At 34.3% G+C, this 72,089-nt stretch overlaps 1 non-coding gene across 1 annotated transcript; it reads left to right on the top strand.

Annotated features, from left to right (window-relative positions):
* Positions 1 to 48,132: 48,132 nt before the first annotated feature.
* Positions 48,133 to 48,239, top strand: LOC128035654 (small nucleolar RNA R71). Its single transcript, XR_008192206.1, has one exon. It is a non-coding gene; the product is annotated as a small nucleolar RNA R71 (small nucleolar RNA).
* Positions 48,240 to 72,089: the final 23,850 nt, after the last annotated feature.

The raw sequence follows: 72,089 nt of genomic DNA, 5'->3' as shown, positions 1-72,089 counted from the left end.
AACCAAAAGGAGTTGAATTTGAGGCAAAGATGTTGGATTGAGCTGTTAAAGGATTATGATTGTGTAATAGAGTATCACCCTGGCAAGGCAAATGTAGTTGTTGATGCTTTAAATAGGAAGTCGATGACGGAATTGAGAGCTATGTTTGCGCGCATGAGTTTAGCTAGTGATGGATGTTTATGTGATCAACTTCAAGTAAGGCCGACTTTGTCACAACAAATCAATGAGAAACAACCGTTAGATGGAGAATTGTTAAAAAGGATTCGACAAGTTGAGCAAGGAATTAAGGGAGATATTGATGTTGATGGTGATGTTATCTTAAATTTTCGAGGAAGACAGTGTATGCTGTAAGATGTAGACAAATGATCCTAATCGAGGTGCATAGTAGGCCTTATGCTATGCATCCCAGAAGTTTATTGGTGGAAGTTAAAGACATTATCTTTGACGACATTATCATAGTCTTAAGGAAGTTTATTGGTGGCCTAGTTTAAAGCGTAGCTGTGCGAACCAATTATTCATTGCAGAAGTTGGTAGAGCTGTATATTGTCGAAATTGTTCATCTTCATGGGATTCTAGTTTTGATTATTTCGGATAGGGACCCAGGGTTTACTTCAAGGTTTTGGAAAAGTCAACAAGAAGTTTTGGGATCGAAGCTTACTTTTAGTACGGCTTATCATTCCCAAACTGATAGCCAATCGGAAAGGGTGATTCAAGTTTTAGAAGATATGTTGTAAAGCTGTAGGATCAAATTTAGAGGCCGTTGCGAGCGATATTTGCCCTTAGCAAAGTTTGCTTACAAAAATAGTTACCAAGGAAGTATTTGTATGACCCCTTTTGAAGTGCTGTATGGCAGGAAGTGTAGAACTCCTTTGTGTTGGATAGAGTTGGATGAGAGGCGAGTTGTTGGGACAAATTTAGTACGTGAGATTGAAGAAAAGGTTAAGCTAATTTGTGGTCGTTTGAAAGTAGCATCTGATAGGAAAAAATCTTATGCGGATATGAAACATCAAGATATCAAGTTTCAAGTTGGGGATAAGGTATTTTTGAAAGTTTCACTGTGGAAGAAAATTTTAAGATTTGGTAGGAAGGGTAAGTTAAGTCCTAGATACATTGGACCCTATGAAGTTTTTGAGAGGATAGGTTTGGTAGCTTATGGTCTCAAGTTACCGTCGAAACTTGAGCGAATTTGTGATGCTTTCAATGTGTCTATGCTAAGGAAGTATCGTTCTGATCCATCTCATATTGTGCAGGTTGAGGAAATTGAAATCTGTGATGACCTTTCTTCTGAGGAAGAACCAGTTGAAATTCTAGACCATGAACTGAAATTGTTATTAAACAATTTCGTTGGTTAAGTTTTAGCTAAGGTAATTTCGAGGATGAAATTCTTTTTAGAAGGGGAGAATTGAAACATCCCAAAATAGGGCCTAGGAGTTTTAGGGGTATTTTGGCCTATATAAGTTTGAAATTTCGTAAGATTGGTACTCGATAGTGTTTTCGACTAGGACATCTTAATTGTCAAATCCATTCATGAAAAAGTGTCATAGAAACCCTAAGATTTGAAAAAGGATTGATTTGTAACAACGTCAAAATAGTAGGCATTTATGTTGCAGTTTTACCATTTTATAGAACTGAACCTATTTCATTCCCAACCACAAGCTTTTCACGTCTGTTACTATCTTCTTCATTGTGCTTGCCGCCCTTTGCCATTCCCTTGTTATTTCTTTCGATTTTTTATTCCCAAATCACAGTACATTGATTTCTCATCATTCGAAAGTCATTTATTATCATAAACCTTCAAGAAAAACACCTAAAACTCTATAAGATTTCACCATCTTCTTTAAACGTGGGGTTTCCAAATTTTCATCAAAACTCACTCATTCTTTCGCCAAATGTAATCATTCATGTATTCATAAGTTTTTAATGCTATTTAGAATCTAAACCCACATTATTAGCCATCAAATCGTATGTTTCAAATAAAAGCCAAAACTTGAGTCATTAATGGTGGATTTCGGGATTTTGTATGAAAACTTGGTTTCAAAGTGTTTTTCAACTTGTTTTAGCATGATTAAAAGGTTTTGAAACTTATCTTAAAGTTTGGTTAATGATTTCTCATGTTTTAATGAATGTTACGAAAAATGCCTAAAAGATGTCGAAAAATGTCGATACTATAAGTTGAGTAGGTTTGTCTAGTTTAAAGGTTGTGAATTAGGTGTCGATGAATAATTAGATGAGCAGAACTGATTTTAAGCAAAAAGGTTGAGTATAGATTGAGATATTAGTATATAAAGTTTGTTATGTTGATAGTTTAAGTTACATGGGGACTTAGCTTAAAGCTTGTGTTTTAGTTAGTTTGAATGAATAGTTGGTTGATGTTTGACTCTGGTTATTGTGTGAATATATTGGTTTTCGTTGAAAACCTTTCTTGAATTTTCAAACTTCTTGCCCTTTAAAACTTGTACAAAACCTCAGTTTGTGTTTGCTTATTTTCAATTGAGGTTTATTAAAGAAACGTTGTTACCTTCAAAACCTTATTGTTGCGGAAGCTTAATTTAAAACAAATGATTTGTGAAAACGTGTTATTTAAAAATTGAGTTGCAAAAACATAGCGTTTGAACATAGTTATTATTTTGGACAACCGGGTTCTCCTTCTAGCAGATAAGAATCACAATAAATAAAATCCAGAATTTTTGAGGCCTTATTACAACCCGAATCAAAATCAAAGTGCTTTAGTAAATGAGCAAAATAGAATAAAACTTGTGTAGTTGTGTGGCCCTTTCCGAGTCCCTCACAGCTTTGAACCGTTTAACGCTGGGGATTACCTGAAAGGTTAAAAACGGAGTGAGTTTACAAAAAGTCAGTGTGTAATCCCCTATCATTCGATCGAGAATATAAGCGATGTGATGCGGGCTCGAGCCCTATCCAAGAATAAGATAGTGTGGCTTTAGCCCAAGATAGTAAAAGTGTAGTGTGGGTCTTAGCCCATTACAGTATCAGAATCAGAAATAGAATACATGTGGGCCTAAGCCCAATACAGTGACAGAATCAGTAATAGAAATGCAACAATGCAATCATGCAACCCATCCCAATCCAGCCAACACACCACCCATACCAACCAACACACCATGTGAGGGTAAAATTGACCCATCCAACCAACACACCAATATCAGCACCAGTTGCGGCACTAATTAGTATCGCGGTAAAGCTACCAGTAACCAGAATGACTAAGAGCCATAAACAGGATAGCTATAAGCTATAAACAGAATGGCTACAATCCATAAGTACAGTAATATGATTGGCACAAAGCCATCAGTAGCAGTGATATGACCGGCACATAACTATCAGTACGATAATATGATCGGCACAAAGCCATTAGTAACAGTAATATGATCGGCACAAAGTCATCAGTAACGATAATATGATCAACACAAAGCCATCAGTAGCATCGCAGCAAAGCTGCTAGCAACAGTATCGCAACAAAGCTGCCCGTAATAGTGTATGTGGCCAAGCCACCAGTAACAGTGGTTGTGGCAGAATCACCAGTACAGTACTTCCTCCATAAAAGTATCCCAACCCTATGCAGTATGTCGTGTATGCAGAATGCCATGCTCAGAATTAGTAATACAAATCACAGACAAATCAGTTATACTAATCACAGACAAATTAGTCATTTAAATCACAGATAAATCACTCATTTACATCACGGACAAATCAATCATTTACACTCGAGGGGTAAAATAGTCATTTACCCTCCAGGGGCATTACAGACATTTTACCTTATAAGGTTATTTCAGTCATTTAACCCTATGGGGATTTTACTCTACAGGGGCATTACAGTCATTTTACCCTATGGGGATTTTTCGATCATTTTACCCTTTGAGGGTATTTCGATCATTTTACCCTTTGAGGGTATTTCGATCATTTTACCCTTCAGGGGTATTTCGATCATTTTACCGTTCTAGGGTATTTTGGTCATTTTACCCTACAGGGGGATTACGGTCATTTTACAAATATTGGGGTATCAGTACTTATTACGACCTCCTAAAAGTTCTATCGTCGTTTCGAGCGACTTAGATAACCTACACTATTGGGCCCATGTGGGCTTGTGTGGCCCATTTAGTCCAGCTTCATATACGCACCGCGAGCCTCATAAACCAACCTATCCATAATCACTTACTGATGATTTTACTTGTGTGGGCCCACAAGCCCATTGGGCCCACGCGACCCATTTTGACCCATCGAGGCCCATAATGACCCCAACTATGCAAACGTCACAGTCCAACAACAATTACCACATCACATACATTTTATTCGTGTGGCCCACAAGCCCACTGGGCTCACACAGCCCATTTCGACCAAACAAGGCCCAGAACAACCCAAGATCACGAGAGCGCTCGTGGTGGCCTCTACAGACTAACACCCATGTTCGTGGGCTCGATTCACCACACGCACGATCACACGCTCGTGTGACATCATAGCCATATTTTTGACTTTTTGGTATTTTTCCGATCTACAGTCATAGTAGTGTAACAACACATACTTTCGGCTTTTCAGCTGATAATCGAATACCGCATACAAATACACACTTGATTGCAACAACGAAGAGTGCGAATAATCTGGAGCACAAAACCTATAACCAACACAACACAAGATTATCGCAAACTCTTAATCCATAAACTTTATATACTAAACCACAAACACTCACCTTGCTAGATCTAACAGATACTAGCGCCTTACTGCTGATTAAGGGCGAATCCCCCCTCCTAACATGATTTTGCAAATCAAAAGTTGTTAGAAGACAACTATACATTCGGCCCGCAGGAGAAAGAAAAGGGAAAATTGAAGCTTGTTAATAGAGCCAAAAGAAATTTGACTAAGAACGAAATAATAAAGTGGTTGTAACGTCCCCTTACCAATGAAACAAACGTATTTCAGCAATAGTCAGTCAGGAAGATTCGGCTCGAAACAAAAAGAACAAAGAGATTTGAGAGGGAGAGAGTATGAGAATTCAGCCTAACAGAGAAAGGAAAAACGAAATTGGAAAAGAAGTAGAGATGAAAGTAAAAGAACGGGTCGACTATAGCAGAAAATGATTAAAGAAGAGATGAGTAGGAAGTTTCAAGCAGAGAAGAAACAATATTCGATTTCTTTTAGAGAAAAGAAACAAAACTAAAGCTAAAAAGGAGAGACCAAACGACAACATACAAAAGAGCCAGCCAAGAAAACCACTTCGACACTTCGGATATACCTAACAAAAGCCCCTAGCTAAATTTCCAAGAGCAAGAAACCTATTTCGGCACCACTTCTTAAGCCTTCAAACTCCTTGTAAATCTCCACCCCCTCTCCTTGATTTTCTCCCACTATCCCTCATTGATATCCTCTACAACCAACTCACAAGACCAATTCAAACTCTCCAACAACAGAGTTCAAATCCAACACCAACTCTTGACTCTTCATGAACAAAATATATAATCTCATTTGCATACAGTGAGACTCGAACTCCAGTCCCCTACCAGAAACAGCACGCCACCTTGCCACTAGACCATCCCCTCTCTTTGTGTCATAAAACAACCACAAATAATTATAAATCTTGTAAGGTAACATCCAAGTTCCCTTAAGAGGCCAAAAATTAAAATTTTCCCAAAGGCCAAACTTGAGCCCAGGCTTCTCAAGCACTCCTAAATACGCTCAGATCACTTAACCACTCAACCAAACATGCAATTTGTGTTACTCACTTGCACAACTAAAATATCTAAGAGCAGTCTTCTATTCACTTCCAAGCTCAAGGCCCAATACTTCTAGGCCTAAAATTTGGGGCGTTACATGTTCAGACTCGATTTTGGTGTTTTATGCTATTGAATAAGCCGTATGAATGATAATTGAACTTAGTACTTGATGCATGTGGTTTAGGAACTATTCGAGATGAGTTAATTACATTCTTATGCTATAATTTTAGCTCCAGTAGCAGAGGTATCGATATTGGGCCTTAAAAATCGAGACCTCTGTGAACTAAAACGTACATGAAACAAAATAGAGATTTGGTATCGATACCTTTTCTCGTGTATCAATACTCGGGGAAGAAATATCGATACTTGGATCGGAGGTACCAATAATTTTCAACAGATAGTTTTATAATTGAGAAACAGAATGCTCAATTGGTATTATTTTTCCAAGTGGTATCTATACCACTATAGGAAAATATTGATACCTGATTATCAGTATCGATTCCTATAGACATTTTTTGTGAAATTTTATTGATTGGCCCTTATGCATGATTATGGCTATTTGTGCTACATAAAGGGGTCTAATGGCTATTGAATTTTAAATTAAAGGACTTAAGTAGTAAATGGACCAAGTAATGAGATAGAGAAATGTGATGGATAGGTTTTAATGAAATATTAATAGAATTTAAAGGTTAAATTAGTAATTTGATAATTACATTAATTGTTTAATAAAGAAAATAGGAAACATGGTTATCATGTTTTCATTTTACACTTTCAAAATTGAAATAGCCATTGATGGAGAGGGAAGCTTTGAATTTTCGTTTTCTACATGCATGGTATGTTTTAAGCTTCGTTTTTAATGATTTTTATGTTTTCGGGATTGTTGTAGCTTAACCTAGCTTGCCCAAGGATTAGTTTGCAAAATTATTAAAGATTTAGGGTTTTCCATGAATATGATTGTATGGTTTTTGATGTTTAATGAAAGAATATGAATCCTTGTTGTTAAATCAACAAGTTTTGTAAAGGATTTTGATGAAGTTGTCATTTAGGGACTTATTTGTAAAAATAGTAAAATTCCATGGTAAATTTATGAAATACTAATTTTTATGGGTTGATATAGGTCCCTAGTGAATTTGGCTAGCATGAAATGAGAATGAAAATGTTTAGATTTCAATTTACGAGCTTAAGGACTAAATTGTAAAAAGGTTAAAATTTGAAGGGAACAATAGTAATTTTGTAAAAATATGAAATATGAACTGAATTGAATAATAGAAATATTAAATGGAATGAATTTGTTTATCTAGATCAAGATAGACCTCGTACAAATTTAGATCACGAAAAAGTAAAAGCTTCGGATTTATCGATTACGTTTTTACGCTTTGTCTGTCGAGGTAAGTTCGTATGATTAAGTAGCATTTTAATGTTATATTGATTTATATGTTCATGTATTAATTTTCATGTAATTAAATGATGGAATCCAACGATGTCACGATGATTATCTAACCCCGTTTGAACCTTAAGAATACGTAGGATACAAATGACATGTCATTAGGGTTTCCATGTTTCGGGCGCTGGTCTTGAATTTCCTATCGATGGTTGAGGTCATGCATTTGTTGTAGATACTCTACAACTTGTGTGAGTAGCATCGTGTAGCTTACATTCCGACCCACAACTTGTGGTAGCAGACCCATTTCACAGCTCGTGTGAGCAACAATGTAAAGGAAAAGGAAATGTTATGGTTATATGTTTAGCGCACTTCGTGTGAGCTTTCCTACGTATCCGATGTTTTTCTAAATGGTTCAATGGGAATGAAAAGGAAAGGAACGGTAAGTGTTAAAATGACTTTTGTCATGAATCTATGAAAAGGATTGAAATAGAAATGTTCAATGAAAGTATACCTATTTCATGAAAATGATGATTTCAAATGAAGTTGTTTATGTATAATGACTTACCTTATTTTAATTCAAGTGAATTATGAGTTGATGCACTAACATGTGTTGTTGATGGTGCTTAAGCTTGTGCCAAGCTTATGGTTGGATTATATCATGCTTAATTTTAATGTTATGCATTGAAATGGTAAGTTATGTTCATGATTTATGAACTTACTAAGCATTATATGCTTACGTAGTTTTCTTTCCTATGTTTTATAGATAATTGGAAGCTCGATCGGGTTGGAAGTTCGTCGGTGATCTATCACAGTATCCAACAATTATATCGGTAGTTTTTTGATGTTTTGGTCAAGGTTATAATGACATGTATAGGTGGACTTGTGTTTGAATGTTAGTTGATAAGTTTGGCATGTATATGTTATTTTGGTTGATGTACTGTTGGTACTTTTGATGCCTTGTTGATGTGTGTTAATAAGGCTAAGTTTGCTGCATATTTTAATGGCCAATATGGTATGTGAGACAATAGTTTCAAAATGGTCAAAATAGACTATGCTTTGGAAAGGTAATGAATTAGATGTGTATGAATGAAATATGGTCAAATATGCATATGTTTAGGTATGTTTGATTGATTGTAATTGAGGTGCCTTGTATGGCATATTGGTTGTATGATAATGATCTATTGAAATGATCATTTTACGCATGTTTTGGTATGTTTTCGATGCCTTGGTCATGGATACAAATTTCTTGTAGGTACACATTTAGGTTGGTGATGGAAATGGCTTGATTTTGGCCAATTTCATGTCCATACGGCCTGACACACGGGCGTGTGACTTAGCCGTGTGTGACACACGACCATGCGACATGACCGCTTGTCCCCTATAGGTTTTAAGGTTCGCAAGTCAGGTAGTTACACGGCCTAACACACGGCCTGGCACACGGGCGTGTGGCTTGGCCGAGTGACCCAACTTCGATAGTTACATGGGCACGAACACGAGCTAGGACATAGCCGTGTGTCCCTTTTTGGAATGCTACACGGCCTGAGACACGCTGTCATGTGACCCCTAGAGTTCAAATTTTTCAAATTTTTCTTCAATGTTCCACATGTTTATGATTTATTCTCGAATTGTTTCTACAGTGTTTTTAAGGCCTCGAAGGCTCGAATAAGGGACAATAGGCATGTGTTAGAATGATTTATACTATGCTTATGTTGATGTATGTGACATATGATTTTATGTTACGTTTATACGAGAATACTTCGTAATCCTATTCCGGTGATAGATACGGTTTAGGGGTGTTACATCTCTTGTTACGTGCAATATGTAAATTTATTGGTAGTTGTGGTGGTGCTGATGGATCTCCTAAAGCATTACTGGCGGGTTCTCACGTGGTACATTGCCTACAGCAGGTAGTTGTGGATCTTGCATCTACTACTACTGCTGTTGCTGTCGATGATTTATCCGAATTATTCTCTCTAGATCTATCACTATCTCTATAGGTATTCCCCTACTACTAGTCATACACTAAACCCAAAAAGAGAAGATTAATAATAACAATAGAAAATAAAGTCATATCTATAACCTAAAATTATCCTAATTATTCCTATTGAAGAGTAAAAATTAATATCAACTAGTAACGCTGCCTCCTTGGTAACGACACCAACAACTTGACCACCTCTGGATGTACTAACGTCTAGAGTGTGAAACTGTAAAAAATAATATCCACAAGTATACGAGTCAGGTTGTAATATAGTTACAGCAGAGTAGGTGAGTACTCTAAGGATCGTAACCAAAGGAGGCTAGTACTAAATCAATTTTAACCTAAACACCAAAAGATCTAATTAGTGCAAAAAATAAGTTATATTACGAACATTTTTGGGTTTTTTTAATAATAAGCCAAATAATATGATAAGTAAATAAATATCGAGAAATTGAGAAGTGGAGTTGATCAAATTTGATTATGGGTGATGAACTCGCTTCAGCAATCCTTATTAACTGTCACTTCGGGTTCCTTTCCAATCAACTAGTCGATATCCTAATAGGATCTTATGACACGTCCACTAGAATAACGAGTTAGCAAGGACTACTTATCTTCTGACCTTACAGTCCAAACCGAGGTGAAGGTGTTCACGGATAGGCCATACCAATTTTGGGTTAGTTCCCACCTTGATGAATTTCTAGGGTTGTCAAGCCTAGGGTTTAGATTTTTCCTTTCCCAAACAGTTGATCCGTTGAGTAACCTTGCAAAAGAGTTAATAGATCATACCTCCACTCGCTCCCCCATAGAGGGATTAGTTCCTCATGGTTTTCATAAACAATATAGAGTTGATATAAAGTGTAAACATGATAAGTGAATTAAGAGGATAAAGTTTAAGAAAAACCCTGATTTGTATTATCAATAAAAGCAGATCCACAAGAGTTGATTATATCCTCAAATCATATCTCCTAAAATAAAGTAAAGAACAATCTGAAAATAAATCTAAAACCTAAGAAAAGAGAAAAAACTAAACTGGAATTAAAGGAGATTCTAAGCTAAGTAATTGGTGTCCATAATGTGTGACAAATGAGCTTATTTATAGATTTAAGGAGGTCATTGTCCTTATCCCTAGGTTAGTTGACATTTCAGAGCTTTAAGTTTGATTGTACAAACCAAAACGCCCCCTTACTTGTATTAATTCTCGTCTAGATTTGTCTTCACAACACATCAAGACCTGTGTCGTGACATAGAGGTCAATGTACTCTTCTTGGGATGTCTTCAAGCTAGTGCGCAACACCTTTAGGCTATGTCGAGACATCGAAGGTAGTTTGGAATTTTCTTCATTCTTCTCCCTATGTTGTGACACTTACAATGGTCTCCTAGACACTTACAAAGTTCATTAGATCACCAATTAGGCCTCATTCGGCCCCTAAGGTCAATAAAAGACCCAATTTGCACATTTTATTGGCTTTAATTTAACTTACTAAATCATGATTAAAACCTAATGATAATGCTTGTTTTCAAGCTCCTAAAGTGCGAAAATTAGTTTAATCTACTACACTAAATTGCGACAGATCAGGTCTCAGGGTGTTTTCGTCCTTAAAGGCGGCATAAAATTCTTGGACAAGACAAATAACAACATTTACTTTTGGGATTGTATAGAAATGTTCCCATTTGTGGTATCAGACTAGAGACCAAATTTCATTGCAAAGAACCATCAATGGTTTGAATTCTCTTTCTTGAATAAATGTTTTACCTTGTAGTTCAAGAAAATATTTTTAAGCATTTTGATTTTGAAATTTTAAAGGATTCGAGACTACCGGTGGTTTTGTGTGTTTGTTTTTCTAAACATATTAGGTTCAAAGTAGTCGTACTATAAAAACTAACAAAATATCAAGCAATGTATCAAATGAAAAAGTAAAAATAAGTTAGAAACCCTTAACCTCAATTAATTTCTTTGAATTTCTTGAAGAGATTTGTTGTGGTTTGCTTTGTCAATGCTATATTCTTAGTCCCTACACCAAATAAGATTACAAGAAGAAGAGGAAATTTGCAGCAACATAAAAAGAAGAATAAATGAGGGGTTTTGAGGTATAAAGGCTTAAAGCTTTTGAAAAATTTTGGAGAGGATTTAAAGCTCAAGAGAGTATAAAAATTTAATTAAAAAGGGTTTTAGGTAAAAATTTGGGTGTTTTAGACTTAAAAATTGGGTAAAATTAAGATTAAAGTCAACGGGTTGTGCAATGGGTCAGGTCGACCCTATAAAAAATTGTAGAAAATTAAGGTTAAAAATTTGGAAGGATGCTGATGTCGCAACATTGGGGTTCGATGTCGTGACACACCTTGGAGTTTTTTTGCCCTAGGGTATTCTGCCTATTGTGTCATGACATCGAGCCAATTTGCTCGATTGCTTGAATCTACTTTTGGTGTTGCGACACAAAAGTTATGTGTTGTGACACCGGCTCTCTTTTTGCCCCTCCTCTTGAATTTAAAAGTGCTCAAAACATATTTTTAAATAGTTTAAAGAAAATTAAATCCTAATATAAATAAGTCTAGATTTATTTTCCCCCACACTTTATAGCACAAATTGTCCTTATTGTAAAATTAATTAAGGTGCAAACAAGAAAACTTCCTTGAGATGCCCGGATCATTGTTATTGTTTTGACATTGGAATTATTTTACTCCAAGTGAACAGGAAGTTACTACAAGAAATTACTATGACAAGAAATATGAAATATGAAATATGCAATATATTATAAAGGAAAATAAATTAATAAATAAAAAGCACTAAGTAATAAAAGAAATGAAACAAAATTTAAAACAATAGATGGAAATTTTTTAAAAGCTAGGACGATCTGTGTCGCCACCATAAAAGAACCTCCAGCTGGTTCTCGGCACCTTGATCCAATGTTTGTTGTTTTGTCGATGTATATGAACCAATCATTTTGGTGGATCCTAATGATTTTCCCTTATTTTCGACCGGTGTAACATCCACATTGTGAGCCATTTAGTTCCAAATTTAAGCTAACTCTAAATTATTTTCTAGGGTATTATTACCTCGAGCTTCCTCCTTTCTCTGTTGCGTAAGGCTCTGATTGCTCAAGCCTTGCTACCGTTGTCGAATGAGAATGAATCAAACTCCTCGACCTCTTTGGTTGGCACCTTCTCTGCTATGACCAGAAAGTGTATTGGTTCTTCTACAATTTCATTCAATATTGATATGTTCAAATCATCTCCATGATCTTCAGCTACAAGCTCAGGTTGAACCTCACCATGAATCTCATCATGGTCATCGATAATACAAGGGTTCTCATGATTTAAGTTATGAACATCAGACATGTCTTCTTTCCTTAGAGGCAACATTTCGTATATTTATTTCATCATTTTCATCATTTGCGCCATCGTGTCTGACAAGTTTGATAAGACCTCAGAGTTGACCATCCTGGTGGTTTCACATAAAAGCAACTCTTACGAATCACAAGAAGGCTTGTCCGAATGTTAGGGAATATCATGATCTTCTTCAAGTGCCTCATACAAATTACTAGTGAACTCATGTGGATGTTCGACTACATCATTACCTTTACCAATAATCCATTAATGTGTTGAGGCTTCGTTTCCGCGTTGGCTTAGCTCTATCATGAACAATTTTTATTCTCCATAATCTCCCATTCTTCACATACTCCCTCTTCATATATTTTATCATAGAAAATCATCTCATTGTTAAACCACATGTAATGAGTTTCATCCATAATAAATGATTTTTCCTATTTGGTCTCTATGGATTATTGACTTACTAAATAGGTGTTCCTCTCCTTTGGGGCATATACTGAAATTAACAAAGAAAAAGAAAGAAGTTAGTAAGCTAAATTAATAAAATTAAAAATCCAAATCATACTTATAATTAAAAAATTTCCTATTTATTCTATTCAAACATAGAAATTAAAATCAATTTAGTAACGTTGCCTCCTTGGCAACGACACCAACAATTTGACCGCCTCTGGACGTACTAACGTCCAGAGTATGAATACTACAACTAAAAGATATGAAATTGAGGTGGTGTTTCCAAGTATATGGATCAAGTTGTAATATAGTTACAATGGTGTGGGTGAGTACTCCGAGGATTGTACCCAAGGGAGGCGAGTACTAGATTAATTCTAACTAAACGAAAATAGATCTAATTAGTATTTTGAGTACGCCATATTATGAAGTAATATAAAAGGGAGAAATTGCCTATAACCTAAGGAAAGAATAACATGCAATGATGGAAAAATGTATCTCTAAACTCGATCAAATCTAAGCATGGGTGATTAGTTTGCTTCAGTGATCATAACTACTTCCTATTGCGAGTTTATATTCAATTATCACTAAATGAATTCCTCTCTTGGACAGTTGATCCACTAAGAAAACCCAACATAATAATTAGTTAATAACAATTCCATTCACTAATCCCCCATAAGAGGATTAGTTCCTCATGGATTTCATAAACACGGTAAACTTGATAAAATAAATAGACATTAAGAGTAATTCAAGAATAGAGTGTAAAGAGAAATCCTAATTGTATTTAATTGATGAGCGCAAAATCCATAAAGAGTTTGATCGAATCTACAAATCAGGTCCTCTGATGAACGATAGTAGAAATAAACTGAAAAAAAAACTAAAACCTAAGAGAAAGGAAAAACTTAAAACTAAATTTATAGAGAAAATCCAAAAGTTTAATAGTTGTCCTCTACAAGTGTTTTAAGAGCCTCTTTACAGAGTTAGGGTTGCTATAGTCCACAAACCTAGGTCAACTGACGTTCTCGTGTTAACTTTTCATTGTGTAGACCAAAATGCCCCTAGCTTGTAAGTATTCCCTGTACAAGGCCGATGTCGCGACACTCTAGTGTCTGTGTCTCGACATTGAAGGTAGTATGCTCAAGTCTAAGGTAGCTTTAGGGGTGTGTTGCGACACCAAAGGCAGTCTCGAGATTCTTGTATTCTACTCGCTATGTTGCGACATTAAAATTCCCGTGTTGCAACACAATGACCAGTATTGAGTTTCTACACCCTTGAATGGTCTATTACACACTCACTAAGTATATTAGCTCACTTTTAGGCCTCATTTGACCCTAAGGTCAATAAAAGACTTAAAATGCACTTTTATTGGATTTAAACTAAGCTAAGAAAACATACTATAATGTATGAAAATACTTGTATTCAGGTTCTTCAAGTACGAAAAATAGTTTAATCTACTACACTGAATTATGACATATCTGTTCACTTTAAGAGTGAGTACGCTAGGAGGGCCTAAGCCAGGATTATGCCAAGGTGGCATTTCGAGTTACAATATTATGCATATAGAGGGCACTTGTAACACCCCATACCCAGTCTAATTGCCAAACCGAGCTCTAGAACACCACATTAGCCACCTAAGTGACGCTCCATTAATGTCCAACCTAACCTCCAACACATCACAAGTTAAAACACAAAATATGATTAAGTTACTAACATGCAATGAATTCTTATATAAGTTCTTTCATCTATGTACACTTATAATTTATGTTGGATCTGGTGCCCTGAGTATAGTACTTTCGTCTAAGTACACTTGTAATTTTTTCGAACAAATTGGTTAATAAAATTATTCATGAATTACATTAATACTTCATATATTATCCTCACATGGTTTTTGCACGAAAAGAAAAATGGAAGCAAATTTTTCTCATTGGTTGTCTAATGTTTAACTAATACTTAACAGTCTTATGTGGTCAGATCACAGTACAGAAAGATGACCGCCTCTGGATGTGCCAACATCCAGTGTAGAAATCCTGCACAAAAGATGTGAAAATGGTATCCACAAGTATGCGAGCCAGGTTGCAATATAGTTACAATGGAGTAGGTGAGTACTCCGAGGATCGTACCCAAGGGAGGTGAGCACTAAATTAATTTTAACATAAGCATAATTAGATCTAATTAATACTTTAATCAAATTATAGTAAAAAGAATTAAAAGGAGGGTTTTTGATAAATTATACTAATAATAAAGAAGTAAACAAAAAAAGTAAATAAATGAAAAACAAGATTTCAAATAATTGAATATATATCAGATCTCGGCTTCCTTGTCAATCAACTGGTCAATACCCAGTAGGATCTTCCTATACGTCCACTGAAATACTGAGTCAACAAGAACTACTTATCTTTTGACCTTACAGTCCAAACCAATTTAGGGCTAAGGTGTTCATGGACAGGCAATACCAAATTTGGGTTAATTCCCACGTTAATGACTTCATAGAGTTGTCAGGCCTAGGGTTTAGATTTTTCCTTTCTTGAACAGCTGATCTATTAGAAATCCTTGCAAAATAGTTAATTATTCATACCTCCACTCACTAATCTCCCATAGGAGAATTAGTTTCTCATGGATCTAGTAAAGAATATAAACTTGAATGAAAGAATGAAAATAAAGAATAATTTCAGAATAGAGTTTAGAAAAAGCTTGATTTGCAATGAAATTAAGCACAGAATCCTTACAAAGTTTGACAATAATTCCAGAGTCTGATTCCTTCACCAAAGTAAATAACAAGAATGGGAATAAAATCTAAAACCTAAGAAAAGGGAAAAATAAAAACTAAATCTAAAGAGAAAATTTACAATCTAAAAAGTGTCCGCAATGTGTGCTAGATGAACCTATTTATAAAATTTAGGGTGGTCATCATCCTTAACCCTAGGTCAGCTATCTTCCTCGTGTTTAATATTTGATTGTGCAGACCAAAACACCCATGGCTCGTAATTATTTCCCGTATAGAGGGGATATTGTAACACACTAGGTCTTGTGTTACGACATCGAGGGCAGTATGCTCAGCTTTAGGGTGTCTTCGGGGGTATGTCGCGACATCCTCAGGCTATGCCAGGACATCGAAGGTAGTCTTGGAATTCTTATATTATGCTTCTTCTGTTGTAGCATCGCATGCCCCGTGTCACAACCTAGCGGCTAGGATTGAGTTAATACACCTTCTAATGGTCTCCTACACACTCACAAAGTATATTAGCTCACCTGTAGGCCTCATTCAGCCCCTAGGGTGAATAAAAGACTCAAAATACATTTTTTATTAAACTTAACTAAACGTACTAAAATGCAATTGAAACGTAACTAAAACGCTTATGTTCAAGTTCCTAACGTGCGAAAACTAGTTTAATCTACTACACCGAATTATGACAGATCAAAAGAAAACTTTTTTAGTAGATGAACCTAAATATATCCTTAGCCTAATTGGTAATGATAAAATCAATTGAAAGACTAATATGTCATCTATCAAGTCCAATTAGGGAGATGCCTTGTCTTGTGTATCGGAGCGAATGACTCCTAAAAGATAGAGACATAGATATGACTAACAGGATTAACAGTACATAGAACAACACCCAAGCAAAATAGATCCTGGATCCATTTATGGATTTATTCATTTGTGACATTCATAGTGTGACATACTATATATGCGTGACTCGTACACTTTTATGTAAGTAAAAGCTTGAGTTCAAATAAATAAGTAACAGAAACCTGCTGCGTTGGGTGTACGAGTTTTGTAATATGTAGTGTCATTCAAAAGAATAGAATTCATACCTGAAAATATGGGTAAATGATATCCTCTCATTGGCATTACATGGTTGATGAAAAGTAAATGTGGCCATGGGTCGTTTGTCTTTGTGATGGATGACTTGATCACTGTTTTATAGTGTTTAACTTTTCATGAAGGAAAATGTAATGGTTACCATGAGATAAATTAAGATCATATTATGAGAGCGTAGATGATCCCAAAGAGATCAAGGATATCCTATGAGGATAACACACTTACGACAAGGTCATTAGACAAGCACTAAGTAGTTATTTTTCGTAATGTTATGTCATTGGGGAGTGCTCAGTCACAATACTATAGTGGAATGACTTCGTCACCAAAAATGTTTATAATTAATAAGAGAAAAACCAGAACTTAATTAGAAATCATTTGAGCCTCAATTACATTTTTCTAATCGGTCCCTCTACTAGCTTGTTGAAACTAGAAATAAATTGTGTGTTTGAATAGAAATAAATGAAATGAATAGAAAAAGTGAAATGAGAAACATTTAGGAATGATTATGATTTTTTCTGAGGTGGAGAAATGAAATCATTTGGAAATGAAAGTAGGTTTCAAAAAAAATGGAAATAAAAATAAAATTGGAAAATTGCAATCCTATATAGGATTACTTAAAAAATGATGGAAGAATGAGTTTATGTTTTTGGACTGTTGTGAAGCCCAAAAATGAAAATAAACCATTCGGTCATAGTGAAGATGTTGAGTTGTGACATATTGAACGAATATTCTTGAAATTTTGCTCTGGTTAAAATCGTCAAAATTTTACCGAAGGTAAAATTGTGAAAAATATTACTAGGGTAAATTTGGGAAGAGAAAATTATTTAATATGTAAATATTAAATTTTATTTTAGGAAATAGAAAAACTGAATTGGGTCGAATCTTATTACAGAGTACTGGGTCGAAAAATCCCAGAAAATACTTGCAATTGGACCCGATGTGAGAGAGGCCCAAAACCCCTCATGAAGGAGGTGGGACGGCAAAACCCTAGTATCATTAAATAAGGTTGACACCTCCTATAACCTAGACAAACTAGGATATTGTTTTTCTAGTGGAAATAAATTTCTACAACTCTACAAGGCTTTACCTTATCTTCCTATAAATAGATGACACTGATAAAACTATTTACACACAACTATGAGAGATTGTTATTTTGCCAAAAAATATATAGAATTTATTTTCAATTTTTATATATACATTTTTCCAGAATAACAATTCTACCGATTTCTATTACAGAACAAAGAAATTTCATTTTCACTCCAAAAGGAGAGAAATTTTTTTCTCGTTCTGTGTTTCAATCCAATTGGTTCGATCCCATGCTCGAAGCACACTCAAAGCAGTTCATGGTACGAGAATAGCAGAGAAGATCGTTTGGCTAAAAGCCAAAAAACATCAAGGATCTGCTTATCTGAAAACACAGGTACGATTTTGATCAAAGGATTCTTGCTATAAATATAAAAAAATAGGTTGGATTTCAAAATTTTAATTTTCTAGCGTGCAAGAAAATCCTTTTCAAATCAGATTTTTTTCCAAAAGTATACATATCTCAACATCAAGGTTCGCTCCTAGTGTAGCTTGTACATTCTAAGTCTTTGCAGTGTAAGGCTCATTAAATAGGGTAAGTGTCATGAACTATCCCTATGTGCATAAATACTGTGAACTCGGTTTGCAGGGTTCCTTCTATTTTGCAAATCAAAATTTAGTAAGGGTTCGCAAGTAGTAGTTCTCGAATCATTGGGGTTCACATGTACCACGGTTTGACAACACTGTCACTTTGTAGCAACAATGGCAAACTCTATATAATTTCCAATTTTGAATATATCATGCTATTGCTTGTGGTGAACATTATGTTAGAAATTGATTACTTAAGTTTGAAGTTGTAATTTAAAAGAACATTAATCAAACTTGGACTATATTCATATATTAAAATTTTAGATGTATTTTTAAGGTATTATCGGTTCAAAAATAAAATCATACAGGAAAACGTAAGAAAATATAAAATAACTAAGTCCTAGGACAATTGGCGAAGTCAATAGAAAGATATCTCTAAGCCCAAGAAAAATCCCACATTGCCTTTATGTCCAGAGTTCGCTGTACTACCTTTCTAGTTCTTATGCTTTGCCTGGATCACTTGCCTCACTTCTACTCATCATGCAATATAGCTATCTGTAGTGTTTAGAAAAGAGTGTGTGAGATCTAGAGAACTTAGTGAATATATAGGAAAGAATAACCACCTAGCACGCACAAAACATAAGTTAAACAAAACTTTGGCTAGGTCACTAAACTGTGAATTGGGTTCGCCATTTACGTGAAGTCTGGTTTGTAGATACTTACTGTCAGTTAGCTTAAAGAAATAAAACATAATATTTAAGAAAACACAACTTATTCCCATGTTCTTTTCCTATTGGATAAGTGGATCTCCTTATAACACTTCACTTTGACTCAAAGAGTCTAACATGTCCCATAAGTGTAGCATAAAGCCAAGCACTCTCCAAACATACCAACATGTCCAATTGAATGGAGCTTAGCTTGACATTCCCTTATCTCCCCAAACTGTCCCAGGGCCTTTCGCCCAGAACACAAAACATAAAGCTAAGTAATCACGATCCTATGGCATGCCGTTATATCCAACAATTTCAAAAGATTATAGTGTCAAAACATTTACTTAAACATAGAGGTTGCAATTCATGAGGACCTCGCATATCACTGTTCATAAAAACCCATATTTAACATATTCAGAAAACAGAGTTTAGAAAAGACTTACTCTCTGAACTTAGGTTTAAACCCTAAGCTCCTAATTAACACTATGGTTCTTACATACATGTGGTGATCCTTGAATCCTCACCAATTTGCTAAAAGTTCTAAACAAGCTTTTCTTTTCCTTTGGTATTGCTTGTAGATGGTTCTATTAGGTTCACAATTGCATAAACATACACAAGTCACTAATAGAAAAAGCACATTAAAACTTATACGTAAACACAAGCGAGCTTAGGTTCGCACATAGTAACCTTTTGGCGAACCTGGTCCGTTTTATTGTGAACCTTCTTAAGTGTTCTGAAGAAATAAAGTCTTACCTTAACATCTAAGAGCTAAGTTTTGGATTCTTGATTTAGTAAAAACTTAACAACAAGAGAAAGAAGTAATTGATGAAGAATTTTGAGAGAGTTTTTTTGTTGTATAAAAGAATATGAAATTTTCAATTGGAAAGAGCTTAATTTAATGGCACTAGGTGCTTTGATGTTCTTAGGATACCTTAGTCGTAGTAGAAGTAAGAAAGAGTTACGTGCATGTATGGTGTTATGAAGAGAAAATTAAGTTGGCTTCCTAATTTTTGTATAATTAGCCTTTGACTCTCAGCCTAAAACAGTGTTTACAGCTCGTCAAGCCCATTGGTGAACACTAACTCGCCAGGCCCACTGGCAATCATAGTTTGCTAAACCCACCTGAAACCCTAGTTCCCTAGGCCTTCTGGCGAACCTTGCATTGTCAAGTCCACTGGCGATCATAGTTCACTAGGCCTTCTGGCAAACCCTTACTTGTCTGGCCTACTGACGAACACCAGCTCGTCAAGCCTACTACAAATACCAACTCGCCAGTCCTACTACGAACACCAGCTCGCCTGACCTCAAACTCCTAGGCCCTATTCTAAGATGTTACAACACTATAGGAGTATGACGTTTAGTAGAATATGCCAGGAAGAGTCTGTCTTTTGCAAAGTTTTGAGTTGTAATGTATTTATGCTACTTTGAAAATCTAATGTATTCTTAAATATTTTCTTTATTTAATCTTTTGTTCTGAAGACATTTAATAAAATAATAAGAAGTATGCTTTAAAAATGATTATACGTCGGTTGCAAAATTTATGCTAAGTATTTATGTGTTGTAACATTCGAGATCTAGTGATTTGGGTTGGGTGGAGGGTGTTACAGTTTAATTGGTATCAGAGCTTTCGGTTTAGTCAATCCTCTGGTTGTAAGGATAGAGTTAGCCCTGTATGCATAATGCGTTGAACCTGGCTTAGCACCTCAAGCAAATTAAGGACTTTTGTGTAACGAACACTTTGGTATAATGTTAATGTAAGGGAAGTGGCAAAAAGAAACGGAAGGAAATATCATGATGCTAGGATCGATTTGGGGGAAAATTTTGATAAGTCTTTCAAGTGGTAACTATGCAATTCTCATGATTTAAATAATTTTGATTTTTGCATGCTGGTAAGGTTTGATTTTACGGGTTATTGAAACCAAGTTTTTTTGGGTTAAGAATATGTTATTCTCATTTAACCATTATTGTTAGAAGTGGGGAAGAAGAAGATTTGGTAATTAAATGCTTAATTTGGTTGCTGAAAACTATTACCAAATGCTTGTTGTTTCTGCTTGTAAATGTTGATTTAAATGTGCTTTAATAGTGCTGATGTAAAGGGTTGTTTGTTGTTTAAAAAGAGGGTTTAGTGTTGAATTGAAATCGTCTGAATGGTAAGTTTTTGAGGTTTTAAATCTAAATTTATACTTAAATTCCTGTCCAATTAGCATGCTACTCTTGGTTCTAGAGCACCTTGATTCAAGTTCACATTTAATTAGCATTTGATTTTAAATTGGTTGTTGGTGTTGAATGTGGTTGTTGCTATTTGACTTAATAATGTGTTAATTGAGTTGTCCAAATATGATATTAAGATGTGTAGCTTAAATGTGTTTAAAGGAGTTATATTTATGCTGTCCCTAATGATATTAACATGTTGCCCAGTTTGTGTTAATTATATTGACCTAAAATGACATTTAGATGTTGTTCATTCGATATTTTTGATGTTGTCCTAAATTAAGTTTCATGTGCTATCCAAAAATGAAGTAGAGTTATAAGGAGCTTTTGGTTGTTGAACCGAGCTATGGAACACCACATTAGCCACCTAAGTGACTCTTCATGAATGCCAATCCTAGCATCAAATACAACATAAGTTAAAACACACAATATGGTTAAGTTACTAACATTCAATGGAGTATTATATAAGTTATTACAATAATACACTGAAACTAATTTTTATTCAGGTGGTATTCTACATTAAATAAATAGTATACACATTTCTACATCAAGGTTCATTCCTAGTGTAGCTCGCACATTCTAAGTCTTCGTAGTGTAAGGCGCATTAAATAGGGTAAGTCCCGTGAACTACCCCTACGTGTTTAGATATTACAAACTCGATTCGCAGGGTTCCTACTTGTAACCCCCTAACCTGTATTAGTCACCGGATTAGGGTTATGGAGCATTACCAAACAAGCAAAACACTTAAATATAGCTTTCATACATAGTCATAATCATAACATGAATCAACCATTCTCATACATATAGTCCCTAAATCGAGCCCTCGAGGCCCTAAAAATGGATTAGAAAATATTCAGGACTAAATTGGAGACATTTGGAAAGTATAGGGAAAAGTTGTAGAATTTTGACTATAGGGGTTACACGGCCATATGGCCAAGCCATGTGCCTCACACAGTTGAGACACACGCCCGTGTCTCAGGCCGTGTAACAATTGAAGTAAGGACACACGTTCATGTCCCAACTTGTGTCTTCATCCGAGTCCTCACCCATGTAACTCTCTGAGTTTGGTCACACGGCCAAACCACACGCCCGTACGCCAGGCCGTGTAACAATCGAAATAAGGACAGATGTTCATGTCCTAGCTTCTGTCCTCACCCGTGTCCTCACCCGTGTAACTCTCTGAGTTTGGTCACACGGCCAAACCACACGCCCGTGCGCTAGGTCGTGTAACTCTCGAAATAACCACATAGGCCTATGTGCTAGGCCATGTGCTAGGTTGTGTAAATTGCGTGTATTAAAACCTATAGGGGACACATGGTCGTGTCGCCTGGCCATGTGTCACACATGGCTGAGTCACACGCCCGTGTCTCAGGCCGTGTGGGGATGAATTTGTCCAAAACAAACCATTTCTCTCACTAAAATTAAGTATGTACCTAAAAGCATCTTATGCATATCATCAAGCCCTCAAAACATGACAAAAAAATTACATAAAATGGCCAATTCGATAGTCTAAGATCATTAAACCAATATGCCATATAAGGGACCTCAAATACATACAACAACACGTATCTAAACATGCATATTTTATGACATTTCAATCATCAAGTACTAGTTCCAAATCTTACCAAACATGCCTCAACTTGACCATTACTATACCATCACAAAACATGTCAATTGAATCATTCAAAATATACAACCTATGATACCTCAATGACACCAACTATCAAAATATCAAATAGTACCAACCAAGATAATTTGCACAACTTATACATTCCAAAAATATCATCAAACATACATCATAATACTATTACAAATCACTCTATACATGCCATTATAAACCTTATCCAAGAATGCTCAAAAACTACCAAATTAACTACTAGACAGTGTGATAGGTCTCCGATGAGCTTCCAACCAAATTGAACTTTCCGATGATTTACAAGAAAAAAAACAACTAACGTAAGAAATAATGCTTAGTAAGTTCGTATAAGGCAACTTAACTCCTGTCTTATTAGAATAAACAACTAAACGTAATTTTTATTATAATATAAGCTAAGTTTCGTATTTTATTCACTAAACCTCTCAAGGATAATTGGTGTAGCCTTGCATATACATATATATATATATTTTCCTTATAAGCATTTCATATAACCATTTTACTTAAACATTTCTTCTTACCATAACACTTACACCTTTAACATATAATCATTTTGTAATTCATCTTTCATTTCAAAACTTTACTTTAAGCATATCATCCGAAATCAATTACTTTCACTAAACAAGGTGAAAGCTAAATAAATAAATTAATCATGCTTGTTATTCATTTACGAAGCACTTTTATGATTAGTACTTGAAAATAGTTCATCGTATGCTTCTGTACTATAATAATTCAATCCAAACTCATACATATATGTGTATAAACATCTATCTTTAACCGAATAATCATCAATATAATGATACTCACATATGAGCAAGTAATTCATTGAACATTAAACATTTAATATTTACTAATGTCTTGACTATACATTAGCCTTTATCATTTAAACAATTTTGTAAATTCAACTCACACTTAGCCCGATGAACTAGTAACTTGACTCGGATACTAGGGTAAATACACCACACCAGGGGCATCATAGATGCATAACAGGGGCACCGAACTACAGGCAGGGGCACAAATGTGCAAATAAGGGCATCGTAGTGTGAACAAGGACACCGAAGTGTATATAGGGGCACTGAAGTGTGAACAGGGAAACCGAAGTGTAAATCTCGTACAAGCGTGCATTCTAACCCTATAGGCGTGCCAATCTTATCCTAATCGTTTACTATGTCCAAAAGAGCATTGAAACACAATTATAACTTCCATAAATCAAGGCACTTCCATATATCTCCAAATACATGTTGTAACAATTTATAATCATTCCAAAATCACTTATATCATATTTCATAATTATTCAATAGTTTTCAAATAAATCCTTTCTCACCTTATATTCACATATAATATTTCGATTTCCAATTCACACATTAAACATCATATATATATACATTCATAAATCAACAGTACATTATGTATATATATATATATGTACAATTCTATACCTACGAACTTACCTCGACAATTACAGCTGTAAAATGAGGCCGACGACTAATCCGACACATTAGCTTTTCCTCTATTTAAATCCATTTGATACGTTTCTAGATCTAAATAATAAAATTTCATTCAATTAATATAATTCTAGCACTTAAATAACATGTTTAATACAATTAAGTCCTTCCATAATTATTTTACAAATTTATCCCAATATTTTACCTTTTATGCAATTTAGTCCCTAAGCCCCAATTTTGCAATTGAACAAAATTTAACTAAAAGCAAACTCAACCGTAAAGTATTACACTTCACTACAACCTATATTTTCTATTATTTAAAATCAAGTCCTTATACTTTTACTAATTTTACATTTTAGTCCTTAAACACTAAAATTATCAATAATTACTTAATAAAATATGTCTATTTAACAAAAAGCTTAACAATCTATCATAAACTTCAAAAATATTACAAATTCATCAATGAAAAGTTTTACAATCTTTAACAAATTTGAAAACGGAGATACGGGTTAGCTGGGCCTCGTTGCAATGATCTCAAAAACATAAAAATGACTAAAAATTGGCTGAGAAACACTCACATGCAATGGAATTATACTTGACTGAATGTTCTCTATCCTTCCATGGAGGTTTTGGTTATAGGGAAGAAGAACATAAAATAAATTACAAATGTTGGCTTTCATTTTATTATCATTATTTTAACTTAACATTATTTTATTAAAAATAATATATAATTAGTTAAAAGTTAATGCACCAACCGCTTATACCAATTGATTTTGGTATATTTTCCACATAAAACCTTATGACTTTATAAATTGTACTATTTATACCAATTGACTTTATAAAACCTTCATCTAATAGAATTCAACTTTTGCATCATTTACGATTTAGTCCTTTTCACTTAATTAACCATTTAAATGTTAAAATTTCTTAACCAAATTTTAATACGACCTTAGTAATACTCCATAAATATTTAATAAAATATTTACAGCTCGTTTATAGAAACAAGGTCCCGATACCTCATTTTCTAAACCACTTGACTTTAAGGTCATATCACTTGAACCTAATTATTCGTTTAAATAACATAATTTGCCTATTCAAAATTTATTTTAATATTATAATTGACTCGTAAATATTAAATAATATTATTTATGGCCTCACTTGTCGAATTTGTGGCCCCAAAACCACTATTTTTGACACCACTAAAAAATGGGCAGTTACTCTACGATTCTGCATACCAAAATTTATTATGGGTTTGCGAGTAGTAGTTCGCCAAGTGCTAGGTGATCGCCTCTAGACATACTAACATCTAGAGTGTGAATACTGCAACCAAATATTATCGTATGGTGGTTTTTGCAAATATACGAGTTAAGTTGTAATATAGTTTATACAACAAAGTATGGAAGTACTTCCAGGATCGTGCCCAAGAGAAGTGAAGCTAAAGTAATTCTAATTCACACTTTATAAAAATAATTAAGATGCATAAAAATGAAGACAGGAAATTAATTTGTAGACTTAATCAATTCTAATGACAAAAGACTAGCTCGCATCAATGGTCCTAACTAACTCCTATTTTGGGTTCTATCAAATCAACTAGTCATTAACCTAGCATGATCTCTCGATCTTCCACCACACTAATGAGTCGAAAAGAACTACTTATCTCTCAACCTCAATGTCCAAACTGGATTGGGGTAAGGTTTCCACAAACAGGCAATACCAATTTTGGGTAGGTTGTGATGCCTAATGGTTTTAAGTTATTCTTATCCCAACCAATTGATCCACCAAGAAACCTTACATAGAAGTTAATTATTCCCATGTTCATTCGCTAATTGTAACCCCCCAAACTCGGCCTAGATGTTATGAACAAAATTTAAAAAGTACATCAATTTCTTAGAAATGATTCGAGAAACAATATGTTTTAAATCAATTTTCAGAAAAAAATTACTTATCTTTGATTGAAATTTTGGTAATGAAAATAATTAATAAAACATGTTTAATTTAAGTAAGTTTTTCCAAATCGTTCATGTTGTTACTTTTAGTAGTTCAAAGAAAAGACTTTCATATCAAATTTTGAAATGTTATTTTGCAATTGTTCTACTTTCAAAAATACGCAGCAGATGAATAATACTTTTGAAAACTTTATAGTTAAGTTAGTTTAAAATAAATATTTATCAATTTAAGTTTTAAAATCAATGATTTAAGCATTTTAAAATCCAAAGTTTATTCATGCATTCTAAATATCATATCAAGTTCCCATAACACAATTAAAATAGAAAAAAAAAAACCACAGTCCATAGTCCAAAACATCCCAAAAGAGTTTTAAATACTTTATTTTAAAATAAATTTGAGAATCTCCTCCAATTGCTGGTTCCTAGTCCAATCCTTGAGTCTTATCTGAAGAGTTTTAAGAAACTAAAGGAGTGAGCTAATAAGCTTAGTATGAGTTTTATATCAAGCTTAAATAACAAAAGAAATTAGTTTAATCAACCAAATATATTATAAAACACATAATTATAAAACATGTAGACTTTATGAGCATGATTAAGAAAATGTAAAGATTTTATAAAACATATATGCAAAATTTCAAAAATTTTCTTACCCACCACCGCTACACACCAAAAAGAGTTCTCTAGAACTCTTCAATCCATAACACCAACACATATGTGGACAAAGCCACAAAAATTGAAGACAAACTACCGAAACACATATTTGTGGTCAAGCCACCACAATCGCAGACAAGGTGCCAAATCACATGTGTGGATAAACCATAAAATATTGCAGATTACTAAATTACCACATCTTTCTTCTTACAAATAGTCCCAACCCCATGAAATGTGGCATGACATGCATACTCATTATAAAAAAATTAGCATGTTAAACATGCAATCATATACAAATCAGATATCGATAGCCATGGTAACCCATGCTTTACAAAACAAACATATCGAATTTTCAATGTGAACAAATCATAATGAACATATAGCCATGATGTCACATACCATTGAATTAGATCAAAATCACATATTACCACTGAATAACATAACACACCGAAAAGATTTAACTTAAGACACATACCTTAAATCCCACACATTCACTTATCATGTTATTTTTGCTACTAAATAATACTTAAAAAATATACGCGTAATACTTGTATAAAAAACACACCTTAATCTTGTCCAAATTATGAATCCTAACCTGAACCCGAATACTTCAGTTCAAAATGAGTCGAAACAAAATTAGTACCTAACGAAATCAGATTGAAAATTAGAATCACTTATGTCCACTTGAAAGAAATTGTCCACCAACCAAATAATATCCAACATACTCTTCATACTTGAAAACAACACTTACCCTTAAGTCTCTTCCACCAAAAATTCCAAATTGGATTAGAAAAAGACTGTGATTCCCAAATTAAACCTTCAATCCAAAATAATCACTTGATTAATGAATATTCAAGTTTACTCCAAAAGAAATATAAAAAATTAAAATAAAACTTACTTCCTCTTATTACTTACACACTTATTTCTAAAAATCAGAAAGAGCTACTACGGCTGTTGATGATTTAATGGATTTTTAGAATCTAATCATTGGAGGAAAAGAAAGAACTAGGCAAATGAAACTGTTATGCAAAAAGAAAAATAAGGTGAAAAAAAGAGAAAAAAAAATGTGATATAAAAAATACAATGGTTTCTAGCTGTGTAAAAAATGATGAACGATGACGAACCACTCCAAGATGAAAAGAAGAAACAACAATATAGATATTAAAATAGTAGGAAAAGATTTAGATTATGAATGAAAAAAATAATGTTTTTTGGAAAAAGACAATGGATGATTTTTGAAATAATGAAATGAAAAAGTAAGAAAGGTTATGGAAGAAAACGATGTTTTGTGGAGGTGCAAGGGTGGCGAAGAAAAGAAAAGGCAGTGGATGATTTTCATAATAATGGAAAGAAGGAAAAAGAAAGTTTATGGAAGAAATCAATGTTTTAAGGTGGTGTAAGGGTGTCAATACTTTGGTGCTAGGGTGGTGGTATTGTGGTTCGGTGGTGGGGATTTATTTAAATAGTGGTGGTTGATAAGTGATGATTCAATTTGTTAAAGCATAATGAAGTAAAGAAATGATAAGATTAAGGAGGAATAACCAAACTTGGGCGGCACAAGGTGGTGAATAGGGAGGAGCAAAGAGAAAAGATGAATGAAATTCCAATTCAAAAATTGAAAGAGATAAGATGAGACAGCACAGGCTAGAACCCAATTCAAATTCAAAATTCAAACTCCTAACATCTCATGCATGAGGACAAAAGGGAGTTTGAATGGATTAATGATGAAATAAACATGAGAGTTTCAAAACATAGTATGAATAGCTTTCTAAATGAATGTTACAAAGTCTAAAAAAGAGTTACACATGCATGAACAGTTTTGCATGGAGAGATTGACCATCTTTTATTCAAAAATTTAGAAAATAAAGATGAGAGTATAGAGACTTGAGCTTGGTTCACTAGGAGTTACATAAGGTGCTTAGCCACTAGGCTACTTCACAAGCTTCTCAATAATCTAACAAAAGATTTTAAAATTTTGGGATGTGACAACTCTACCCCTCTATAAAAGAAATTTCATCCTCAAAATTTACCTCGTTCAAAAAGATGAGGATATTGTTGTCCAAAAGAATCTTCTGGTTCCCATGTGGCCTCCACAAAACCATGATTCCACCATAGGACCTTAACCAAAGGACATTTAGTTAATTGCATGTACTTAGGTACATTTAGTTGAGTTTTAAGACAGTCAATTAGTATTTTTCTTGTTTTATCATTACAGAAAGAGCTTAGACTTTAGTTAAATGTTAGTTATTTTTAATTACTTATGGAAAGATTGTGTGTGGTAGTGGGTTGGCAGGTGCAGGATGAGGAACAAGAAGTAAATGAGTGAAGCTTTGTCGGGGTAAAGGGTTGGACAGTTTGTCAAACACGAATGCCATGGCAACGTTGGGAAGTTGTCTAGTGAGCACTTAAAGTGTACCGGCCTTAGGCCCAATTGAATTTGTACTAGATTTATCTACTTGAAAATAAAGGAAGAAAATCATGGACTGTTGGATTTACCCTAGGGAAAATGATTATAAAATCCAAATGAGGAAAACCTAAAGGAGGCGAAAAACAAAAGGATGATCCTTGGGCAAAAAAATAGAGGGTAGCGACTGAGTAGAGTTAAGAAGAGGAAGACGAAGGTAGTCCCTCTAAGCCATCACAGGACACCACATCACTAGAGTGTGGGCTGGATAAGTGGAAGCTATCTTCCTGAAGTTCTTCCGTTACTTCTTGATTTCTCTTCGTGAATTTATTTAATGAAAGTGATGTTGAATTTAATTTTGGTTTTGAATTTTAATTGCCACCCCATGAGCCAAACCTCATAGGGTTTGGATTACTTGATGAAACTCTTATTTTCTTTAATGACTGAAGCATAGATCTGCTTTAGTACACTACTTCATTCAATGATTTTTTACAGAATTGCATGTTTGCAAATTCTAGATATAGATGGATGTACAACATGTTCATTAAATTAATCAGATCTTAACAAGGTTAGGTTAATAAGTTTGAAATTTAATGATATGAACAAGTGTTTGATCGAATACTTGTAGCAGCCTCTAGACATAGGGTAGCATTCATACAGAAAGAAAACAAAATGATGTAGGGTATCATGCTAAAGGCCTATAGACATATATCTTTTAAGACAAGGTAACTTGAGGTCTTGTTCTCAAAAGAAGCAAACCATTTTAGAACTCTTCTGAGCAGTAGATTAAGTATGGTTTTGCCAAGGCATTACTGTTAGCAAGGTAGATTCTTAATAATCCTGACCTTCCAAATCAACATCGTAGACCCTCTATACTTTGTCGTATTATCTTCACCATAGCAGTTTTAGTTGTTTACTTGTTTGTTTGCATATTATTCACGTAATTATTCTTAAATTTGTCATTGCATTGTACTCTTGTCTTGTCATACCATTTTCCATTATTTATCAGTTACACATATTGAACACATCATTATTCCTTCAAATTACCACTGCATTCTTATCATTATTTCTCATAACATTAATCATACTCATTATAATAACTCGACCATTTTATACCTAACAGATCCTTGTGGAGACAATCTCACTTATCACTTTATTACTTGATTCAACATGTATACTTGCACGACTCATATATCATTTCACACGCGACACTAGAGAGTTACATAAGTGCTGAGCCACTAGGCTACCTCACAAGCTTGTCGATAAACTAACAACAGTTGTTAAAATTTTGGGATTTGACAACTCTACCCCTCCTAAACTAAATTTCATCCTTGAAATTTACCTAGTTCAAAAAGATGAGGATATTATTATAAAAAAAACCTTCTGGTTCCCACGTGGCCTTCTCTGAACCATGATTCTACCATAGAACCTTGACCGAGGGAAATATCTTCTTTCTCAGAACCTTAATTTCACTATCTAAAATTTCCACAGGCTCCTCCTCAAAAGACAAGTCCGACCTTACTTCAATATCTTCAACTTGAACCACATGAGATGGATCTAAACGATACTTCCTCAACATAGAAACGTGAAAGGCCTCATAGATACAATCCAACTTTGGTGGTAATTCCAACTGATAGGCCACTAGTTCAACTCTTTTTAGAATCTGAGAAGGTCAAAAAACCTTGGACTCAATTTGCACTTCCATCCCAACCTCAATACCTTTCTTCACGTAAACCTTACACCCTAAACCCTAAACCTTCTAGACATTATTTGATATCCTTTCTTTTTAGATCTGTATAGAATTTTCATCTGTTGAAAGCCGCTCATAATCTATCTTGAATCAACTTAACCCTACCTTCTGTCTCTTGAACTAACTCAGGTCCAAAAATTTTCCTTTCATCCAACTCTGTCCCGCACAAAGGAGTCCGACACTTACAACCATACAGAGCCTCATAAGGTGCCATTTGAATGCTTGACTAAAATTTTTTTGTTATAAGAAAACTCAACTAAAGGTTGATGATCTTCCCATCTTCCTTGAAAATTGATAACATAGGTCCTTAACATATCCCCAAGAATTTGAATAACTCACTCGGATTGCCTATCAGACTACATGATGATAAGCGATACTGAAATTCAAATGAGTACTAAGAGCTTCATGTAATTTCTTCTAGAATTAAGATGTAGGTCTAGGATCCTGACATGAAATAATCGACACAAGTACCCCATACAATCGCGCAATCTCAAAAATATACAACTTCACAAAATTTTGAAGAGAATAATTCGTACGAACCAGTAAAAAGTGAGCTAGCTTAGTGAACCTATCCACAATCACCCACACTAAACCTTTCTTAGTGTGATTCAAAGGCAACCCACTAACAAAATCCATAGTGAGACAATCCCACTTCCACTGAGGAATCCAAATCGGTTGTAACAAATCGGAAGGAAATTTATGTTCACCCTTAACTTGTTAACAAGTCAAACACTTAATCACAAATTCAGTCACCTCATGATTCAGGCCTGACCACCAATATAGCTCCCTCAAATCATAATAAAACTCATTTCTTCCAGGATGTATAGCATATGGATTGCTATGTGCTTCCCGAAGAATAGATTGCCTCAAAATTTATCATTCAGTGCACAATATCTTCCTCTAAAACATAAGACACCATCAGTATTAAACCCAAAATCATCCATCGAACCATTCTCAACCTGCTTGAAATGAGGTAATAAAGAAATATCCAAATGTTGCTTTTCCTTTATTTCATCAATCAAAATAGGCTTCACTTGCAACTCTGCTAAAATACCACCATCTTCAAACAAACTAAACCTTGAAAACATTACTCTAAGTTCAGTCATTGCCTTCCGACTCAGAGCATCGGCTACCACATTAGCCTTGTCAAGATGGTACTTAATGGTACAATCATAATCCTTAAGCACTTCAATCCACCTATACTGTCATAAGTTCAAATCTTTTTGAGTGAGTAGATACTTAAGACTCTTGTGATACATGTATATAATACACTTCTAACCATAAAGATAATGCCTCCAAATCTTAAATGCGAAAAACACAACTACCAGCTCCAAGTCATGAGTCAAGTAATTGCAGTCATGTGGCTTGAGTTGCCTCGAGGCATAGGCCACAACCTTACCCTTCTGCATTGACACATATCCCATACCACTGTGAGATGCATCACTGTATACCACAATATCCTTTCCAAACTCAGACTGAATCAAAATAGTTGCTTGAGTCAACATAGACTTAAGTTTTTTAAAACTGGCTTGCAATCATCAATCCATCTAAATCGAGCATTCTTTCTAAATAACTTCATTCAAGGAGTAGCAATCAAAGAAAATCCCTCATCAAATCTTCGATAATAGCAAGCCAACCGAAGAAAACTCTGAATCTCACACACATTCCTAGGCTATTTCCATTACACTAAAGCCCCAATCTTCTTAGGATCCACCCAGATATCTTGACCGGAGACCACATGACCCTGAAATATAACTTCTTTTAACCAAAACTCACACTTACTAAACTTGGAAAAAAGTTCCTTTTCTCGAAGAGTTTGTTGTTAAACCCTCAAATGCTCATTGTGCTCAGACTCGGTCTTAAACTAGATTAAAATGTCATCAATAAAGACAATGATAAACTGATCAAGATTGATCTATCGTAATTTAGTGTAGTAGATTAAACTAACTTTTACGCTTTAGGAGAGTGAAATCAAGCATTTTCGTTAGGTTTGAATTATGCTTTTGTAAGTTTCCTTAATAAATTTGCAAATTGAGTCTTTTGTTGACCTTAGAAGCTGAATGAGGCCTAAAGATAAGCTAATGAAATTTGTAAGTGTGCAGAAGACCATTATAAGGCATGCTAAACTAATACTGGTCATTATGTCACAGCACGGAATGAACAATGTCGTAACATATGGAGCAAAATGGAGAAATCATGATAATGACTTTGATGTTGCGACACAGCCTAAGGGTGTCACGACATACTCCTAAAGATATCCTACGAGGAGTATACTGACCCTTGTGTCACAACACATGTCCTGGTGTGTCACAACATCGACTCTGGATGGAAATTAGTACGAGCTAGAAAGTGTTTTGGTCTGCACAATCAAATTTAAATCTCGGGAACGTCAACTAAACCTAGGGTTAAGGATGATGACCACTTGAAATCTATAAATAGGATCATTTATCACTTGTTATGGACTCCAATTACTTAGTTCAGAATTCTACTTTTAAATTTGAGTTTAGCTTTTCATTCTTCATAGGTTTTAGATTTATTTTTAAGTTGTTCTTTATTTGATCTCGAGAGATCTGATTTGTGGAAGACAATCAAACTTGTGGGTTCGCAATCATTCTTAATACAAATCAAGCTTTTTCTTAAACTCTATTTTGTTGATTCATTTAGCATATTTGTTCATTTTATCGATTCTATATTGGTTATGAAAACCATGAGGAACTACTCCTTCTATGAAGGATTAACGAGTGAAGGTACAACCTTTTAACTATTTTATAGGGTTACTCAATGGATCAACTATTTGGGAAAGGACGAACCTAAACTCTAGGCCTGACAACCCTAGGAAGTCATGAAGGTGGGAATTAACCCAAAATTGGTATGACCTATACGTGAACACCTTCACCTCAAGCCGGTCTGGATTGTGAGGTCGGAAGATAAATAGTCCTTCTTGACTCGTTATTTGAGTGGAAGATATGTAGATCTTACAAGGATAGTGACTAGTTGATTGATGGGGAACTTGAAGTGATAGTTGATAGGGATTATCGAAGCAAGCAAATCACACATAACCAGATTTAATTTAATTTATTTTTCGATTTCATTATTTTTATTTCTTTCATTATTTTATTTTATTATTTCTTAAAAACTCTTTTTATTATGTTTTCATACTATAACTGATTTAGAGTACTAATTAGGTCTTTCAATGTTCAGGTTATAATCGATCTAACACTAGCCTCCCTTGGGTGTGATCCTCGAAGTACTCACCTACTTCATTTTAACTATATTACAACTGCACTTGTATACTTGCAGATACCACCTCATTGATATATCTTTTCCTGCACTATTCATACTCTGGACGTTAGTACGTTCGGAGGTGGTTAAGTTGTTGCATCATTGCCGAGGAGGCAACGACACTATTTTGGTTATAATTTTTTCACTTAGAAGAATAATTAGGAAATTTTTAGGTTATATATATGATCTCTAATTTTTCTAACTAACCAACTCCACTATTACTTATCTGTTTTTTCTTAGGAAGACCTTAGTGCACATTTTGAATCAGAACTATAGTCGTTGTAACTATAGGAGATCGGTCAACAGGAGAATGGATAATTTTGATTATATGTGGTCAGACGAAGACTTAGATTACGATGGCAATATTTACGAAGAGAGGGTCTATGAGGACTGAAAAATATAGGAGAACCAATGATTATTGATGCTTGAATTAAGTCAAATCTAGGGAGAAACCTCAACTATGTCTCAAGACGATAGCAACAACATCAGTGTACATTTAAAAAGGCACCCAGATGCGAGCAAGGGAGAGAATACCACTATTGATGTTTGTGAGAGCAAGGAACTCTTGGACTATAATTCATCCTAACATATAGAAGATTATCATCACAAATTAAACGAAATAGAAACAATGGAATATATGGAACCAGGTGAGGAAATGACAAGAGAACAGAAGAGTCAAAGAAACATGGAGCTTATCTTTCCAGCAACTTTGCGTTTCTCTGACAATAGAAAAATGTAAGAGCCATGTGAAATAGACTTACAGTTGGAGATGATGATATTTACGACCAACTTAGTGGTAAAAATTCTGACATCTCGTGATCTTGCAAAGAAAATCAAAGATAAACTTGCAATTCTAGGAGATAAACTCGAGTTGACTATCCTTTGCACGACTTTAGTCCTAAACCAGACACCCTAGAAATTCAATGATATAAGAAGGTGAAAAGAATTGGAAACATATATGCTGATAGGACTTATGATCAAATAGCAGGTCTCAATCAAGCTAGACAACTGATAAGCATAGGTATCGAGTTCCAGACACCACGAAATGTTCGATTCTTACAAGAACCATTCAGAGAACTATTTTCAAACAAATGGAAAATTTTAAAAACTCGCAGAGTCAGACTTCAAGTAATATAGTGCATAATTCCTTGTCACTCATTACCTTAGAGCGCACTCCTAAAAAGTTATTCCTGATCAATAAGATGAATAGATACATCGTAAGAGACAAGTATGAACCACAATTCTCAGCCTCCCCGTGAAGCAAGAATGTTATACAAAAACTGAAGTGGTTGTGTGGTTACGTGGTCCTACAAATAATTAATAGGTATGATATGCGAAAAGAATTGCCGGTGGCTAGGGCAGGCAAAAAAGGCAAGTTTAGAGAAAGAGACAACCACAGACAAATAGAATGGCATGATGGGGTGTTAGACTAATGCAGTCAGAGACAATTCAAAGGGAGCACCTCAATGTATATTGATTGAGCTAACAGACGAGTCCAACAGCAAGACCTGGCATTCTTATTTAAAAAACCTTTCACTAACTGTACAAAATCATTTATTTTAGTAACCAATTCATTAATGTACTACAGAAACATCAAAGGCAAGATTAATAGGTAATTGAAGCATTCAAAAATAAAAAAAATAGGAAAACAACGTCAACATCGCGATATAGACACTTCATGTTGCAACACCATGATCAGTAGCAAAGAATTACAAAAAATCATATCAACATCATGCCAGCACTACCATGTGTCATGACATGGTTGACAGTCTCCCAGGATTTCAAAACTAAAGGGTGTCTCGCGACAACGAACCCTGGTGTTGGGACATGAGCAATCTTCTAAGGATGTCACGACATGTAACCCTTGTGTCGCAACAACACTACAATTTTCTACGGGGTCAACCTGACCCATTTGCGCAACTCAGTGGATTAAAACTCACTTAGCCCAATTTTTAATCCTTACGGCACCTTTTTTTAACCTAAATACATATTACACCCTTCGTTAAAACATCTCTCAACTTCCTTAATTTCCTAAAACCTCCAAAACCCCTTAAACCCTAGAATTCACTCTTTTATTTTTCTTTTCGATTTTCTTAGAAAAATTTCTTCTTTCAATCTTACTCGGTGCAGGAAAAGACGAAAACATCTCAAAGAATGATGCACGAACAAAATGTGACAAGGAATATCACAATCCATAAAAGGTTAAGAGTTCCTAACTTAGACTTCTACTATTTCATTAAATTTCTGTGCTTCATATTGTGCTTTAGTTCTTAGTTCAACGATAATGTCTCTTAGAAAAGTTAGATGACCTAAGGAGCCAGAGCCATCAATGGTTCAAAATCCCTCTAGTTTTGAGAAGTCAAATGTTGAAAAATATTTTAATGAACTTTAAAGGAAAACATTCATTCAGAAAAGGTGATTTGGCCCGTCGATGATCAATTATAAAGAGATATGGCCTCTAGTTCGATTCATAGGTGGGAATATTTTTGGACAATCCAGAAATATATTTTCGTGGTTCCAATGGTTTCAAAATTTTATGCGTCATTGCAGGATCACGAGTTTAGAAATATTGACGACCATATAAGGGATAATAACTAACCCTTCAAATTATTTGTGATTTTTATGCTGCTCCACTCTATGACCAAGATTTTATCAATGAAACCGATTTGGAATACTTTAGGGACATAAATATGGATAATATTATAAATTACTTAATAGAGGGAAGGGGTGAATGGAAATACCACCCAAGTACTAGTATTCCAACCTCCTACAATCAAGCTATCATGTTCCCAGAGGCAAAAATGTTGATTCAATTTGTTTGTACACGAATAGTCCCTGCTTTAATTGTATCTAATGTTAATAAATTTTGAGCAATTTTACTGTATGCTGCTTTGTAGAAAAATTAGGTGTGTACTGGAAAGTGGATCCATCAAAACACGAATAGATGTATTAGTGTCCAGAAAGTGAAAGTGTTCTTTCCTAACTTAGTGACGGCATTAAGCAAAAGAGCAGACGTCCTTATGGCATCTACTGAGCAGCCGCTAAAACCATCTCAGAGCATTATTGGCAATACTTTGTTCTAACAGTACGTATAACTATAATTCAAACCAATAAAAGATTGGAACAAATGATAACAAGAAGCAACGACTTCACTAGCTTCATCAAAAGGGTTGACTCGAGCTCAAAAGGAAGTTGGTGAGAGTAGTCATCCTAAACTGGACTGGATGATACAGTGGATGAAGGAGTTAGGGCCAATATTTCAAGAATTTGCAAGACAGAACAGTATCAGGGTCCCTAACTAAACGTCAGACATGTTTGGGCCTCCACCATCTGGACAAAAAAAAGGAAATTAGGAGAGTGAAGAGGAAGAAGAGGGAGATGGAGGCGATGATATGGATGATGAGGAGGATGATTAGAACTTAATTTTGATTTTTTAGATTGTATTAAACTTAAGGATGATTTTATTTTATTTTTAGGAGTAGGTTATAAATAAATTTTTAGTTGTTTTGGTTTATGTTTGGTTTTGATTTTCTATGTAGGAATCCCACATGAAGGAGACACAACAATTTGAGCTTTACACAATCAAAGGAGGAAGAACTAACTACTATCAGTTGGAACGATCACGATCAATCGGGTAACTTCTTTCCTTATCTTTTTATGGGCTACACATTGAGGACAATGTGTTAACTAAAGTGTGGGGGGTAACATAGAAAATTTGTTTTAAATTTTTATGCTTTTTTCGATTTTTCTTGTCATTTGTGTGCTTAAGCTTGTATAAATAAAAGTGATTGGTTAGGAGCATGTACATAGGTTGCTTGTGTTTAAAAATAAATTTGGCATGACAATAGGTGTTTTTAAATTTTTTATTATCAGACTACTAAGTTCTATATGTTACACTATAAATAGGCATTATGCAATCAACTGTACCAAATGATATAGAGAGTACAAGGAAACGAGCATGCTAGTATGAACTATAAATAGTTGAATTTGAGTTTGTCTAGTTGATTAAATTTGTGCGTATTTAGATATTTAAGGGATGACCTAAGGCATTGTTTGGAACATATCCAGAGCCAAAAGTTTACCTATATTTATTCACCTTTAGTATTGTAACGCGTAGGTTTGTGCAAGTGTACACAGTCGTTATCAAGTAATAAGTAAGTATCAAGTTATCGTCTCCACAGGAATTGTATTTGTGCTAAGTCACTTAATTTGTAAAATTTTATTAACAATTTGGTAAATAAAAACACAATATAGTTGAGAAGTGGTGATTAAAATATATTAAACTAAATACAATGATCCCTAATGCAAATTATCCTAAGTACGCAAACTATATGAATGAAATAGATTTTAGTAAAATTAAACACAATTTACAACAATTATAACATAAATAAACTAGGACAATTACTTTAATTAAACTCAATTTATTATCAACACGCTTAATAACATTCGAAAAAACATTCCATGGAAACTCGATCTTTCATGAGTTTGGAAACCACATTAGGTTCTTTCAGAATCCTTTACTTAGTACATATGCATTTTACTGATCCTTATTTACTAAGGGTTTTTTAGCATTCGTGTGAGGTAACAGGGATGTGTCAGGTTTGAAACAATTTAATGACACAAATCTAAAAACTATGTAGATAGCAGGGCTTGGTCAGAGTTGTTATGCAACCTACAATTTAATCGGGTCATGATCTAAATTGAGCATGCACATTTAAATTATGTGTCCATTAGTCGTCACCTGGTCAGGATCGCTCAGCTAATTCAGGTGCATTTCAATCATGCATGAACGAAATACATACTTGATTTTAATTGAAAACATGATCGATTGAGGCACAAACATTATAAGCATGAATCAAATAAATATTATTTAATCAAAGCAATCATCCTAGCTTAAATAAAATTAAGCTAACAATGTTTTAAACAAGAACAAAGAACACATAGCAAACATCTCTATATTAAATTAAAGAAAAGAAAGATTAAACCCAATTCAGAGTGGCTATCACCCAAAACTCCGACTAACGAGGCTCGTTCGTTCCTTTGCTGATGGCTCTTTAAGGTGGCCGACAAAGGTTTCTCTAATAGGCTTAATTGCTAAAATCTCTATGAAGAGATGATGCTAGGCATGGGAATGAAAAAAAAACTAAGAGAATTTGGAAAAAATAGAGAATGATGAATGATGAGAATGAATGAGGAATGATTGAGGGATGCTGAATGAAGGAATGAGAGGGTCTTATTTATAGGTGTGGAGAGAGGGATAGTTTGCTAAATGTAGTGGATGTTAACCTCTTCAAATCTCCTTAAATTGTGGCCAGCCATGCTTAGTGGCTTTTGACTTGATTTTTGCTTGATTTTTAAGCAATTTTGGATGCTACATAATTCAGGACTTAGACTCAGTCAATTGTAAATCTTCGGGCAAATCTCTAATTTCTTCAACACTGTAAGGACCTTGTGTAGCCGAATATTGGGTTGACTTGGTCTCCAATTTGGACGGTTTTGTAATCCAGCAAAGCTGTCACACCTATCTAGAATAAATCAACAAGTTAGAGGACCAAAGAATAAAATTTATCTAATTTAATTAATTAATTAAAACCCAAATAATTAATGAAATATTTTAAAATAAATTATTAAATATAATTTTACATTTTATTCTTTAATTTAATCTTGGATGGCCCACTTTATGTCTAAAAAAGAATAGTATATTCAAATTAATATAAAATAAGTCATTTATTGCATGAAAACTATATAATAAAGCATAAAATCACTTTTTAATAATTTCTATGTCCTAATTTCATATTTTCACATATTTCATTAATGTATTAAACAATTACTTAGTTTTAACAATGGATTTAAGTAAAAAGGTGATAAATTATATAGGAAAAATCCTATAAATTTTTCGTTTACACACCCCCAAACTAAAATCATTGCTCGTCCCGAGTAATGTTTATGAACAGCAAAAGGTCATGCTAAGGCAAAATTTCTAATTGTGTAAGCAACATCAATCTTTGTCTCATAATCATGCACTAATAACTTCATGCTTATCTACCTTCTTTCTTAACAAGTAATTCATATGCAAACATTCCTTAAGATTATACTAAGCTTCAAAATATGCCAATATGAATCATAGTTTGCATGTATGTCACAACCGTAGATACATTCTTCATTCAACATAATTTCCTATCAATCAAGCAAACAATCACAAGGATTATGTATGATCTTCATATGTTGAACTTAGGACTTCCTCTCCACTAATGTAGGTGACATAATCATCAAATCAATAGGTCTTTTATAAGGTTGTAATGGGGCTCAGTTAAAGGTAGGGATTTTAAGAGATGGGACATTTCAGTTTTAAAAATCTTAACCTTTAACTTTGTCTTGGTTTTCTTGCAATACAACATTTTTCTTTATGTGAACCTTTGGAACACCCCCAAACTTATTTTGAACTCAAGCTCATACATTTTTCCTTTTTCGGAGACTGAGCGAACTTTTCTTCGCTCTCTTTTTTTTAAGCATGAGCACATACATCTTTATGAAAATTTTAAAAATATAAACCTTCATGCATGTCTAATCTCAAAAGAAACTAAGTTTTCATGGCAAACATTACTAAGGCTAAGATCATACAAGCATTCCATTCTTCATGATAACATACTTTCTCTTAGATAAAATTATCACTCATACTTGCATACAAACTATCTCAGGAACAAAAAAATATCTCAAAACATTCATTTATTAAAACATACTTATGAAATAAATAATTGAAGCATACTTGAAAAAAAATTTCAAAGTTTGAGCAATTTATTTGCCTTACCCCCTTTAAAAAGAAGCAATGTCCTCATTGTAAGAACAAAGTAATGAATGAAAACTGAACACCAGGTAGGGTGGTAAAGAAAGAGAGGTGAGTCATTAAGACTGCTTAAATACCAAGTCTTCCCTAATAACCCAATCCTAGACATGTTCATTGCCATTACCACATCACTTAGTCTTATTTTTTCTAAAGAAGTGTTAAGTTTGTTCATGCTTGCTACGTTTTATTCTGCAGAAATTAAATCCTAATTACAAAAGAAATAATTTCCTAAAGACCTAAAAATAATTAAATAAATAATAGGACAAGAATCCTCCCTTTTATTTTTCTGACTCATTCCCCTTGTCTTTTTTAGCTCCATCTCTGCTTGCATCGTCAATATCTTCCGTCGATGTCTCAAAGATAGCATCTGGGAACTCAAGAACAAAAGTATTAGAGATATTCTTAAAAGTATTTTGAATTGAGTCATCTCTAATTTTTACATATTTCCAGTAAGTTTGTTGTTGATTGTGCATGAACTTTCACATATCCATCAAAATTGACAACTCCAATTTCCTTGAAGTATTTGCAGAAGTCGACATGGGAGTTGTATATTCAGATTCAACACTTAGCTTGACTGGTTCTTCTTCTGGCTCAACCATTGGTTCAACAATGTTCGGTTCCTTATCAGATTCTTCCTCTTTAGTGTCTGTGACTGAATTAGCTTCAGTTTCAGTTCCATCTATTGACTCCTCTGTATCTAGCTCAGTTGGGTCTTCTTGCTCGTCTTGATTTAGTTCATGCACCCTCTCTACTAATCTTTCAAGATCATAATTTGTAATGCATCCTTGAACATATTGCCCCTTCAGATTTGCTTGTGTTTTAACATGATCCTTTAAGCAAAGTGAAGTGATTAATGATGGGAAATAAGCACTTCCTACCTTCTTTTTAGCACAATCATGAATCTCCTTGAGGATAATTTTCCCAACATTAATGGACTTTTCTGTCAAAATTGCATATAACAAAAACATCCGTTCCATCGAGATGGTGGAACTATGTGAGATAGGCATAAAACTGTAACGAACGAAACAAAACCATACCTTTGCTACTCGTTTTAAGTATTCTCTTCGACAAGAATGGCTCCCATACTTTCTTATAATCCATTGGGATCCTGGATTTGTCACAACATCAAGCACTTGTTAAAGAAAATCCCAATTGATATTGTTCATCATATGGTAGTACTCATCTTTTTCAACATCAGGTAAATTAAACAAATAATTGATGGACTTAGAAGTAAGAGGTAACTTTTTCTTTCGAATGATGACTTCAGTAGCATCTTGCATAGTCAAACTAGCATAGAATTCTCAAACTAGTCGATCATCGGGAAGTGAACGAGCATCAAAAAATCGTTCCCACTTGAGAGCATTGATTTTCTTTCTAATCGGTATAGGAACAACCATCAAATCATTACTCTTGAAGTCAAAACCTTTTTCCAGCATCATAGGTTGATGCTTGAAGATTGAATCAAATCTCTCTTTCACTTCTTCATCGATCAAAATCGGGTTTTTAGGAGTAGCCTTTGAAGATCTGGTTCTTTTGCGAGACATGGTATCTTTTCCCAAAAACTCGACAAAGTTTCTGCATAAAAGAAAAAAGAGGAATCGAAAAAGTGGGTAGAACTTGCTACGGCAAAAATCTTGCGACGGTAATAGGGAATTTTGGCAAAAAGGATCTTTTGGGATTTGAGGTTGAAGGCACAAAAGGGATATTTAGGGTGTAAGCAAATTACTTTGAGGGATATGAAAATTAGTAAAATGGAAAGGGTTTTTATAGGGAAAAATGAGGGCCACATGTAGCAAAAAATTAGCTACATTAGGGTTACTTGGGCGACAAGCAATGGGTGTGATAGCAAGGCATGGATTTTTCCCTCCTTTTTGTTGTCTTAGGCCTCAAACTCAGACTGCATCTTACTAAAAAAACTGATTAGTACTTGGGCCAAATTTGACCCCCTTTATTAAAATAAAAATTTAAAATTTAAACAGAACAAATAAAATTAAAAAAAAATTAATTCTTAATTAGAAAATTTCTTCTTAACAAATTACATTAAATTAATTCCCAGGAAAGGTTGGAGGGGTCACAGCGGTCCCGCTTAAGTTCCAATCTCCTTAGACAGAATTAATTAAATGTATTAAGTTAAGTTAATATGTTCTAATTATTTATTTACAAAATGAGTTCTTGAAAAACTAAAGGTCTGTTAATTTGAGCGAGGATTCAACTCACTCAACTTCACCATCCCAGTAGTGTTTGAGATGTTGACCATTAAATTTAAGCGTACCTTCGTAATTGTTGTATAATTCAATAGCTCCATAAAGATAAACTCGGTAGATGGTATAAGGTCATTTCCATTAGGATTTAAGCTTCCCAGGAAATAACTTCAACCTTGAATTAAACAACAAAACCTTCTGACCTTCTTTAAACTCGCGAGGTTGTATATGACTATCATGTCATCTATTTGATCTTTCTTCACACATTTTGGCATTCTCATAGGAAAACAACCTCAGCTCTTCCAACTTATCAAGTTGTAACATCCTTCTCTCACCGGCTTGCTTAAGATCAAAGTTCAACTACTTCAAAGCCTAGTGAACTTTATTCTCCAACTCTAATGGCAAATGACATGCCTTTCCAAAGACTAACCGATAAAGAGTCATTCCTAACAGAGTCTTAAATGTTGTTCGATAAGCCCATAATGCATCATCGAGCCTTCGAGACCAATATTTTTTGCCAGGGCGTACTATCTTTTCAAGGATACCTTTGAATTCATGATTCACTCTTTCAACTTGCCCATTAGATTGGGGGTGATAGGCAGTAGCAATCGTGTGCTTCACATCATATTTGTTAAGCAACCACTTAAGCCATTTGTTCACAAAGTGAGAACCTTCATCACTAATAATAGCTCTTGGTGTCCCAAATCGTGTAAACACATGCTTATGTAGGAATCACATTACTACTTTAGCGTCATTTGTAGGGTATGCTTCAACTTCAACCCACTTGGATACATAGTCCACAACAACTAAGATGTATTTGTTCCCATACGAAGAAGAAAATGGGCCTAAGAAGTCAATACCTCATACGTGAAACAATTCAATCTCCAAAATGTTTGTCAAGGTCATCTCATTCCTCCTTGATATGTTTCCAGTCCTTTGGCATTTATCACAGTTCTTCACATAAGCATAAGTATCTTTAAATAGTACGTGAATCACCAAAGTGTCCCCCACTTGGAGATGAATGGCAATGATACAAGATCTCAGCAATCTTGCTTTTAGCTACACACTTTCAGATTATATTATTTGCACATTGTTTAAACAAAAGCGGATCCTCCCAAAGATAATACTGACTATCATAAAGGAATTTTTTTTCTTTGTTGGTATGTCATTTCTCCAGGAATTATTCCACATGCAAGATAATTAACAAAATCAACAAACCATGGTATTTCATGAATTCGATTTACCTCAAATAAGTGTTCATCTGGGAAATTCTCATTGATAGGCACACATGACTGAGTTACCTTATCTTGCTCCAACCTCGACAAATGATTAGCTATTTGATTTTTGACACCTTTTCTGTCTTGGATCTCAAGGTCAAATTCTTGGAGTAAAAGTATCCAATGAATTAGCCTTGGTTTTGCATCTTTCTTCGTGAGCAAGTATTTAATGGCCGCATGGTCAGTAAATACTGTAACTTTGGTACCTATAAGATATGAGCGAAATTTGTCAAAAGTAAAAACTATAGCGAAGAGTTCCTTTTCGGTTACCGTATAAAAGTGTTGGGCTCCCGTCAAAGTTATACTTGCATAGTAAATAGGGTGAAACACTTTATTTCTTCTTTCACCCATCACAGCTCCAACAGCATAGTCACTTGCATCACACATCAGCTCAAAAGGTGAGTTCCAATCAAGTGTAACGATTATTGGGGCTGAGATTAACCGCTTCTTTAGATCTTCAAAAGCTTCCAAACATGCTTTGTTGAAACCAAACACTATATCTTTCTCTATCAACAAACACAACGGTTTAGAAATTTTCGAGAAATCTTTGATAAACCTTCAATAAAAATCGGCATGGCCTAAGAAACTTCTGACTCCTTTCACATTTATTGGGTTCGGTAATCTTTCAATTATGTCCACCTTTGCTTTATCGACTTCAATTCCTTTCTTTGAGATCTTATAACCTAAAACAATCCCTTCCGTGACCATAAAATGGCATTTTTCCCAATTAAAGACAGATTTGTCTCTTTGCATCTCTTCAGTACCTTAGCCAAATTACTCAAACAGATATCATAAGTGTTACCAAAAACAGAAAAATCATCTATGAAAATCTCAACAAAATTTTCAACCATATTAGTAAATATTGCCATCATGCATCGTTGAAAAGTTGCAGGTGCATTGCATAAACCAAAAGGCATTCGCCTAAAAGCAAACGTACCGTATGGACAAGTAAAGGTTGCTTTATGTTGGTCCTTCGAGGCTACAACTATTTGGTTATATCCCGAATAGCCATTTAAAAATTATAGAATTCATTACCTGCCAGTCGATCTAACATCTAATCCATAAAAGGCAACGAAAAATGTTTCTTCCGAGTGGCTTTGTTCAACTTTTTGTAATCAATATAGATTCTCCAACTAGTAAAAGTTCTTGTTGGAATTAACTCATTATGATTATTTTCAACAATCGTGATTCCACCTTTCTTCGGCACACATTGCACCAGACTTACCCATGAACTATCTGAAATAGGATAGATGATTCCTGCATCTATCCATTTGATCACTTCCTTTCTCACAACTTCTTTCATAACAGGATTGAGCCTCCTTTGCCCATCAATTTGAGCTCTTTCACCTTATTCTAAAATGATTTTATGCATGAAAAAAGAAGGGCTTATACCTTGAATATTAGCTATGGTCCAACCAATTGCTTTCTTAAATTTCTTTAGAAAAGTAATTAGTTGCTCCTCTTGATCTTTCGCCAGTTCGCTGAAATAATCATAGGAAAAGTAGAATAATCACCTAAATAAATGTATTTCAACTGGGACGGAAGTACCTTTAGTTTGAGTTTAGGTGGTTCTTCAATTGACAACTTGGGTTGCACAAATTCTCTGACTTCTAACTCCAATGGTTCAAACCGTGTAGATTGAATAAAATTTCCCGCATTGGCTTCCATCAAAGCCATGTTTTCTTCACCTTCTTCATCCTCTAAATGGTCAAGATCTAAGGCTTTCTCCAATGGATCTTCTTTAAAATTGCTTTCCATAGAAACCAAGGTTTCTATCTCTTCCATAACTGAACACTGCTCTGCCAGATCAAGAAATTTCATCGCTTTAAGAATGTTAGAGGTTACCTGATCATTTTAAACTCGTATGGTGAGTTCTCCTCTCTGCACAACAATTAACGTTCTACCCTTGGCTAAAAAAGGTCTCCCAAGGATGATTGACACTTCCTTGTCTGCTTCAAAATCTAAGACAATGAAATCAGCAGGAAAAATAAATTTGTCGACTCTTACCAAAACATCCTTGATCTTTCCTTCGGGATATGCTAAAGATCGATCCACTAGCTGAAGCGTCACAGTTGTAGGTCTTACTTCACCTATCCCTAACATCTTGAAAATAGACTTAGGCATCAAGTTGATATTCGCTCCTAAGTCACAAAAAGCTTTACCACAATAAGATTCACCAATGTTACAGGGTATAGTAAAACTTCTTCGGTCTTTCAATTTCGGTGGTAATTTGTTCGCAGGAATGCACTGCACTCCTTTGTCAAGGCAACAGTCTCATACTCACCCAGTCATTTCTTCTTGGATAGTATGTCCTTCATAAATTTCACATAATTCGACATTTGTTTGAAAGCCTCCACCAACGGAATATTGATGTGTAACTGCTTCAAAACATCCAAAAAATTCTTGAATTGCACCTCTTGTTTCAGCTTGTTTTGCTGCAATATTTGCGAATATGGAGGTGATGGAACTTTCGGTTGAACCGAACAACTTTTCTGAGTAGGTAAATCTGCATTCAAAGAAGATGTTAAAATATCTGAAGTCATTAAGTCAGGGTTTACCTTGTCAGACTTTACAAATTCTGATTCATTTGGTGTAGGAACTTCAATAGCTGGTTGATTCTTTTCAACGGACTTATCTTCGACATCAATCAATCGAGGTTCTAGAATTTTACCACTTCGCAATGCCACTGCCTTGATATGTTCTTTACCCAAATTTCTTGGATTCTCAGTATCGCTCGACAAGGTTCCTTGCGGTCTAATACGTAGCTCTGTAGCTAACTGACCCATTTGGCTTTCGAAATTTTTCAGTGTTGCTGCTTGGCTTTGGATCAAAGCGCCATTCTTTGTCATGTATGCTTTCAACAAGTTCTCCAAAATGTTTGATGCCTCAGCTTGAGGTGGTTTTAGAGCTTGCTGATTAAACCATTGAGATTGGTTGGGACTTTACTGCAATAAGTTGTTGTTCGGTCCATTTTCTTGGTTACTCCAAGAAAAGTTAGGATGATTATGCAATGAAGGATTGTAGAAGTTGGAGTGGGGTCCTTGTCCACTCATATTTTGATATTGGTTCCACATATAGTACACTGACTAGGGATTTGATGGACAATTCTCAAAAGAATGACCTTTCCCACAGTACACAGAGGAAACTACTTCAAATGGACTTGGTGGCTGAGCTGTAGAATTATTAGTACTATTAGCGGTTAACTGTTTTAACATAGAGGAAATAGATGATACCTGAGTTGATAACAAAGTGAAGGCGTCAACTTTATGAACTCCGGCTACACGTCTTCCTGAAGCTGTTCAAATTTTTTTGGCCATTGATAGTTATTTCTTGCGATCCTCTCTATGATCTCATAAGCCTCATTATAAGACTTAGAAAAAATTGCACCATTTGTGGAAGCATCTACCATCAATATTGTATTTGCATTGAGACCATTATATAATTTCTCAAATTGTATATAATAAGGAATCCCATGATGAGGACACTTACGAAGTAACTCCTTGAATCGCTCCTAAGCCTCACACAAAGACTCCTCATCCAATTGTTGGAAAGTTGTGACCTCGTTCCTTAACTTAGCATTTTTGCTAGGTGGGAAATACTTAACCAAAAGTCTCTTTGCTAATTCTTGTCATGTAGATATGAAACTTGGTGGCAATGAATTGAGCCATGCTCGTGCTCGATCTCGCAACAAGTACGGAAACAACTTCAACCTCAGTTCGACTTCAATCACACCGGCTATCTTGAATGAATCACTCACCTCCATAAACAATCGAAGGTGGAGATGTGGATCTTCTGTAGGCATACCACTAAATTGGCCCACCATTTGTAGCATTTGAAACATCACTAGTTTCAATTCAAACTAGGCTGCCTCAATATCTAGCCTTCCAATTCCTGGGTTTAACTCACAGAAAAGGGCCACAACATATTATCTGATGCATCGACCCCTATCATCGGCAATGAGGATAGGATTTCATACATGATCTGCTTTATTACCTTGGACTTGATTCTGATTTTCGAGGTCCATCTCGACTTGTCTTTGGGCTGTTCGCTCACATCTTCTTTGTCTAAAATTTTTCTCAATTTCAGGGTTTACATGGAGTAAATTGATAATTCGATTGAGGCACAAACATTATAAGCATGAATCAAATAAATATTATTTAATCAAAGCAATTATCCTAACTTAAATAAAATTAAGCTAACATTATTGTAAACAAGAACAAAGAACACATATCAAACATCTTTATATTAAATTAAAGAAAAGAAAGATGAAACCCAATTCAGAGTGGTTGTCACCCAAAACTCTAACTGATGAGGCTCGTTCGTTCCTTTGCTTTGCTCCTTTGCTGATGGCTCTCCAAGGTGGCCGACCAAGGTTTCTTTAAGAGGCTTAATTGCTAAAATCTCTATGAAGAGATGATGCTAGGCGTGGGAATAAAAAAAAAAGAGAATTTGGAGAAAACAGAGAATGATGAATGATGAGAATGAATGAATGATTGAGGAATGTTGAATGAAGGAATAAGAGGGTCTTATTTATAGGTGAGGAGAGGGGGACAGTTTGCTAAAAATAGTGGATTTTAACCTCTTCAAATCTCCTCAAATTGTGATCGGCCATGCTTAGTGGCTTTTGACTTGATTTTTGCTTGATTTGTAAGCAATTTTGGATGCCACATCACTCTTCGGGCAAATTTCTAATTTCTTCAACACTGTAAGAACCTTGTGTAATTAAACCAAGGAATGGTTTAAATGGGCAGCCATGTGTAGCCGAATATTGGGTTGACTTGGTCTCTAATTTGGACAGTTCTGTAATCCAGCAAAGCTGTCAGACCTATCCAGAATAAATCAACAAATTACAGGACCAAAGAATAACATTTATCCAATTTAATTAATTAATTAAAACCCAAATTGTTCATGAAATATTTTAAAATTAATTATTAAATATAATTTTATATTTTATTCTTTAATTTAATCATGCATGTCCCACTTTATGTCTTAAAAATATATTATATTAAAATTAATATAAAATAAGTCATTTCTTGCATGAAAATTGTATAATAAAGCATAAAATCACATTTTAATAATTTCTATGTCCTAATTTCATATTTTCACATATTTTATTAATTTATTAAATAATTACTTAGTTTTAACAACCAATTTAAGCAAAAAGGTGATAAATTACATAGGAAAAATCCTATATATTTTTCCGTTTACAAGTACCAATTTTTGAGTCTGTTAACACGTCTTATTGAACCTCATTACAAAACCCAAGCCTGAAATGTTAATTTGTATTACCCCTTTTTTTTTGGCCTTGCACTGCACGAGTATGGACACCTGGCCATATGTATTAAGGGTTAAGTAGATATGTCATGGTGGATTTTGTAAAAAGAGAGTGGAATAGGAAAGATTCATGTGATATAGGAGCTATAGGTTAGCCTACAGTGCAAAAAAAAAAGGAAGAAAAATCCAAAAAGAAAATCAATACTAGTGGAAAAAGTTTATGAAAAGCAAAAACACATTTTTGAGTGAGATGAATTGAAAAAGAAAGTGAAAAAGTCACAAAAATAAGAAAAAGTCGTTCATTAGTTACTATATCTTGCTTTGATTTCCTATATGGAGAAACAAGGAAGATGAGAGAAGGAGAAATAAGGCGGTGAATGAGTAAGGGTCGCTAAGGGGAAAGAAAAGGGATCGATACGGTGTACCAAAATATTTTCATGTTTGTAAAATTTTTTTATGGTTATTTTTTTTGCATTCTATACCTATCCTAAGCCTCAGAACATTACAAGCAAAAAAGTCCTATGTGACCTAAATATCCTTATGCATGAATGGACATTACATTAAACAATCGCATAAACTACTATTTGTATTTTGCTAGGATAATCAAATTACTTGTATGATTTTTTGATGGATTCCTACAGGTGAGACCCTTAATGCTTGTATACTTTATAATGCACTGAACTTAGATGTTTGAGGTTGAAAGTGGTAAATCAGTTATTTATTATGTCAAAATTATTCATAAATATGAAATGCCTAGTCATGTGCTCCAAAGTCAATCCTTGTACTATATTTGCTCAAGGGTCGTCTTTTCCATTTCTTGTTTTTGTTTGTGCTATTTGAGGATAGGAAATGACTTTAGTGTGGGGAAGTTTGATCTGTCATAATTTGGTATAGCATATTCAACAAATTTTTGCACTTTAGGAGCTTGAAAGCAAGCATTTTCGTTAGGTTTTAATTATGTTTTTGTAAGTTTCCTTAAAGTCAATAAAATATGCAAATTAAGTCTTTTGTTAACCTTAAGAACTCTATTTTTTCGATTCATTTATCACATTTGTTCTTTATATCGATTCTATATTTTTTTATGAAAACCATGAGAAACTAATCCTTCTATGGGGGATTAGCAAGTAGAGGTTTGATCTTTTAATTGTTTTATAGGGTTACTCAACGGATCAACTATTTGGGAAAGGACGAACCTAAACCTAGGCTTGAACACCCTAGAAAGTCATAAAGGTGAAAATCAACCCAAAATTGGTATGGCCTATCCATGAACACGTTTACCCCAAGCTAGTTTGGATTGTGAGGTTGGAAGATAAGTAGTCCTTATTGACTCATTATTTGAGAGGAAGATCGAAAGATCCTACTAGGATAGTGACTAATTGATGACGAGGAACCCGAAGCGATAGTTGATGAGGATTACCAAAGTAAGACAATCACCCATAACCAGATTTGATTTATTTTATTTTTTGACCTTCTGATTTTTATTTCTTTCCTTATTATATTTTATTATTTCTTAAAAACTCATTTTATTATGTTTTCATACACTATAACTGATTTAGAGTACTAATTAGATCTTTCGGTGTTTAGGTTAAAATCGAGTTAGCACTAGCCTCCATTAGGTATGATACTTGGAGTACTCACCCACTTCGTTGTAACTATATTACAACTGGACCCATTTACTTGTGGATATCGCCTCATCGATATATCTTTTACTGTAGTATTCATACTCTGGACGTTAGAATGTCCGGAGGGAGTTAGAGATATGGTTGGAAATATCGATTCATCATATCCATAATTCCAGTCGGATCATTTGTAAGATCAAAAGGCATTAGCAAGAGCTCGTAATAACCATACCAAGTCCTGAATGCAATCTTAACCATATATGATTCCTTCACTTTAAGCTGATAATACCTCAACCTCAAATCAATCTTGGAAAACACCTTCGCTCCTTGCAACTGATCGAACAAGTCATCAATCCTGGGCAGAGGGTACTTATTCTTGACTGTTAACTTATTCAATTTCCTATAATCGATACACATTGTCACGGAATCATCTTTCTTCTTGACAAACAATACCGAAGCTCCCCATGGCGAAACACTTGGTTTAATGAACCCACAATCCAAAATGTCCTGAAGTTGAATTTTAAGTTCTTTAAACTCTTTAGGTGTCATGCGATAGGGAGCATTGGACACTGGAGCTATTCCATGCAACAACCCTATTCCAAATTCAACTTCGTGATTAGGAGGTAACCAAGGCAATTCCTCCAAAAAAATGTTCGGAAACTCCTTAACAGTGCGAATGTTACTCATAGCACAATTACTAACACTGGTATCTAGAACATAAGCTAAAGATGCCTCGCATCCTTTTCTAAACAATCTTTTCACAGCTATAGTGGAGATCACATTTCACAAGTAATCTCTACGCTCACTCACAATCAAAATTTCCTTTCCACTAACTGACTTTCATTGTTACTCTTTTTGAAGCACAATCTAAACTGACTTGGTGCTCAACCAATCAATCTATTCCCAATATGAAATTGAACTCATTGAATGGTAACTCCATCAAATTAGCTGGGAAATTTTCACCTTGAACCTCTAATGGACATTGTCTATAAATTTTTTTTACCATTACAGATTGCCCTAAAGGACTAACCATAGAAACAACACTGACAGTATCTTCTACCTTAATTCCCAATTTGCTAGACATAGAGCAGACAACATACAAATGGTTCGAACGTATATATATCAAGGAAAATTCACATTATCTGCAAGATGTTCATTTTCAATCGAGTTGACTCTGATCTGGTGTACGCACTTGTGCCATAGATGACTCTTCTTGAGCTACATGATGATGTGCTTTACAAATTCACACTCCACGGTTGTTCATTTCGATTAAAATTTAATGAAAAATTTATTGTTCATAATAATGTTCGTAATTATTCTCACATATTTACAGTCTTATGAACAAGATGTTAATAACAATATTTTTTAGTCTTAATCATAGTACTAATGGCATTTAAAGAGGAATCGACATCAAAATATCGAAAATTCAATTTTGAAATTAAAAAAAATTTTAATACCTCTTTAAAATATGCATCCAGACTCAATTTAAAAACCACAGTACATGTTTTGAACTCTGGCTTTGATACCACTAAATGTAACCCCCCAAATCTGGCCTATACGTTATGAACAAATTTCGAAAGCTACATCAATTTCGTAGAAATCATTCAAGAGGCAATATATTTTAAATTTTTTTTCAGAAAAACATTACTTATCGTTGATAGGAATTTAGGTAATGAAAATAATTAATAAAACTATTTAATTTAAGTAAGTTTTTCCAAATAGTTTTTGTTGTTACTTTTAGTAGTTCAAAAAAAAAGACTTTCATATCAAATTTTAAAATGTTACCTTACAAATGTTCAAATTTCAACAATAAGTAGTGGACTGAATAATACTTTTGAAAAATTATATATAAATTAGTTTAAAAATAAAGATATATCAATTTAAGATTTAAAATCAATAATTTAAGCATTTTAAAATCCAAAGTTTATCCTTGCATTCCAAGTATCATAACGAGTTCTCATAACACAATTAAAATAGAAAACAAACCAAAGTCCATAGTCCAAAATAATCCCAAAAGAGTTTTAAATACTTTATTTTAAAAAATTCGAGAATCTCCTCCAATTGCTACTTCCAAGCCTTATCATTGAGTGTTATGTAAAGAGTTTTAAGAAACTAAAGGACTGAGCTAGTAAGCTTAGTGTGAGTTTTGTATTAAACTTAAATAACAAAAGAAATTAGTTTAATCAAACAAAAATTTTATAAAACACATAATAATAATAAGTGCAGGCTTTATGTGCATGATTATGATAATGCAAAGATTTTATAAAACATATAAGCAAAATTTCAAAAATTTCCTACCCACCTCCGCTACACACCAAAAGGAGTTCTCAGAGCTCTTCCACCCATAACACAGCAGCACATATGTAGAAAAAGCCACCAAAATTGCAAGCAAGCTGTCGAAACGCATATTTTTTGTCCAACCACCAAAATCGCAAACAAATTGCCAAATCTCATTTGTGGATAAACCACTAAATATTGCATATTATTAAACTACCACATCTTCTACCTTATAGATAGTCCCAACCCCATGAAATGTTACATGGCATGCATACTCATTAGAACATTAAGCATGTTAAACATGCAATCATATTCAAATTAGTTATCAATAGCCAGGGTAACCCATACTTCACAAAACGAACATATCAAATTTTCAATGTGAACAAATCATAATGAAAATATAGGCCATGATGTCACATACCATGAGATTAGATCAAAATCACATATTCGCACAAAATAGCGTAACACACCAAAAAGATTTAAGTTAAAACACACACCTTAATCTTGTCCAAATCATAAATCCTAACTCGAACTCGAATACTTCAGTTCCAAAAGAGTCATAAACTAAATTAGTACCTAACGAAATTAGATTCAAAATTAGAATCACTTATGTCCACTTAAAAGAAATTGTCCACCAACCAAATAATATCCAACACACTCTTTATACTTGAAAGCAACACTTACCCTTAAGTCTCTTCTACCAAAAACTCCAACTTGGATTAGAAAGAGACTATGGTTCCCAAATTAAACCTTCAATCCAAAATAATCAATTGATTAAAGAATATTCAACTTTACTCCAAAATAAATATAAATATAAAAAATAAAAATAAAACTTACTTCCTCTTATTATTTACACATTTATTTCCAAAAATTAGAAAGAGTCGCTACGATTATTGACAATCTAATGGATTTTGAGAATCTAATCATTAAGGAAAAGAAAGAATTAGACAAATGAAATTTTAATGTAAAAATAAAAATAAGATAAATAAGAGAAGATAGAAGAAGGTGATATAAAAAAACAATGCTTTCGGTGGTGTCAAAATGATGAACGATGATGAACTATTCCAAGATGAAGAGTAGAAACAATAGTATAAAGATTACAATAGTTAGAAAAAATTTAGATTATGAATTAAAAAATAATTTTATTTTGAAAATAAAAAAGGAAAATCCAATTGATGACATTTGAAATAAAGAAAAGAAAGAAGAAGAAAGGCTATGGAAGAAAACTGTGTTTTAATGTGGTGCAAATAATTCGGTGGTGCTATAGTGGTTCAGTGGCAGTGATCTAATGAAATACTGATGGTTTATAGGTGATGATTCAGGTTGTTAAAGCAAAGTGAAACAAATAAATGAGAAGATCATGTAGGAACAACCAAACTTGGACGACACAAGGTGGTGAATAGGGAGGAGCAAATAGAGGAAAGATAAATGAAATTCCAATTCATAGTTGAAAGAGAGGTGATGGGATGGCACAAGCTAGCACCAAATTCAAAATCCAAATTCAAACACCCAATATCTAATTCTTTAGGAGACAAGGGAGTTAGAATGGATTAATGATGAAATAAACATAGGAGTTTCAAAACTAGTATGAATAGCTTTAAAAATGAATGTCACCAAGTTGAAAAAGGAGTTACACATGTATGAACAGTTTTGCATTGAGAGATTGGCCATCTTTTGTTCAAAAATTTAGGAAATAAACATGAGAGTATGGAGACTTGAAGTTGGTTCACTAGGGAGTTACATAAGGTGCTTGGCCACTAGGATACTTCACCAGCTTGTTAATAAACTAACAACAACTGTTAACATTTTGGGATGTTACACTAATCTCCCATAAAAGGATTAGTTCCTCATTGATCTAATAAATATAATAAACTTAATTGAAAAGATAAAAATAAAGAACAAATTGAGTAGAGATTTTAAGAAGAATCTTGATTTTAAAGAACTTCTATTTCCTAATGTTAAGTTAACAAATCAGCAGGAAAGTCACAGCCCATTATTCTCAGTGGAAAATTTTGACATATTAAGTTAACTATCACACTCTGGCATAGTGGATTTTGTGGCTCAGACATCAAACTCGATTGACTCAACAGGTAAATTCTTATACATTACTAATGCAATGTAAATATATGAATGAGTTGACCCAGGGTCAATCAGTGCATATACAGTAACACCAAATAGATAGAATGTAGCAGCAATAACATCAGGTGCAGTAGCTTCCTTCCTATCTCAAATTGCATATGGTCGAGCAAGCACTCCAGCTTTTGATCTAACAACTGTATCTTTGGCCTCAATGTGGTTAGCTCCAGTACTACTGTTCTGACCAGGATGTCTACCTTTCTAAGGCATAGGCAACTATTTTACACTCCGCTCATCAGTGTCTCTCACTTTTCGTAGGCAATTTATCAAGAAATGATCCATCGGTTCACATCTAAAACTTGCACCTAACGTTGTCCTGTATTCACGAGGATGCAATTTTCCACAATGTTCACATATAGCTCTTGAAGCATTATGAACATTGCCAACACTATCCACAGGCACAGACTAAAATCTTGAATCGTTCTACCTTGATTTATTTTTACCCAAAAACCCAGATGGTGAAGTGAATTGGCTGAAAGCTTCCCTCGATTTCTTTGACAAAGGAACTGAAAATGGTTTGGATAAACTTCGTTTACCGAAATCTCGAGCTTTTCTCTTATTCTATTTCTTGTTGTTGCAAATTTCTTCCATCTTTTATGCTCAATCAAATAACACGACAAACCCTCATAATTCCATCGCGGCAGTTAACACTTTAATCACATCATTTAACCCATCTTCAATTCGGATACACATTTCTTCTTTAGTCGAGATGATTTCCCGAGCATCTTTATTTAGTTGCACGAACTATCGCTCATATTTAGCTATGGATTTACTTCCCTATTTCTCAAGAAATTATTTGTTTTTTAATTCCAATATCGTTTGTTGACATACTTTCTTCTAAACTCGAATCTAAAAAAATCCTAGTTAACCCTGTCTCTCGATACTACCACTGTTGTTATTTACCACCATTATAAGCCTTATTTTTAAGCAAAGACATGCCACGTCTAAGATAATCATCAGGGGAGCAGACCATTTTATCGAAAACTCTCTGAATGTTTTCAAGCCAGTAATCTTCCCTAATTGTGTCGTCATCCAGTTTACCTCTAAATTCCTCGTCACCGCACTTTTTGATTTTGTCGATCGGGGGCCATTGAACTATTTCAGTTGTTTGAGGACGTGAAGGTGCCATAAAAGGCACAATAGGGGGTGGAGGTTGCTGATGCATAGAATTGGCTTGCTTGAATTTCTAGAACCACTGGCCCATTAGGCTGGAAAAAACATTTTTTTACTTTACTTTAACTCATTTGTGGAACCGATAGACTATGACTTACTTCCTATTCGAAAGTTGGGACATTACTGTCTACCTCATCAGTGGCACCACACTTAGATTTTGTTGACTATAAGAAAAATAAGGTTAGATAGAATAAAATAACATCATACTTTTGTAGGTTTATGTGGCATGTAATTTCAAGACTTTAGAAACGCTACATTTAGTTTGAGAATTGACTAAACCTTAGCTCTAATACCACTAAATGTAACACCCCTCACCCGTCTCTATTGTCAGATTAGAGTTACGATATGCTACAACATTTAACAAGACAAGAGCATGCTATTTCAATTCAAAGTTCAATTTAAACAATCATTAATAGATAATCATTCAATAATCATATTTTTCATAAAAAATCAGGACTTAAATCGATCCTATTAAACACAAAAATTAATTCAGAAATAAGCGGGTACTAGTTTGAATATTGTCAGAAAAACAAGGTAAATATTTAAAACAAGGGTCACACGGTCGTGCGACATGCTGAGGCCTTGTGGTGCAATAGCACATAGTTGTGTACTTAAACCGTGTGGAAGGCTGATGTCGTGTATAAAAGGGTCACACGGTCGTTTCGCCAGGCTATGTGTAACTAAAGTTACCAAAATAAAATAGGGCACACGATCGTGCCATATTCCCATGTGAGGCACACGGTCGTGTGTCAAACCATGTGGCAGCCCGTGTGAACCTAAATGTACCTTTAAATGCAAGTCAGAGAACTTTATGCTTACTTAGGCCACAAGCATACCGTTATCCAGCCACTCAACCAGTTCAAAACTCACCAAAAACATACCCAAACATGTCATTTACCTAACTCTAACCAATATTCCTGCCCATCACAAATAACATTCAAAACTAATGACCAATTTCATTTCCTATCAAATTCATTCATAACCAAATAATGTCATATAATATGTCAATATGCCATAATTTATTCACCAATTAATATATGTTTATCAAGGCACATTCATAAACTCATTTACCATATGAAGAAACAAGGCACAAATTAGTTTATACCAACCAAATCAACTCCAATAAATATTTTACCTATCCAAACATTCCCTAGCACATTTTAACACATCTTTTTACATTTCATTCCATCAAGTATGTTCCATCACCTATCAAGTTGAATATCACATTCAAGTCACCATACCAAACCATGATCAACCATGTTTTTAGCTAACAAGCATACAACTTTTTTACAAGCATAAAACATACCATTTGTAAATAACACTTATATACATATACAAGTTACACTTATATACAATTTGTGCCACAAAACCGAAATATAACTTTTCAAAGCCTACCAAAATATGGTTGGATAGTGTGATCTTCAAGTTTATTCGATCACCCAGTTCCGCAAAATGAGATCTACAAGGAAACATGAAAAATAACACGTGTAAGCTTTAATAGTGCCTAGTTAGTTCATAGGTCGGAAACGATATACATACCATATGATCATCGTTTAACTAACAACATAGTTAACTAACATTTACTTTGTTATCACAACCATTCAATAGGTGAGTTCGTTATTTACAAGTCATATAACCATTCAAGCTATACGAAGCTATTCAATACCAAGTCATGATATAATACAAAAAACACGAGCATATCACAAGTAATTCATCAAGTCATGTTTACCAAATATCGAATATATATCATTACGATATTAAAACATCAAGGTTCAGCCGAAGGAATTACTATACAAATAAGGACACGCGATTATCCACCCAAAACACGCCTCGGCACAAAATGCCTAGCCCGTAGGCTAACATCCCTTGTATCAATTTGTAACAATTAAAAAATATATACATATATATTAAACATACCACAATTCAAAAATAAATATAATATTACAAATTATACCAAATTAATTCTTATGAACTTACCAGTGCTAAATAGAAGAAATGGCAATATCAAGGACTAGTAAACAATTTTCTCTTTTCCAGAATTATCTACCGGTTCTTGATCTAAACATTAATTTTATTTCAATTATCAGCTCCCATATACTTTATAACAATCAAATTGATGCATATGACTTTCAATTAACATTTTTCACAACTTCCCTTGGTTAGTAACTAGTTGATTGAGTAGAACCTGACAAAGGAATTAGTTATGACCACCAAAGCAAGCTAGTCTTCCATGCTTAGATTTGATCGATTCAATAAATTATTATTTATTATTTTATGCCATTTATTTATTTTTTCTTACAAAATAATTTCTCTTAACTTTATGTTTTATCGTAATATAATTTAATTAAAATACTAATTAGATGTATTAATATCGAAGTTATTATTAATTTAGTATTGGCCTCCCTTGGGTACAATCGTTAGAGGACTAACCAACTTCATTGTAAAAACTATATTACATCTTGACCCGTATACTTGCGAAAACTGCCTAACTCTTATTTGGTTGGAGGATTTATACTCTACATGCTAATATGTCCGAAGGAGGTCAAGTTGTTTGCGTTCTTGCAAACAACCAAAACAGGTAAATTAGTTCCTTCAACTTGATTAGTGGCATAAAAGTAGAGAACAACCAAAATAGGTAACTTCAACTACAACTAAAATGGTTCCTTCTATTATTAATCAACCTATTTTTGAGTTGAAACTATTAGCTGACCACCTGAAATATCGATATTTGAGAGAGCCAAACACTTCGCCAGTAATTATTGTTGCAGGATTATCCCCAAAGTGGGAAGGGGCTCCATTGAATGTTCTAAGGACAAAAAAAAGCAATTGGACGAAATATCACAATTATTAAAGGAATCAATCCTGTATTATGTCAACATAAGATTAGATTGGCAGAAGGAAAGAAACTAGTGGTAGATGCTCAGCGACGTTTAAATCCAACTATGAAAGAATTAGTGAAAAAAATTTGCTCTAGTGGTTAGATTCTGGCATTCTTTATGTAATCTCTGAAAATGAATAACTGGAGGGAGGAAAGAAACCAGTGGTACGTATGCCTTTAAGCGTATGCCATTTGCCTTATGTAACACTTAAAAAACCTTCATGAGCTGTATTATTGCCATTTTTATCAATATGTTGGAAGAAGGTCTAGATGTGTTTATGAATGACTTTTTGGAATATGGGGATCCTTTCCGAGAATGTATAGATAACATTGAGAAAGTATTAATAAGATGTGAAAAAACCAATTTAGTAATTAATTGGGAAAATTTCCATTTTATGGTAACAGAAAGATTGGTTTTAGGGCATCAAATCTCGAAAAAGGATTCGAAGTGGACAAAGAAAAAATTAAAGTCATTGAAAGCCTTCCTATTCCTATGATGGTTCACGAAATAAGAAACTTTTTAGGTCATGTCGATTTTTACATGCGATTCATTAAAGATTTCTCTCACATCTCCAAACCATTGAATCAACTCCTTCAAAAGGAAATGCCATTTTTATTTAACCAATAATGCATCTAAGCTTTTGAGGTAATTAAGGAAAAAAATTATCTCTACACCTATTATTATTAATCCTGATTGGTCAGAACATTTTATTATAATGTGTGACGCTATTGATTTTGTTGTAGGAGCAGTACTGGGGTAGAAAAGGAACAAAACATTTTGTGCGATCCATTATGCAAGTAAGACATTAAATTCAACATAGTCTAATTATACTACTATTGAAAAAGATATGCTTGCTAATATGCTTGCATGTGAAAATTTTCACCATTGTTTAATGGCAAATAAAGTTTGTCTATATTGATCACTTTGTATTAAAGTATGTCATGAAAAAAAAGAAACAAATGCTAGATTAATGAGGTGGGTTTGATTACTTCAAGAAACTGTTCTTTGGATAAGAGATCAAAAAGGAATATAAAATGAAATTGTGGATCATCTTTCTAGAATAGAAAATGAAGCGAAAGTAGAAAATCCTAAAGAAATAAAAGAAACTTTCATTGATAAGCAACTATTTAAGGTAGAGATGAATCAGGAAGGATATAAGGACAACAAGATGCCATGGCACGCTGATTACGTGAATTATATTGTTAAAAGAGTTTTTTCGGTAAATGCATCGGGGTAACAAAATAAGAGAATCATACACGAGTCTAAAAAATATATTTGGGAGGAACTATATGTTTTTCAGTGGTGTGTCAATCAATTAGTTCGAAGATGTGTAGCCGAGGAAGAGATAAATGACATCTTACAATGGTGTCATACTTCTCCATTTGGTGAAGATTTTGGAGAAAAAAGAACAGCTCAGGAGATACTACACCAAGCTTACACACATAGCATGCAATAAGAAGACGTCCCTTGGATTTTATTACTACTAAGAACATGATCATCAAATAGTAAGGGTATAACAATTCTTATCACACACGTAACTTAATCTTGATAGTTCAATGCCTTGAAATTTTTTAAAGTAAATCAGGATTAGTTTACAAAGTTACATTACTAACAAATTAGAAGTAAATCCAATGACCAAATATTTAACAATATCACCATTAACACAAATCAAATAGATAAGTAGTAGACACAATCATGTGAATAAGGAAATACTCATTAAGTATAATTGTTAGAAATTGTGAAATATTATGCACAAAGAACGTGATCTATCGTAATTTGGTGTACCAGATTAAACTAGTTTTCGCACTTAAGGAGCCTGAATACAAGTATTTTTGTTATATTTTAGTTAAGTTTCATTAGCTTTACTTACATTCAATAAAATGTTCAAATTGAGTCTTTTATTAACCATAAGGGTTGAATGAAGCCTAAAGGAGAGCTAACTTCCCTTGTGAATGTGTAGGAAACCATTTGAATGCATTTTATATTGGTACTAGACGCTATGTTGCAACACGAGAGGCCTGATGTCGTAATATAGAGAGCAGAATGGAGAAACTATGAAATTACTTTCGGTTTTGGGACACAGATTAAGGGTGTCTCGACATACCCTTAAAGACGTCTCAAGGAGGACTACACTGCCACTCTGTCGCAACACATGTCCTATTATGTCACGACATCGACACTGGCATGAAAATTAAACACGAAACAGGGGTGTTTTGGTTTGCACAATCCAACTTAATGCTCAGGAACGTCAACTAACCTAGGGTTAAGGACAATGGCCACTTGAAGGCTATAAATAGGCACCTTTGTCACATGTTATGATCATCATTCCTTTAGTCTAGATTCTCTATGTAAAATTTAGTTTAGTTTTCTTTCATTCTTAGGTTTTAGATTTATTTTATTTGATCCTGTTTATTTCAAGAGATCCAAATTGTGGAAGCATTCAAACTCGGTGGATTCACACTTAATTTCAATACAATCAGGCTCTTTCATTTACTTTATGTTGTCGATTTAATTAGCATGCTTTCTCTTTATTTCAATTTCATAATGTCTATGAAAGTCATGAGGAACTAATCCCTCTATGGGGAATTAGTGAATGGACGTATAATTTATTAATTATTTTATAGGCTTACTCAATGGATCAACTATTTAGGAAAGGAAGAACGCGAAACAAAGACTGGTCCTGACAACCCTTGAAAGTCATCAAGGTGGGAATTTACCCAAAATTTGCATTGCCTATTTATGAACACCTCCACCCCAAACCAGTCTGGACTGTGAGGTCGAAAGATAAGTAGTTTTTGCTGACTTGTTATGGTAGTGGATGATTGAAAGATCCTACTAAGGTAGCAACTAGTTGATTGACAAGGAACCCGAGGCAACCGTTGATGGGGATTATCGAAGTAAGCTAATCACCCATAATCGAAGTTTGATTTACTCTACTCTTCTATCTCCTGAATTTTATTTACTGTATGTTATTTTATTTTCTTATTCTAAACACTTTAAAAACCTTTCTTTTATGCTCTCATACTATAATTTATTTAAATTACTAATTAGATCTTTTAGTGTTTATGTTAAAATTAATCTAGCACTTGCCTGCCTTGGGTACAATCCTCAGAGTACTCACCTACTTCATTGTAAAACTAAATTAAAACTCAACCCGCATACTTGTAGATACCGCCTTGTCATTCTATATTTTATTGTAGTGTTCACACTTTTGATGTTATTACGTCCGGAGGCGGTCAAGTTGTTGGCGTCGTTACCAGGGTGGCAATGTCACTAAGTTCATTTTAATTTTTGCATTTTAAAATAATAATTAGGAAATTTATAGGTTATAGTTACAGATTTCAATTTATTTTGTCAATTAACACTTCTAGCTTTTAGTTTTTAGGAATCCTATACACTGTCAACCTAATAATTAGTCAGCACAAGGTCATGGATGACTTTTATTATATGTGGTCTGACGAAGACTTCAATTGTGACAAAGATATGTACGAAGGAGTCTATGAAGATTGGGAGATCCAAGAGAATCAACGCTTACTAATAGTTGAATTATGTAAACTCCGAGGAGAAATCCCAATTCTTGCCAAAGATGGTAATGACCACGATGATATGCCATAAAAAAGGTACCAGGAGGTGTTAAGTTCGGAATTGAGAAAATAAAAGAATGTCGTTGTTGACGCTTGTGAAAAAAGAGAAATCCTAGACTATTATCTATCACAATAGACAGAAGAACATTCAGACAAATTAAACGCAACTGCCGAAAGACTAAACATAGAGCTAGTAGGGGAAATGGTCAGCGAACTGCAGAATCAGATCAACATGGAACTCATTGTCCCAAAAATTTTTGGTTCTGCCAGTAAGGTTGAAATGCAAAAGTAGTACACCAAAGACCAATGAATAGAAACAATGGTAATGTTTGATTTAGTGGAACAATGTCTGTTGATTTAGGAATCCCCAAAGTAAAATAAAGAGATTCTAGTAGTTCTAGCTAATGAACTTGAATTAACTTCCTTTGCTTGAACTTAGTCCTAAACCAAGCACCACAGAGATTTGACGGCCTAGGAAATTTTCGAATGCTGAACAGAATATAGCAAGATTTGATCAAGCTAGACAACTAAGGAGCATAGGCCTTGAGTTGTAGGTATCGTAGAAAGTTTAGTCATTATAGGAGCCATGCAAGAAAGCTATTTGTACAAAAATAGAGGAACCTAAATGATCTCAAATGGATGAATTTAAAAGTCACCAGAGCTGGAATCTAAGAGACTCATTGCAAAATCTCTTACTAATTCCTTTGCCACCCTTTATGCCAGCCATCGTCTCAAGTACACCTGAAAAATTCTTTTGGAGCAATGAGATGAGCAGAGACATAATAAGCAACAAGTATGAACCATACTTTTTGACTTCCTTACAAATCAAGCATGCTAAGCGAAGGCTAACGTGGTTGCATGGCTTTGTGGCTTTACAAATAGATAATAGTTATGACCTGTGGAAAGAGTTGTCAGTTATTAAAGCAGGCCATAAAGGTAGATTTAGAGAAGACACAATTGTCGATGAATAGAATGGCACGATGGGTGTTGGACTAATACAGATAGAAACAAATTATAGGGACTCCCTAGGTGTATATTGACTGAGCTGAAGGACGAGTTCGACAGTAATACCTAACGTCCCTATGTAAGACTCTTACTAATTGTACATACTGTATATTTCACTAACCAATTCATTAACACATTGGAAGTAGGTCAAAGGAAGGTTTAATAAGCGCCTGAAGCATTTCGAAGATCGAAAATCTGGGGAACAAGGTCAACATCACAACACAAGAAATTCTATGTTGCAACATCGTGGAAAGTATGGAAGAAGTTCAAAAATCAAACAGATGTCGTGACATCACTAACTTGTGTTGCAACATAGAAGAACTTGTGTTTCTCATAATTTCAAAACTATAGGGTGTGTCACGACATCGAACCTCGGTCTCGCAACATGAGTAGTCTGCTAGGGATGTCGCTACATGGAACCCCTGTGTCGCGATGTCGCTACAAACTTTTAGAGAGTCGACTCGACCCATGAATGCAACCCAACAAAATAACCCTTATTATACCCAATTTTTAACCCTAAAACACTCTTTTTAAACATAAAACACCCTTTTAATATAATATAACCTCATTTTAACACCAAACCTCTTCTAGAACCCCACTAAAACCTTTAAGGGTCAGTTACCTGCGGTTAGTATAAAAATAGCGGTGGTGATGAGATTAGATACTGTAGCGATACTATAGTGTGAGACAAAAGTAAATTAAACGCAACGCACCGTATCCAATCGCCCATCCTAAATCCTAAAAGCCAACCCTAAATCACAATTATTCATTCCAAATTCCAAAAAAATTACATTGGAGGAGTTTTCATTGACAAAACAAAGAGAAGGTGCAAACAAGTTCAACAAAATTTGAGGTTCAAGTAGTCTCAACCTTTTCTACGGCTTTATTGATTACTGTTCATGTCAAAGTTGAAGTATTGCCAATAACATGCCTCCTAGAAAGAACAAGACAACTCATGTTCCAAAAACATCCTGTGTTTTCGAACTTGAACGGTTCCACCATTTGAATGGTGAGAAATATTTTCTTGAGTCACAGGGATAACTGTTGATTCAGGAATGAGGGTTCGAACCCTCTATGGCTCTTCGTGAGGAAATCTGGACGTTTGTCCAATATCATCATTAGGAACGATTATGTGTCACACCTAATGAAAATGCAGTGGTCCCTATAGTCCATGAATTTTATGCCTCAGTTAAGCATAAGATAGTGCGAGATGGGACAAGGGTATATGTGACTTCTATCATGTTCCAAGGGAAAGAAGATAGTGGTATTTGTGAACTTTATGAAGTCTCGTTTTATGGAAAAGATTATAGTAATGAAATTCCCTTAGATAGATTGAATAATATCGATATGGATGAGGTCATAAAGTATTTGACTCAAAGTAGGGGAGTTTGGAACTATAGACCAGATGAAGAGATGCCAACAAATTTTAATCAGGCAATTATGTTTCTAGTTGCCAAAATGTGGGTGCAATTCATTGGCACCAATATTGCACCTACATTAAATATTTCTAATGTTAATGTTTTCCGAGCTATTTTTTTATATGGAAACTTGGAGCAAAAACATATTTGTGCAAGGCATTGTATTGTTCATGAAATGAAATGATGTGTGTAGAGCCAAAAAGTTGGACTTTTCTTTCCTTATTTAGTGATAGCGTTATGCCGAAGGGTAAAAGTGCCCATAAGCAAAAACAAACAATTAATGAAGCCAACACGGAGCATAATCAGAGGTACATTGTATACACAGTACGTTGAGGTTCAATGCAATCAAATTACTGAATGGAACCAATGAAGGAAAAAAATATGGATGTTTTGGCTTTGTTAAAAAAGAAAGAACAGCCGAGAACAAGAAAAGGAGCCCGTGGAAGCACAGTAGTGAAACTTGATGGTATGATCAAATGGATGCAAGAAATGAGACCTATGCTTTAGGAATTTATGAGAATAAATGGGCTATCAGAACCTAATTATCCTCCAGATATGATTGGTCCAATACTGACTCAACTTGTGGGAGAGAGAGCGAGAGCTCATTCTATGGATGAAGATGTTACCCAGGAGTTTCCCCGAATAGAGGATGAATATGAAGCGGCAGTCCATCCGCAATTTTTGACACCAAAGGACCTTTAATTTGTAGGTCGAGCTAGCAATCACATTTAAAAGGTGGAAGCTCTCATAAAAAATATAGCTCGGGCAAAGGCAAGGCACCTATAAAGCCAAGGCGCTCCCATCCTCTAGATTATCCAGAGGAGAATTTAGTTCTATTTTTGTTATTTTTAAAAGACTTGTATTCATTTTTAGATACTTTTCATTTTAACCTTGTAGGAGTAGGACTAATAGTAGTTTGTTTAAGTTTTCTCTGTATGAGCCCAACATGAAGGAGACACAAGCAATTCGAGCTTAACAAGATCAAAGGAGGAAGCACCCAACATTAGCCGTCGGAGCGACCACAATTAATAGAGTAACTTCTTTCCTTATCTATGTATAGACTACATTTTGAGGATATTGTGTCAACTAAAGTGTGGGGCTAACATAGAAAACTTGTTTATTTTTAATTTCTAAATTTTTCTTTGATTTTTTCTTGTCTTTGGTGTGCTTGAGCTTGTAGAAATACAAGTGATTGGTTAGGAGCTTGTACATAGGTTGCTTGTGTTTATGAGTAAATTTGGCATGATGATAGGTGATTTTAGATTTTTTAGCATTAGACTACTATATGTTACACTGTCAATAGGCATTAAGAAATCAATTGTACCAAGTGATATAGAAAATACAAGAAAACAAGCATGCTATTACGAATGATAGATGGTTGAATTTGTATTTGTTTGGCTGATTAAGTTTGTGCATGTTGTGATATTTAGGGATGACCTAAGGTATTGTTTGAAGCACATCTAGAGCTAAAATTTTTTCCTATTTATATTTCACCTTTAGTACTGATCTTTGAGCCTATTGACACTTCTTGATGAACCTCATTACAAACCACTGAGCTTTAAATATTAATTTGTATTTACCCTTTTTCTTTAGTCTTGCATTGTACTACTATAGATGTCTGGCCATATGTATTGAGAGTTAAGTAGATACATCACAGAAGAGTTTGTAAAAATAGAGTGAAATAGGAAATATTGGTGTGATATAGGAACTATAAGTTAGCCTAATGTGCGAAACAGAAAGAAAAATCCTAAATGGAAACTACTACGAGTAGAAAAAAATCTTAAAATAGAAAAATAGCATTCATGACTGGGATGTATTGAAAAAATGAAAAGTCACAAAGTCACAAAAGAAACAAAAACTCATTCATTAGTGTACAAAAAATCATAAGGCTAGCCATAGTTACTATGTCATGCTATGACTTCCTATATATGGAGAGACAAGAAAGGTGAGAGAAGGAGAAATAAAGCGGTGAGTAGGTAAGGGTCACTACGGGGGAGAATAGGGATCAATACTATGTGTCAAACTATTTTCTTGTTTGTAACCCTTTTGATGCTTACTATTTTATAATTCCATACCTTTCCTAAGCCTTAGAACATTACAAGCTGAAAAGCCCTATGTGACCTAAACATCCTTATTCATGAATGGACATCATACCAAACAAACGCACAAATGACTATTTGTATTCTACTCGGATAATCAAAGTACTTGTATATTTTGTAACTTACTGAACTTAGATGTTTGTGATTAAAAGTGGTAACTCAAATACTCATCATGATAAAGTTGTTAGTAAGCATGAAATGCTTAATATGCTTCGAAGCCAATACTTGTATGATATTTGCTCAAGGGTCATCACCTTTATTTATAATTTTTGTTTATGTTGCTTGAAGACAAGCAAAGACTTAAGTGTGGGGGAGTTTTGATACGAGTCACAAAGGCCCAATTCAAGCTCAAGGACGTGATGGGCCCAAATTACCACAATGCCCAATAACGAGGTCAAAGGCCAGACAAATGCATTCAAAACTAAATGGAACCATTCAAGAATTTATTAGCAAGGCCTTAGATGCATACACGAAGGAAAAAAATTCAAGATTCACTTTCTTGTTTTCAAGAAAATCAAGAAACCGAATCTTGGTCCAATTTTGCTGTTTTGAGCGATTTCAAAAATCAAGAAAATCAAGATTTCAAATCTTGGAAATCTTGGTCCAAGAAATCGAATCTTGCAGCTAAGGCGCATTGGATCTCAGTTACGAGCATCAACGAACCAATTTCGGGAGAGAACGAATTACAAGCCCAAATGCTTGAAGAAATGGCCCAATAAGATGTTCCAAGCCCAATCAAGAAATTTAAATTAGACTTAGTTGAAAATCAGGCCAAATTGTCAAAGTGGTCCAATTTGTTAAGTTTTAATTCTTTAAACACTTAATTTTAATTTTTAGACTTTATAAATAAATATCTATGTAAAAATTCAGTCCAAGAGGCCCATTTAAAGTCCTTGGCCGAATTTCCCCTTGAAAGTAAAAAAAAAATTAGGTTTTTTTTTAGTTTTCCTATTAGGATTAGGAAAATAGTTAGAAGGCCTATATGTATGGATTGGCCAGCCGCCCTTATACACAGTATACTTGAAGAATGCATTGAATTCAGATTTTTTTTGTGGAGTGAAAACTCTCTTTGAGTTTCTCCAAGAATTCTCTTTTGAGTTTTCTTTAGAAGTAGTTTTAACAATCTTTTTGATTGTGGGAGCCGTCTTCAACCTTCTTCTTGCCGTGTTTTTAGATTGGAGGGAAGATTAGATCCGTTTGAAAGGAGCTGTGAAATATTTCTTGATTTCAAGGCTTCTTAGGACTTTATTCATCTTTCTCTCTGTTTGTCCTCTATTAAGTGTTTTTGTTTTCGTCGATTTGTGGATTAACTTAATTTAATTTTTCTTGTCGCGTTTCCAGCCATTCCAAGCTTCAAGGATCTATTTTGCAACATTCTTTGGCATCAAGAAACGTCCTTTTATTCATATTTTTCCAGATTTCTTGCCGCCCAAGTATTCTATTTTCTATCTCGATTTGGGTCTCTTGATCTTTGAGATTAATTTTTTGTTTTCTGTTTCCATTTCAGCCAAGTTGTTTATAGTTTTCGTAGGACTTTTCCCGTGACTTGACAACTCGATCTTGGTCCACGCGCAACCATCTATCATTTGGTATCAGATTTTGGGCGTTTTGGGTGTTCTTGGTTGATTTCTAAACTGATCTCCTTTTTTAAAATAGCAAATAGCAGTTTTTACGCAGGAAATTTTTTGGAAAAAAATTCATTTGAGTGGGTAAAAATTGTCCGATTGGTCTGAAATTTTATATGCATAGTTGTGGCACTGTGATAGATTATTAAAAAATATTTCCACAAAAAATTCAGTAGAAAAAGTGAAAAAAATTGAAAAAGACAAAATGAAGAAAAAAATTTAAAAAATATTCAGCGGGTTGATTTTAGTGCCAAAACTTTCCAGATCAAAAATACAGTATTTAAGGACATTCTAGTTTAAATTTCGTGATTTTTGGAGATCAGGAACACCTCGAACGAAGTTGTCAAGTTACTTCGCAGTTTTTCAGGTTTTTGGGTTTCAGCAATTTTTATTGATTCTTAGCTGTAAGTTTTCATTTGTTTTCCCTTTATTCTTCCTTTACACTATCTAACACCTTCTATTTTCTTGTGTTAGTAGGATTTAAAAGCGTGCACAATTCTTCCTCGGTGCGACACAAATCCATTGGTGTCTCGTCACTTTTTTGGACTCCAGTGCAATTAGGATTATTTGGTAGTTACGGTTCATCCACTTTCTAATTGATTGATATAGACTCTACTAAAGAACTCACAAGACTGAATTCTACCTCTTTGAGAATTTGATTTTCCTTTTTGAATGATTAACGGTGAGGTTTGTTAATTTTGTTTTTTTTGTTTTTTCGAGTGTTGAGTGTTTGTTTTGCAGGTATTCCAAAAGAAAAAAACAAGATGCATAGAATTGGTCAAGTTGATGATGACCATAATGATGTCCATGATAAATTTAAAGAGATCCAACAACAGTTAGACGAACGGGCTGCTGCACTCAAACAAACAAATGCCATACTTCGAACATTGAGTGCTACTATCAATGAGATACGATTGGACAGAGTGGAGAAAAGAGCCCAACGAGGACAACTTAATTCAAGTGAAAGGGCAAAAATGAGAGTGCTAAGAAGATGAACATCCAACGAATATTCGAGAAGAGATTCATATCATGATTCCTATTTAACGAGAAATTCAAGACGATGCAAAGCAAGTTTCAAGTGTGAAGTTTTACAAGGTGACGAACAAGAAATCACAAATAATTCTTCGTATGCCCCAAGGAACTCGTCCACTAAGAATCAATTTTGAAAAGGTGATCATTGTTCATATGCAAGTCATTCCGTACATACCCAACGAGAGTCTTTTCGTTCTTATTCATTTGTAACATCTCTATCTTGTAATGAAAAGACGCCAGAAAAGTAAAGCAAAAAAGAAAAAGAGAATGAAAAAGAGCAAAAAGAGATTCAGAGTGAAAAGGAAACAGACAAGAAAATTGAAAGAGAAATTGAAGAAAGAAGAGAAAATAAGTTAGAAAAAGAAACAAAAGAAAAAGACGAAGAAAGGGTAGTGAGGAATGTTTCCACTAACCAAGTTATGAATTTTTCTTGTGTTGCTACTTTTCAGGTTCCCGAAATACCAAAAGATAACTTTCAACTTCAATACCTTTCTGATGAAAGACACTTTCGTACGATCAACATAGGCAAGGTTGAAGATGAAATCACACTACATGAGCCCGAAGGTAAGCGAGGTAAGGGAATTTTAGCAACCGAGTCCCGTGCAGATTTGAAAATTATTGATAAAACTTTTGGTGACTTAGTTCTTAAAAGATCCCCTCATTTTGATCCGATTAATTGTTATTCTTCGATTATGGTTGATAAAGTCATTACTAAAGGAAGCATGAGTTGTTATTCTCTTGATTTGCCTTGTGTAAAATCCGCGAATTTGTGCAAATCTTTTTTGGAGAATAAAAAAGTTTTGAATATATGTTGGTATGTATGCGAAAATCCTCATGGTTTAACTTGATTGGTTTAATGAAATCTTTGTTACACTTCAGCATGACTAATCAAAATCAAGTTTTTAAACCCGGAATCTGTTTTGGTATATTTTGTTGGAAAATTAAGCATCATCTATTGTGTGCAAATACTTTCTATTGTTTTGATTCTTGGTTTTTGAATAAGGTAACGAAATTTGCCAAATTTGTTGTCAATTTATATTCGTGCCTTAAACAGTTTATGTGGTTATACATGAAGTTTGAGTTCCATTTGATAAAGGTTAACTCAACAACGGAGCTTCGACTACACTATGCCCCCGATGAGCGAAGGTTTGTATTAAATGGAAAAGTTAAAATCGACCCTTATTCTTCTGCTTATAAAGGTAAGATGCTTGAAACTTTTGAAACACCTTTGTACTCCTCGGATATTGACAAAGATCGAGTTGATGATTTAATTTTTGTAAAACACTTAGATCGAAACGTGCTT

Source organism: Gossypium raimondii, chromosome 12 (genome assembly GCF_025698545.1).
Source record: "Gossypium raimondii isolate GPD5lz chromosome 12, ASM2569854v1, whole genome shotgun sequence".
NCBI lineage: Eukaryota > Viridiplantae > Streptophyta > Magnoliopsida > Malvales > Malvaceae > Gossypium > Gossypium raimondii.
The sequence above is the reverse complement of the archived record's forward strand: the minus strand, read 5'-3'. Positions and strand labels throughout refer to the sequence as shown.